This window comes from Juglans regia, chromosome 11 (genome assembly GCF_001411555.2).
Source record: "Juglans regia cultivar Chandler chromosome 11, Walnut 2.0, whole genome shotgun sequence".
Lineage (NCBI taxonomy): Eukaryota > Viridiplantae > Streptophyta > Magnoliopsida > Fagales > Juglandaceae > Juglans > Juglans regia.
The window spans coordinates 5,354,597-5,426,685 of NC_049911.1; the positions used below are offsets into that span (position 1 = coordinate 5,354,597).

General features: G+C 36.0%; 6 protein-coding genes across 6 annotated transcripts in view; all 6 read left to right on the top strand.

The window, feature by feature from the left end:
- Positions 1-16,421: 16,421 nt before the first annotated feature.
- Positions 16,422-30,150, top strand: LOC109003378 (L-type lectin-domain containing receptor kinase IX.1-like; the record flags this gene model as incomplete). Its single annotated transcript, XM_018981492.2, has 3 exons — positions 16,422-16,489; positions 26,362-28,209; positions 30,016-30,150. Coding segments are annotated over 3 exons (1,974 nt in total), but the record flags the coding sequence as incomplete, so codon positions are not given.
- A 3,495-nt stretch (positions 30,151-33,645) lies between these two features.
- Positions 33,646-36,285, top strand: LOC109003379 (L-type lectin-domain containing receptor kinase IX.1-like). The gene has a single exon (XM_035683030.1). It carries the CDS (start codon positions 33,971-33,973, stop codon positions 36,017-36,019), a length of 2,049 nt encoding a protein of 682 aa, XP_035538923.1. The 5' UTR covers positions 33,646-33,970; the 3' UTR covers positions 36,020-36,285.
- Positions 36,286-39,567: 3,282 nt separating this feature from the next.
- On the top strand, positions 39,568-41,517 carry LOC108982580 (L-type lectin-domain containing receptor kinase IX.1). The gene has a single exon (XM_018953993.2). The coding sequence runs from the start codon at positions 39,568-39,570 to the stop codon at positions 41,515-41,517; it is 1,950 nt and encodes a 649-aa protein (XP_018809538.2).
- Positions 41,518-47,368: 5,851 nt separating this feature from the next.
- Positions 47,369-47,980, top strand: LOC108982581 (lectin 7-like). The gene has a single exon (XM_018953994.1). The coding sequence runs from the start codon at positions 47,369-47,371 to the stop codon at positions 47,978-47,980; it is 612 nt and encodes a 203-aa protein (XP_018809539.1).
- Positions 47,981-51,427: 3,447 nt separating this feature from the next.
- LOC108982582 (L-type lectin-domain containing receptor kinase IX.1-like) lies at positions 51,428-53,446 on the top strand. The gene has a single exon (XM_018953995.2). The coding sequence runs from the start codon at positions 51,428-51,430 to the stop codon at positions 53,444-53,446; it is 2,019 nt and encodes a 672-aa protein (XP_018809540.2).
- A 16,293-nt stretch (positions 53,447-69,739) lies between these two features.
- LOC108984584 (rhamnogalacturonate lyase-like) overlaps positions 69,740-72,089 on the top strand; it is a 5,877-nt gene continuing 3,527 nt past the window's right edge. Inside the window, exons 1-6 of the mRNA XM_018956591.2 lie at positions 69,740-69,888; positions 70,089-70,151; positions 70,250-70,369; positions 70,479-70,598; positions 70,703-70,838; positions 71,572-71,742. Coding sequence (XP_018812136.2) covers positions 69,740-69,888; positions 70,089-70,151; positions 70,250-70,369; positions 70,479-70,598; positions 70,703-70,838; positions 71,572-71,742 — 759 coding nt within the window. The remainder of the gene's footprint in view (positions 69,889-70,088; positions 70,152-70,249; positions 70,370-70,478; positions 70,599-70,702; positions 70,839-71,571; positions 71,743-72,089) is intronic.

Consider the following 72,089-nt stretch of genomic DNA (forward strand, 5'->3'; position numbering starts at 1 on the left):
GAGATTCTACAGACTTTATGGATTGAGGTTGTGGGAGTTTAAGGTTTTAGATTTGATTGGCTTATTTTGAAGATTGTAGGACATGACTTGGAGGTCTAGATTTTGATGTTTGCATAAGTTTGAGTGAAAGCCAACTTTGAGGTTTTGCATACTATAATAAGATGTTGATTACATTTAAGGTTTTAGAATTTTGAAAGCACTAGGACATGATTTTAAAGATATTTGGTTTGAGCTTTTGCATACTCATGTTGGGTGGCCTACGAAATCTGAGGTTTTGAATATCTGTAGGCTAGGAAGTTAACTCAGATTGGAGGTATGGAAATTTGTAGACTATAAGAGATGATTTTATTTGTTTTTAAAGTTTTAGAATCCGGCAACCTTTTGGAATATATTCTAGTATGCTTGAGGTCTTAGATGGTGTGGGTTTTAAAAAGAAGATTTTGAAGAGAACTAAGGCTTTAGATTTTTTCAGATTTTAAGAAATGGCTTTCTTTACACTTGGGGTTTTAGATCAGGTAGGCACACTTTGTTGACTATAGGTAAGGATCTTTTATGAGATGTAAGGTTTAGATTTTTGAAGATGCACATAAGTTTAATTGTAGGATAAGTTTGAGGTTCTACAGACTATAACATATGAGGTTTTGAATATCGATTCAGTTTAGGAAGTAATTTCATATTTGATATATAGAAATTTGAGAACTAAAACATGATCATGGGGATATTTCAGGTTTGAGATTCTGCAGACTATAAACATTTGAGGTTTGGATATCCGTGGGTTTAGGAAGGAATTTCATATTTGAGGTGTAGATTTGTAAAGAATAAGAGCTGATAATGTGGATATTTAAGGTTTTAGATTTTACAGACTTTATGGTTGAGTTTTGAGGTTTAGGGATTTTAGATCCGACAAGCTTACTTTGTGAACTATAGGAGATAATCCTTATAAGATTTAAGGTTTAGATTTTTTTTTGTGGTTTAGATTCTAAAGATGTACGGGAGTTTAGAGCAATGTCGGGTTTACAATTATAAATGGTAGGAAGGACTATATGAGTTGGTTAAAGATATGGCTAAGAATGGGTAAAACAAGTTCAAGATTTTATTGATTCATTTATTTATCTTTAACTTGTTTTAAATATTTTAACTGATATATATATTTTATTTATACATATTTTATTTTCTTTCCTTAGAACGTTTAACTGAGTTTAAGATCTGAAGATGGCTGCTCATCGTCGAATATGAAACCTGGAAGATTTGAATGAAAACAACAATGAGAGGGCTTGCACATTCGAGCAATTTAATCACACTCATCAACCCACCTTTGATGGAAGAGGCAATTCCAATGCAGCTGAGGATTGGATATAAGTTCATCGATTTTACAGATTTTGAAAAGTGATTCTAATATAGTTTATGATTTTAGAATTGCGGACTTGACGAACTGATTTATGATGTGATTGGAGTTTTTAATTCCGCAGACTTGGTGTGCTAGCTTGAATTATTTGGAGATTGATTAGGTTGTAACCATTAAAATGGAGTTGATCAGAGCTGAGTTACTGATATGGAAATTTTTCAGGAGAGAATTTCTTTGGAGATGGAAGATAATGATCTAGTTTGTGTATTTTCTGAGGATTGAAGATGTTGATCTAGTTTAGAAAATGATTGTTTTTAGCTCGAGGTTACAGTGGCAAGTTTATGATTTGATCCATATTAATTTTAAGGATAATAGATGGTGCAGATTTAGGAAATGATTCTTGTTGATTTCGAGGATATAGGTCTAGATGATGGAAATGGTAGTGATGGATCACTTGCACATTTGGACGATTATTGGTTTTAACTAAGGGTGCATGAGATCGATGTGTAGTAGTGGTGAGAGTACATGGATTTCGAAGAGTATAGGTCCTAGTCTCATTTTTGGCTTAGAAGAAATGGCTTTGGTAGGTGTTGAAGAGGAGTCAATACAATAGTATTAAATTCAAAAGACCTTGGCCTTGAGTTTTGATAAGATGATCGAAGTGTACAGTTGAAGAGGGTTACTCAATGGAATGATGGTTGGCAATGATTGTTGTGTTTACCTTAAGGAATTAATTGTGACTTGAGGACACATAGGAATTTAAATTGTGAGGGTATACTTTCCTTTGGAGATTGAGCTTCCAGTCGAGAGAATTATGGACATTGTTATTTAACTTGAAGAGAGATTGTTGGGTCGCCATGTATGGTGTATGATAAAATCTTGGAAGTTGAAGTTTAGGCATCAACGGTGGATAACATAATCAAATATGTGAGTTAATGAAGCATTAGGATCCATGGGTGTTGTGCAATAGTTTTTGGTGGATTGAAGATTTGAGCAGTATGGCTTACCTTGAGGTTTAATAGTGATGTGCTTTTGAATGAACTAGTCGTGCTAATACTAGCTTATAGGAGTAGAAGTAGGCGGGCGAGTTACCAAGAAAGCTTTGATAATGTTTTGGTGAAGTCAATAGTGGTTCGTAGTGAGTTTAGTCACCGCTAGATTAGATGATATTTAGAATTTAGGTGATGAGCTTTTGGGTTTAGGTTGTTGGGTAGAAGTTTATAGGCGCTCTTATTGGTTGGCCGGGTTGAATTCCAGCCTTTTTGGGCATGTTCCTTATCTTAGATGAGGCGAGTGTATTTTGGGGTGATGTTACTTGTTTTCAATTTGGGATGCTGAAATTGATTGATATTGTTTTTCTATCAATGATCATGGATATATTTTGTGGAATATTGATTTTGATTAAGGCAACGAGAGTTAATTGAGGAATATGAGTGATAACTCATGGTTGTGGGAAAAATAGTATTTTCTACCGAAGTGTGGTAAGAGTTTTCTGGTTAGTAGTTATGGAGCCTCCTTGTGCTCAATGATGTTGTTTTTATGAGAACATAAATTTTATGCATGTGGCGAATTATCAGAGTGCGCAGCAGGAACATTATATTTTGGTTGTAATTAGAAGTTCAAATTTTGTGCTGATTTTGAGGAATTAGTGGTGACTTGAATTTTTGAGACGATACTTGTAGTTAGTGTAACACCACGTATTTTAGTGTATTTTAATGAAGAAATTATTTTTTATTGATTCAGAATTTATTCTCTTGTTTTAAAATTATTGGATTTTTAATTAGGCTATTTTTATGATTTTTAGTTTACAAAAATTATTTTTGAAGTGCTTTCTTTAAATTAATTATTGTTATGTGTTTAAATTTCTTCTCGAATTAAATTAACTTATTGTTGGGTTTAATTATTTATTTTCAATTTAATCACTGTGTTTGAATTATTTTATTTCACTTGCAGTTTTAAAATCGTTTCTGTTAGATCATTTTTGTGACCCAAGATGTGAGGATTGGACCTCATTTCTTTCCCTACATTTTCTTTTTCTTCTTTTTCTTTTTCCCCTCTTCTCTTTTTCCTCTTTCCTTTTCTTCTTTTTCTCTTCCCTCCCCTGCTTCTCTCCCGCACGCGACAACTTCTCCTTCTCTCCCCCACGTCCGTGCATCGTCCTCTAGCCCGCCGCCGTGCACCTCCGTCCGGCGACACCGCCCCTCCCAACCTCTTCCCCTCCGGCCGGCGATCCCAGCCATGTGTTTTCAGCTCCTTCCGTGCCACGAAACTCTCCCACTTGTGGCTCCAAGCCGCACGGCGTTTGGTGCTCGTGCGCCGCCGTCGCACCACCGCTGGCCACCATCTTTTCACCACATCATCCTCGAGCTCCAAGCAACCCATTGGACCCAACCCCACCTCCGATCCGTCACCGGTGAAGTATATCCAACTCCATTTCCGTTTTGGGTATTTTTGGCCTTAAACCACCCTTTGCGCCACCACCCACGGCCAACTATCACCACCACTAGCTTCACCGACATCCCTAGGCCCTACCCTATCAATATTGGGTCTTCGTTTGCACCCATTGAAAAGTGGATATCTGTGACCCACGACCGCAGTGTATTTTGCACTGTTCCGCAGCTGTTTTTCCACTTCTTGCACCTCCATGATCCTCCAGAATTTATTATATAGCATTGTAAGTATTTTCCAAAGAATTCTCATGAATTTAATGTATTTTTTTTTTTTTGCACTAGCACATTACACTGTAATTAATTGTTGATTGGTTTTTCTGGACTGAGTCCGAGGAGTAACGAGGTTGATTGGATTGGGTGATTGAGTTGTTAGCATGATTGGTTTAGACTATGAGATTTGCTGGCGGTTCGGGTTTAAGTATTGGTGTTTTGTGTATGACGTGGGTTGTGGCGGATATTAGTGATTTTAGGAAGTGATGATATATTTTGGAATTATGAAGGTTTTAAGTTTTGAGAAATTTAAAATAGGTTATTTAAGAAGCTTAGGCTTAAATATCGAAATACATGATTGATTGGAAACTTATGGAAATTACGTGATTATCTTTATAGGTGACGATTTATAGTCGACTCGACATATTTGAGGAAAATTCTGGAAAAGTTAAGTCGTCCAGGTAAGCGGGATTCCTATGCTAGATTTGCATAAAAAGAAATGAACTGAGGTTGGTTTGTAAAAATGTGCATGTTGTTTTAAAAAGAAAAAGTGAAAAACAACCTCAGTATATGTTTTGTATTCCCTCATGAGATATGTATGAAAGAGAAAAGAAATATTTTTGACATGAAATGTGTAGACATGAGCAATATTTGACATGTTTCTTAATATGTTTCGCACATGTTTTGATATGATATGGATATGATAAAACTTTGGTATACTTATCTGTTCTGAATATGGTTCTGATATGATGATATTGTTCACGTGATATGGTTGGTACCACCATGATATGATATGAGTGCACCCACTTTGGAAACAAAGTGGTCTTTTTACGTGTTCTTTCCTGTGTGCACACTCGGGGCTCCGAGATTGAAAAGGAGGAAGTTCACCACATGATACTACCTGGTTTGGCCACCGGGGATAGCACAACCCTACCACGGGGGTTAAACATGGTATATGATATGATATGATAAGATGAAGATGTTCAGTTATGTTATGCCAAAGTGCTTTTGAATATGAAATGGATCCTTAAATATGAATTGTTGATTTTGAGTATGAAAAGATTGAAAAGTCGCTCTGATTTTCTGATAACACGTTTTTCTGAGATCTGCCTATAAAAAAATAAAATGTTTTTGTTTCTGCATACTGAACTTTCTGAAAAGGCTCATGTTTACATACTAGTATATGTTCTCTGCTTACTGAGTTGTTGATAACTCACCCCTTATCTCCACAATATTTTTCAGATGATTTGAATGTTTCAGTTGAGGATCAAGGATATGGAGCATGGGTGAGAAGAGTTAAGAATGATGGTTTAAGCATAGAAGGTTTATATGGGTATTGAGGATTTTCATTCAGTAAGCTTGTTGTGCTCCGATGATGTGATTTGTTGGGAGATTGATGTTTATATTAAATTTTGTATTGTCTTAGAATAGTTATTCTGGAGTAATTGATGTAAATATATGAGTATTTTGTGTGATAGAGAAAAAAAATTAGAATATGTACTATGTGGAAGAAAAATGATTTTTAAGTGACAGGAGTTAACTCTCCGGACCCTCGGGGACGAGGCGTTACAGTTAGAGTTTAATCACTCAATTTTACCAATTATGTTATTGATGATTAACTTTAGAAGTGGCCATTAGGTTACCAAAGGTAGAATACAATGAAGGTTTGGAAGTTATACCGTAGGAGTCGTTTGAGATTAGTACAGATTATTGAATGGAGCTATTAATCATTGGGATTCCTTGGGCCTTGTATTAAGGCTCTTGTGGAAAAAGAGATTTTGGATATCATAGCAACCCTAGGAATACTATGCGTGATGTGCCACTAGGGGACTAATGCAAGTATGATGGAATCGCCTATAGGAGTAAACTTGGGAGAGCATTACTCATGCTTGTTTGGAAGTTGTTGATGGTATGTTTTTCTCAGGCATGTTCTGAGTTGTATCTTGTATCTTCCCTTGGCGTTAATGTTTCACCTTGCAAATTTCGAAGACGAAATTTTATTTTAAGGGGGGGAGGATGTGATACCTCGTATTTACGTATATTTTTTTCATTAAGTAATTATTACATTTCTTATGATTAAGGACTTTCTTGTTTTAAATTTTAGATGATTTACGTGATATTATTTTATCACTTTTAACTGTGAAATTTAAATTCAATGGTTTTATTGTTATTAATTATAGTTCATTACATAAAATTATCTTTATTTTAAATCTGTTTATTGTTGAATTTTATTATTATTTTATTTAAGCTATCCACTGCGTTTAAATTATTTTATTTAACTTGCTGTTTTGAAATATTTTTCGTTGGATCATTTTTGTGACTCAAGATGTGAGGATTGAATCTCATTTCTTTCCCTCACTTTTTTCTTTTCCTCTTTTTCTTTTCTTCCTCTTTTCTTTTCCTCCCATTTCTTTTCTCCCCTCTCTCTCTCCTCTCCCTCGCGTTGCACCCCTCCCCTCTCCCCCATGTGTTTTCTTCTTCTCCACCCAGCCCACCGCCGCGCGCCTCCGTGATCGACACCGCCCCTCACATTCTCTTCCTCACTGGCCGGCGACCACCCCCTTCATTCCCAGCCCCTCTCGCACCGCCATGAGCTCCCACAAATAGCTTAAAGCCACGGCCTCCATTTCCTTCAATGCCACCGTCGTGCCACCTTCGGCCACCATCTCTTCACCACATCTTCCTTGACCTCCTAGCAACCTAAACCACCCATCCCCTACTCCGATCCGCCACCGATGAAGCTCCACCATCAACATCTCCGTTTTGGACATTTTGGCCTTCAACTGCCCTCTACGCCGCCACCCACGACCAACCACCACCACCACTAGCTTCACCGACATCCCTAATCTCTTCCCTAGTAATCTCGGGTCTTGGTTTGTCCCCATTCAAAAGTTGGTTTTCGAGACCCACGGCCACATTGCATTTTGTACTATTCTGTTGTGCCGCCACTCCTTGCAGCTCTGTGATCCTTCAAAAATTATAATATAGCGCTACAGGTATTTTCTCAAATAAATTTTGAGATTTAAATGTATTTTTGCTATAACACATATTTACTGTGATTTGGTTGGTTGTGCCGGACTGAGTCTGAGGAGTAAGGGGGTCGGATGGATTGGAGGATGGAATTGTTTGTGTGATTGGTTTATGCTGTGAGATTTGTTAGTTATTTCGGGTTTAAATATGGGTGTTTTGAGTTTGACGTTGGTTATGGTGGATATTGATGATTTTGGAAAGTGATGATATATTTTAGGACTATGAGGGTTTTAAGTTTTGAGGAATTAAAATAGGCTATTTTAGAAGTTTAGGCTTAAATATCGAAATACGTGATTGATTGTAAACTTACGAAAATTACGTGATTATTCTTATAGATAACGATTAATATTTGTTCGGCATTGTTGAGGAAATTCTGAAAAGTTAAGAAGTCCAGGTAAGCGAGGTTCCTATGCTAGATTTGCATAAAATGAAATAAACTGAAGTTGGTTTGTAAAAATGTTCATGTTGTTTTAAAAAGAAAAAGTGAAAAACAACCTCAGTATATGTTTTGCATTCGCTCATGAGATATGTATGAAAGAGAAAAGAAATGTTTTTGACATGAAATGTGTAGACATGAGCAATATTTGATATGTTTCTAAAATGTGCAAAAGTGCAAATACTATATCTGTGAATTTTTGTACATAGGATATGAAAATGACTTGGGTTTGTTTATAATCAAATGGAAATGATATGAATATGTTTCGCACGTGTTTTGATATGATATGGATTTGATAAACCTTTGGCATACTTATATGTTCTGAATTTGATTCTGATTATGGTTATGATATGATGATACTGGTTCACATGATATGATATGATATGAGTGCACCCACTTTGGAAACAAAGTGATCTTTTATGTGTTCTTTCATGTGTGTACACTCGGGGCTCCGAGATTGAAAAAGGAAAAATTTCACAACATTTTGCTGCCTAGTTTGGCTACCGGAGATAGCACAACCCTACCATGGGGGTTAAACATGGTATATGACATAATATGTTACGATATGACATGATAAGATGAAGATGTGCAGTTATGTTATGCCAAAGTGGTTTTTGAATATGAAAATGGTTTATGAATATGAAAAAATTGAAAAGTCGCTCTGATCTTTCTGATAACATGTTTTGAGATGTGCATATGAAAATGAAATGTTTTATTTCTACATACCGTTCTTTCTAAAAATGGCTCATGTTTACATACTAGTATATGTTATCTGCTTACTGAATTGTTGATAACTCACCTCTTATCTCTACAATATTTTTCAGATGATTTGAATGTTCCTGTTGAGTATCAAGAATATGGAGCATGGGTGAGAGGAGTTAAGAATGATGGTTTAAGCATAGAAGGTTTATATGAGTATTGAGGATTTTTATTTAGTAAGGCGCTTGTTGTGCTTTAATGATGTGATTTGTTGGGAGGTTGATGTTTATATTAAGATTTTGTATTGTCTTAGAATAATTAAACTGGAATATTTGATGTGAATTAATAAGTATTTTGTGCGATAGAAAAAAATTAGAATATGTACTATGTGGATGAAAAATAATTTTTAGGTGACATGAGTTAACTCTCTGAACCCTCGGAGACGGGGCGTTACAGTATTACACATGGTGTTCCCACATTTGTTGAAAATGTTATTTGGTTTGATAAACAATCTTGTAATTTTGTTTGAAATGAAGTTTATTTCTAAAAAAAAAAAGAAAAAAACACTGGTCCCCAGCCGAGAAAGACTCGAGCTGAAGATGTTGGAAAAAGAGGCTCAGCTAAGCAAGAGGGCACACTTTTGTGCAGCTGAAGTTGCTAATGGAACTGGAACTGGAACTGGAACGTGCCTAATTGTTATGGCAATCCGTGGGCATGGGCCTATTTAGCTGTCTTTTTGGACCCAGTGTACGTATTTGGGTAGATGTTGGGTTGGGAGTGCATACTACGTAGATTTTTTAATGTGCAAATATCGAAAACCTTAACTAATGCTGGGCCCCGCAATTGGTCTTCTCTTTGGATGGTGAAAATCACTGAAAATGATATCGATTAATAACTTCTACATTCACTACCTCACGCAATATTATTATATCAACTTATAAATATTCCATAAATACCATCGCGCGGTTCCTATCATCTCCATTTTTTGTTCTTCTATAGATTTGCACCTTTTAAACTGTCTCCTCTTATCGAATTTAGTATTTCTCAGCTCAATTCTAACCATTAATTAATAATATATATATCTATAGTTATTATATAAGTGGAAATCGGCGGGCTACAGTTCGCTACAGTCATTTCCCATTCTATTTTTTCCTTCCGTGTGTTTTTGTTTTGTTTTTTACCCTTCCAGTTCTACTCTTTGTTTCTGTGTATGGGGGGTTTTTTTGTCTTTTCCATGGATAGATATTTGTTGTGAAAACGATGACAATAAAGTAAATTCAAATACGGGAAAAAGGAGCAATCACACACGACACAGTATTTACGTGGTTCGACTAATTGCCTACGTCCATGGGAGTTGCAGACGACATGTCGAGCCTGCATCGAGCGACGTGTTGAGCCTACATAGAGCAACGTGTCGAGCCTGCATCGAGCGAACCTGTTCGGCAGAAACCCTAAAATCTTCAAAAATAGTCATGTTCGCTCGAGCGACGTGTTGAGCCTACATCACAATTAAAAAACAATTCATCTAAATACTTCATGCGGCAGAAACCTTAAAATCTTCAGAAATAGTCATGTTCTCTCGAGCGACGTGTCGAGCCTGCATCGAGTGAACCTATTTCCCGCCATCACTCAAGCCATGTGTCGAGCGGCTCTTCAAGCAAACTCTATGACTTCCCTCCGCTCGAGTGGTGTCAAGCGAACTTTCTGACTTGCAATTGCTTGAGCGGTCTGTCGAGCTGTCTTGAGCGAACTCTCTGACTTTTCTTCGCTCACGCAGCTAGAGACTCTGCTTGAGCGATGTGGACTAGAATCCACAATACTCAACAATTCTCCCACTTGGAGACTGGTACACCCACAGTATCGCCCTCTGCCTCAAAGATGATGTCCTCCACCTCTACAACTCACTGCTCCTGTCTTCATGCTAAAAGACCAACTAAAGTTGCGCACTACTTCAGTTTCTCAAGTGTAACACCCTTTGTCAACATATCAGCAAGGTTCTTACTTCCACAAATTTTCTCAAGTAGCAACTATCCATCATCTAACAATGATCGTATAAAGTGATACTTGATCTGAATGTGCTTAGTCCTAGAATGAAACGCTAGGTTCTTGGGAAGGAATATGGCACTCTGACTGTCACTATAGAGAGTGCCCTTCTGATTCTTTTTACCCAATTCCTCCAAGAAGTCCTGTATCCAAATCATCTCCTTTGCAGCTTCTGAAATTGCAATATACTCAGCGTCTGTAGTAGACAAAGAAACTGTCTTCTGTAGATTGGAACCCAATGAAACTGCAGTACCACCTAGAGTGTAAACAAACCTTATGGTACTTTTTCTTCTATCAGTATCTCTAACTAAATCAGCATCAACATAGCCCTGCACCTCTAAGCCCTCTGCTGAGAAACACAAGTACGTTTCTGATGAGCATTTTAGGTACCTCAAAATCCACTTCACTGCTTCCCAATGTTGTTTTCCAGGGTTACTCATGTATCTACTCACAACTCCCACTACATGGGCAATATCTAGTTTAGTGCAAACCATAGCATACATAAGTTAACCAATAGCTAAGGCATAAGGAACCTTACTCATATAGTCTTATTCCTCTTCTGACTTTGGTGCTTGATCCTTGCTGAGTCTAAAGTGACTACCCAAGGGTGTGCCAACTGATTTGGCACTATTCATATTGAACCTGCTGAGTATCTTTTTCACATACTCAGCCTGTGAGAGTGTCAATGTGCCTCTGACTCTGTCTCTGAAAATTCTCATGCCAAGGATTTCCTTTGCAGCTCCCAAATTCTTCATTGCAAAGTGTTCTGACATTTGCTTCTTCAGATTATTGATCTCATAAATACTAGCCCCTGTAATAAGCATATCATCCACATATAGCAACAAAATAATGTAAGAATTGTCAAACTGGTTGACATAGCAACAGTGATCTGCCTGACATCTGATATATCCTGCACTGCACATGAAATTGTCAAATTTCTTGTACCATTGTCTAAGAGCTTATTTCAGGCCATACAAGCTCTTCTTCAGTCTGCAAACTGAACCTTCCTTTCCCTGTACCACAAACCCCTCAGGTGGGTGCATGTAGATGTCTTATTCAAGATCTCCATGAAGAAAAGTTGTCTTCACATCTAACTGCTCAAGAAATAGATCTTCAGTAGCAACCATAGCCAAAACTTGCCTGATGGTTGTGATCTTTACCACAGGCGAAAAGATCTCCGAGTAATCAATACCCTATTTCTACTGAAAGCTTTTTACAACAAATCTGGCCTTGTACCTCTTGCTACCATCATGCTCAATTTTCACCCGGTACACCCACTTGTTATGTAATGCCTTCTTCTCTGATGGAAGTTCTGTCAAATCTCATGTCCAATTCCCTAGCAAGGAATCCATCTCATCCTTCATGGCCAACTCCCACTTGCTAAAATTTTCATCTTGTAAGGTTTCTTGATAACTCTGCAATTCTCCACCATCTGTCAATAGGTGAGAAACATTGTGGAGGACGAATAGTCCTAATTAACCTGTGAACTACAGCTGTAGGAGTGGACGGCTCTGGATCTGACTGCGGAATAATAGGAATGGGTGTACTGGACCAACTCTCCCCGTCACTCATTCCTCTACACTGCACTGTGACCTCTGGTAGGTCATCCAAACTCACAAACTCAGACTCTTGAGGAGCTACTTCACCAACTGTACTAGACTTGTCCTTGTACACAATTTTCTCATTGAAGATTACATTCCCGCTTCTTATAATCTTCCGACCCTGATTGTCCTAGAAACGATAGCCAAACCAATGAAATAACATTTCCTTGACTTAGCCTCAAGCTTACTACGAGCATCAGAATTAATAAGAACATAAGAAAGACAATCAAAAATTTTAAGATGAGAAAATTTGACCTCTTTCCCGCTCCAAGCCTCCTCAGGCAATCCACAATCCAACGAAACTAATGGCCTTCTGTTTATCAAGTATACTGCAGTGCTAACTGCATCTGCCCAGAAAGTAGGTGGTAGCCCAGCATGCAGCCTCATGCTTCTAGCACGCTCATTTATAGTTCTGTACATGCGTTCAGCAACTCCATTTTGTTGTGGTGTCCCAGGAATGATCTTCTCCATTTTGATACCCTGAGTTGCACAATACTCCTTGAACCCACCATCAATATACTCACCACTATTATCAGACCTCAAGCATTTCAACTTCAAGTCTGTCTCTGTCGCAATCATGGCTTTCCAAATTTTGAACACATTGAATACATCAGATTTATGTTTCAAAAAATAGACTCATACCTTCCTGTTGTGGTCATCAATGAATGTAACATAGTAACAAGAACCTCCAAGGGATGCCACTAGGGAAGGTCCCCACACATCAGTGTGCACAAGGTCTAGTGTCTCTGACTTCAGTGTTCTGCCACTCTTCAAGAAACTGACATTCTTTTGTTTCTCCATAATGCAACTCTCACACATACTGAGATCAACTGACTTCAGTTCTGGTAGCTTGCCTCTAGACAGAATTTCTTTCATGCCCTTCTGACTCATATGACCAAGCCTGCAATGCCACAAATCTGATGTGCTCTCTACAACGGTAGTGACAATAGTGTTATTCAAACCAGTAGTCATATAAAGTGTACCAGTTTTCTTACCCAGAGCCAGTACCAATGCCCGTTTGGTGACCTTTTAGGTGCTATCTAAGAACACTACTGAATGACCACAATCATCTAGCTGTCCAACATAAATGAGGTTCTTCTTCTACTCAGGAATGTGTCTAACTTTCTGCAAGGTCCATTTCTTCTTGTTAGGGAGTACAATATCTATGTCTCCCATCCCTACTACATTTAACGCCTCTCCATCAGCCAAATACACTTTTCCAAAATCACCTGCAACATAGTTCTGCATTATCTCCCGATGGGAAGATGTATGGAAGGATCCCCTGAATCAAGTATCCAGTCATCAAGTGGACTATGAACTGCAAGCAATAGTGCATTCTGTAATTCTTCAGTTACCACATTAGCACTATTATTCTCGGTCTTCTTGGAATTTCTACAATTCTTCTTGATGTGGCCAACTTCTCAACAATTCCAGCAAGTTGCCTGCTGACCAGGCATTGACTTGCTCTTGCCCCTATTCTTTGATTTTGATCTGCCTCTATTTGAGTTCATATCTTGTGCTCTCTCTCGAGAGTCAACATTCAGTATTAAACTCGAACCTGAGGTCTCACCTGAATCTCTCCTGCGCGCCTCCTTAGACAAAATAAAATCACGAATATCATCATATTTCAACTTTGACTTATCGACAGAATTACTAACCATCCTCATGGCTTCCAAACTATTTGACAGTGATGCCAATAGTATCAGTGCACGTATCTCATCATCAAATTCAATTTCAACAGACGACAATTGATTTGTGATAGTATTAAAATTATTCAAATGTTGTGCAACAGACGTACTATCTGCCATCTTTGAATTAAATAACTTTTTCATCAGATGTATCTTGTTATTTACTGACAGCTTTTCATACATACTTGACAAAGCCACTATGAGATCCGCAATCGTCTTCTCTTTGATGAAGTTGTGTGCAACAGATCTCGACAGGGTTAGACGAATAATTCCCAGAACCTTTCGATCCAACAAGGTCCAATCAGCAACTGATATGCTATCCAGCTTCTTTCCCAACAATGGAAGATGAAGTTTCTTCCCATTGAGGTAATCCTCTATCTGCATCCTCCAATACCCATAATCCGTGCCATCAAACCTCTCGATCCCTGATACCTTCACTTCTTCCCCAGCCATCGTTTTTTCTTAGACCCGAACCTTGGCTCTGATACCAATTGTTGTGAAAAATTATGACAATAAAGTAAATTCAAATACAGAAAAAAATAAGCAATCACACACGATACAATATTTACGTGGTTCGACAAATTACCTACGTCCACGGGAGCTGCAGAGGATTTTTATTTCTTGAGAAATCACAATACAATGTATGGGACGGCTACTGTTTACTCTAATACATCCCAAATAAAAAAAAATCATTTAAATACTACATGCGGCAGAAACCCTAAAATCTTCAGAAATAGTCATATTCGCTCGAGCGATATGTCGAGCCCGCATCGAGCAAACCTGTTTCCCACCATCGCTCAAGCCATGTGTCGAGCGACTCTTCAAGCGAACTCTCTGACTTCCCTCTGCTCGAGCGGTGTGTCAAGCGGTGTCGAGTGAACTCTCTAACTTTCAATTGCTCGAGCGGTCTGTCGAGCTATCTTGAGTGAACTCTCTGACTTGTCTTCGCTCGAGCGATGTGGACCAGAATCCACAATACTCAACAATAATTAGGTGGGTTTGTTATATGGGTGCTTTTCATCTTCTCCATTCGGTCTTCTATCTCTCTTTCTCTCGCCTTCTCCCGCTTTGACATGGGTTTGTTTGGACGCTTGGGTGGCTTTTGATTTTGGCGTTTCGTCCGTCCATTGTGTTTGGTCTTCTGTCACTCTTTCTCTAGGTTTTGTCTTCTCCTTCTCGGTTGTTATTTCCATGTGGTTCTTTGTGTGGGTTTGTTTGAGACCATTGGCTTGCTCTCTATGTGGGTTTGTTCGAGGTTTTAGAAGAGTTTGAAGGGTTTCGAATTTTTTTGGGTGTGTTTTGTGCCTTTTTTTTACGGTTTTTGGTAGTGCATTTTGGTCGGTTTGAAGGTGTTTGGATCGTTTCTCTTGCTTCTCATTTTGCCTTTCCGTTTTCTGCGTATGGATCTTGGTACTATCTGGGTTTGTTTTAGATGTCTGGGTTTTTTTTTTTCATTTAGCCATTTCGGTGGTGCTTGTTGAAATGCAAAAGTTTTTCCGAAAGTTTTGATTTTTTTCGGGGTTGAAAGTTTTGTTTTTTGTGGGTTCAAAGTTGCGATTTCGTTTCGGTGGGGATGTTGTTGTGGGTTCAAAGTTGAGGTTTTTTTGCTGGTTTAGGTTCAAAGTTGAAGGGTTTCGGATTTTTTTGGGTGTATCTTGTGTGTTTTTTTGGGGTTTTGGGTGGTGCATTTTGGTCGGTTTGGAGATGTTTGGAACGTTTACCTTGCTTTTCATTTTGCCTTTCCATTTTCTGCGTATGGCTCTTGGTGCTGTGTTGGTTTGTTTGGAATGTTTGGGTTGCTCTTTCGGTGGTGCTTGTCGAAGTGCAAGGGTTTTTCCGAAAGTTGCTATTTTTTGCGGGTTGAAAGTTGCGATTTTTTGTGGATTAAAAGTTGCGGTTTTGTTTTGGTGGGGATGTTGTTGCGAGTTCAAAGTTGAGGTTTTTTTGCTGGTTCTGGAAGAGTTTGAAGGGTTTCAGATTTTTTTTGTGTGTCTTGTGTTTGTTTTGGAGTTTTTGGTAGTGCATTGAGGCTTTTTTACTGGTTTTGGAAGGGTTTGAAGTTCTTTTTACTTTGATCCTGTGGTCAATGATGCGATTCGTTTGGTTTGTTTTAATTTTAGTAAATTTACATTTTTTGTTATTTTCGGTTTGATTTCGTGGTTGATGATGCACTTTCTTTTTGTGAAAAGTAGTACATAGAATGCGGATTGTCTTTCCATGTTCTTCATGTATTTTATCCGTCGTATTATTGTGGTGGTGGTTGAATGTTGTTTGCGGATTTGCTGAATTTGCTTATTGGTCTGAGTATTGATTCTGTGGTCGATGATGTACTTTTTTTTTCAGGAATTTTTATTAAAGTTATGCCTTTTGTTACTATTGTTGTTTGTAGATTTTAGGTAATTATTTTAACTCTGGTTTTTCATTTTTTTTATGGTTATATTTTACCTATTCCATATATACGGAGTGGGGGTTCTATTTCAAATGGATGTGCCCTCTTGTGGTCAGTGCATTAAGGGTGCTCTGAGTCCACCGGTTACTGTTGGTGGCTCCGAGAAATGTGTTTTTGAGATTTTTTTTCTCAATAATCATGTAGGTATTTTTTATGCGGTTTTCAAGATTTTTTTTTTATATATTCGATTTAATAGCTTGTTAGTTTCTTGGTTCCTTTTGTTTTGTTGGTTCTGCTGTTCTTTTTTGGTTTCGTTGCTACATTCTGATTTTAAAGATTTTTTTTTTAATATTCGATTTGACAGCTTTTTAGTTTCTTGGTTCCTTTTGTTTTGTTGGTTCTACTGTTCTTTCGTTTTGTTTTAGGTTTTTGTGTCGTCAGTGTATTGGGGATGAGAAAAGGAGATTTGAATACTTTGATTTCTATTTTCTGTGCAAAAATCTTTTCTTGTTTCATTACTTTTGTTTTTGTGCGTCCTTCCTTCCGGATCCATACTTTATGTTCATACTTATATAAACTATTATATATCTTTTATCAAACACTACCTCACTCTCTATTCTCTCCTGATGTTTTCTTTTTGGTCGAGTATACTAAACACTACCTCTCTCTTCTATTCTCTCAATGTTTTCTTTTTAGTCGAGGATTTTGTATTAAAAAACCAAATTGGATTTGGAGTTCTGAACTACAATGTCGCCACAGTAATTCCCCACCCGCCTCCGTTTTATCTTTCTGTGCATTTTGTGCTATGTTTTTTTGCCCTTTCATTTATTACGGTTTGTTTATCTGCGTTGGGGATTGTATTTATTACCATTTGATAATTTCAGTTTCATTGTGAGGTCGATGATGTACTCCCTTTTCCTGAAAAACTGTATGTGAAATTGTCTTTCAGTGATATTGATGTATTTTTTTCGCAATATTATTTTGGCATTCATTTTTGCGATACCTTCAGTTGTTAAATGTACCTCCATTTTGTTGTGATGTATCTGTTGTGTAGAGTTCATTTCTAAATACTTGCAGTTTTAAAAAATGAGTTTTATTCATCTATTTTTTTCTTACTTTCCATTCTTTATATGTGATACCACTGTTTATCTGTGTTCTTTCTTTATATTGCTTTTGTCTGAGACCACTGGTGATTTGTGTTGTGTGTTTCTCCCTTCTGTCGTTAAAGTTGTTCAATTTTTTTTGACATTTCTTTGTTGTGTAGAGTCCATTTGTAAATACTTGCAATTTTGAAAAATGAAATTTTAACCCTTTTTTTTTTTTTTTTTGCATTCCATTGTTTGTTGAGATCACAGTTGATCTCTCTTCTTTTCTAATGTAGCTTCTGTTTGAGACCACAGGTTATTTTTGTAGTGTTTTTCATTTGTTATATTTTTGCATTTTGAAAATTTTTTGGTGGTTTAATGTTTGGTTATGTTGTTCTGTTCAGATTTGTAGCTTTGGTTATTTGTGGTCTTGTGTTTGTACCTTCTGTTGTTAGAGTTACTTAATTTTTTGTTGTTTTTTGTTGTGCATAGTTAATTTATAAATAGTTGCAGTTTGGGAAAATTAAGTTTTTTTCAGTTTTTTTTTTTTTTTTGTCGTTTCTTTGTTTTGTAGAGTCCGTTTCTAATTACTTGCAGTTTTCATAAACGAAGTTTTATTCATTTTTTTTTTACATTCCATTTGCTGCCTCATGTCTGAGACCACGATTTATCTCTTTTCTTTTGTGATATAGCTTCTGTCTGAGACCACGGGTAATTTTTGTTGTATTTTTCATTTGTTATATTTTTGCATTTGAATATTTTTTTTCTTGGTTTAATGTTTGGTTATGTTGTTCTATTCACATATGTTAATCTGATTATTTGTGTTATGTGTTTGTACCTTCTGTTGTTAAAGTTTCTTAATATTTTTTGTTGTTTGTCTGTTGTGGAGAGTTCGTTTCTAAAAACTTGTAGTTTTGAAAAATGAAGTTTTATTGAGTTTTTTTTAAACATTTATTTATTTATATCTGAGGTCACTTTTTATCACTTCTTTTGTCAAACAATGCTTGACTCTCAAAGTCTCTCCAGCTTTGAAAATAATCAAGGTTAGGAAATTTGTGACAGTTAAGTAATTCGGCTAAAATTTATAGATTTATTCAAGATCATTCTCCCTTGTTATCTACTCATAATAGGAAAAAGTTATTTGTGTTGTGTGTGCGCTTTCTGTTGTTAAAGTTCCTAATATTTTTTGTTGTTTGTTTGTTGTGCAGTGTTCATTTCTAAATACTTGCAGTTTTGAAAATTTAAGTTTTATTCAGTTTTTTTCTTTTAACTTTCCACTATTTATATGTTAGGCCACGGTTTATCTCTTCTTTTGTTTATAAAAAACAGTGTTATTTTTCAGTTTTCAATTTTCTTCTATGTGCAAATTATTCATACATTTGTTGATTATTTAATCTGATTAAATATTTAATATACATGAGCATTTACCATTTATAGAAAACATGGCATTACAAGCTTTAGAAAAATAGTGGATGATTCAACTTATAGCAGATCCAGACAAATTCAACCAACAACAACACAAAAATTTCAATGTTGTTTCAATTGGTTCTGTCTAATATGGCCCAGAACTACCATGATGATAGGAAAAAAACAGGTTTATAATTTATCTTATTGTTTAACTTTGTTTACCATTTCTCTATACAAATTTCTGTAAAACAATTAAAACACCCAACTAGGCCAACGTGCATTGCACGTTCCGCCTCCACTAGTATATATATCTATCTATATATATATATATATATATTATATATAACCTAACACGAGTATCCTAACTGGAATCTAATTTAAAGATAGGTGTCGATTTTTTTTTCCTTTTTTTAAAATAATATAAGGTTGCATATTTTAAAAAATGATATATTTGGGATATTACCATTTCACAAAAGATATTATGAGGTTGAAGATGACGGGATGAACAAAAGTAAAACTCGAGGAGGTACGTGGGCTCTCAAGTTGAATTCATAATTCTTTGTTCTACCTACAATAACCCCAGGCCTAATTCCAAGTTGAATTCATGGGCTTTGTTTTCCTTTCAAGGTGGTGGGCTTCGAATATACAGATGGTCGAACGCTTGCATCATATTCAACTTGAATTGTATAATGTTATAAACAGAACTCTTTCCATTCCTTGCCCCGCCTGATTGGAGTAAGTTATATATTATGAAAAATTATTCTTATTAGTTATTATTTATTATCCTACACCCTACATCTTATAAAAAACACACCCACATCCTATAAAAAAATTATAGATGTGGGATGTGTGATGTGAACAGTTGCTGACTTGTAGCAAAACTCATATGTTATATAATTAATATTTGGTACAGAAGTCAATTTTTTGCATTTTTCTTATTTTTCTTTATTTTGATAAGTACAACACATAACATAGTTTGTGATACTCACTATTAGCTTATGAGTATAGGTAGTATATGTGATTTTATTTTATTTGAAAGAGGTAAATTTTTGCTCTTTATAATGATTTAACATGATTCTGAGTATAGTTGTAATGAACTGCCCAATGATGGGGCGTCGACAGGGGGGGTAGTGATCAAAACGACGCCATTTTAATAAAACCCTAAAACCTTTCTTCTCTTCCTTCCCCCCCACACACTTGATGTCTCCTTCTTTCCCCCAACATCTTATGTGCAACCCCGCCATACTTGACTCTCCCTCCCCCCTGAGTCTCCAAGCCACTACTGTCTAGACCAGGCCATCACCATGCTCTTCCCCTGCCGTTAATTACTCGATTTCTCTTCCTCTTTCTCCCTCTATGTTTCTTTCCCCTTTGCCTCTGCTATATTTTTTGCACCGGTTGCAATGCCATGCCACACTAGTAAGTCCTCCATCCATATCTCTTTCGTGCACTCATTTTCTGACTTTGTCTATGCGCTTATTTTCTTTCTCTGACTATGCGCCGACTTTCTCTCCTTGTCCGCGTGTCTCTCGCTCACTCTCGGCCGCTCTCTCTCTCTCTCTCTCTCTCTCTCTCTCTCTCTCTCTCTCTCTCTCTCTCTCTCTCTCTCTCTCTCTCTCCTTTGTGTTTGTTTTGCAACCACCGTGTGCTGCTGTCGCCTAAGCCAACTCCACGCCGCTTCCTAGACTATTGCGAAATGAGCAGCACCACACCGTCCGGCTACTACGAACATAACTTTTCCATTTTGCGCTCCATGCCGCTACCACCATCATCCTCCATATGCACGAGGTAAGTATTAAGCATCTCTTCACCTCCTTGTTCAATGTCTTTGTTCCTTTCCCTCTCCATTTACTTGTCTTTGTCTCAGTCTCTCTCTCTCTCTCTCTCTCTCTCTCTCTCTCTCTCTCTCTCTCTCTCTCTCTCTCTCTCTCTCTCTCTCTCTCTCTCTCCCTCCCTCCCTCCCTCTCTCTCTCTAAAGCAATTCACCAAAGTGAATGCACTCAACATACCAATATTCAAACTTTTTCAACCAGGAGAAAATAAGTTAGCATTAATTATTGCAAATGAATGAGGATGAGGTAATTAGGCTAAGGTAATCAAACTGTGATGCATAAGCCATGCACTTTTAATTCTGAGTTCAAATATTAATGTAAAGCTATATGGTATAATCATCCATGTGTCTATCAGGTGCTTGCATCTTATTCTATACTCAAGTAAAAGTTAAGTTGTTACAGAAGATAAGTAATATAAGAGAGCAACTACATCTGAAGAGATATAGCTAAGATTATAATTGAAATACAGACTTCAGTTGAGAAATATATCATTTATTTGAATTTGATTACTGATGAATTGTACGTATTTGATTTGGACAAGAGTCTTGTTGTAGGATCCTCAAAACCGCCTGCAAGTGCAACAAGGAGTCATGAACATCAAGCTTGGAACACAACAACTGGAAACACGTGAAAACGATGGGTTTGGTAAGAACATCTGCAAGCCGGTCACAACTAGAGATAAAACACACTTGCAATGCTGTGGTAGCAACCCAATCAGGAACAAAATGAAAATCGATCTCAACATACTTACTTTGAGCATGGAAGGCCAAGTAATGCTATATACAGTCATGGAGTGTGCAAACCTTGCATACTACCTTTAAAAAAATGTAGCCTACCATTAAAAAGTGGGTTTTTTCATGTGGTTTCCCGACTTACCAATTTTTTCAAAAGAAGTGTGTGAGACATACACACCTTAGGATTGCATAAATCATTTCTCTAGAAGACTGAGTTGGTAAACATGTATGTAGCGCAAATATTGTCACACCAGAGCTTTGGAGCGAAGGGAAGCACAACACAAGTCATGAAGTAAATACTAAAGAGAAGTGCTACTGTCACAAAGAGATCCAAAAAAAATAAATCCACAAACTAATATAGCTTTACACCATTGCAATTCAGCAATAGTGTTGGAAGGGATTTGTACTTAGCCTATCTGCTTGAGCAAATCACCATTTCATGTTTATGAAAACTCCAAGAGATCAAGTTCTTGCCAAGAAATGCACAAAAAGCACATTTTGAGTGTGAAGCCCAACACACAAAAAGGTCCAAAGCCTCAGAAGAAAAGCCCAGCCTCATTATCTCTCAAACCTGTAGCACTCTCCCTGAAATTTTAGGCCGCTACCAACTCAACCTTTGTCGACCCTTCCTTCTGAATTTTCTCTTGGCCGCATGATCGGAGTATAGGCTTGGAATCATAATTGTTGATTGTCAAAGCATTAGACAAAACTTTCATCCTCTTTGTCTCTCTATCACATTTAGTGTCTCTTTGTCCCAACAACGCATATACACACATTGTGCCCCTTTGCTTGAGATTCCCATAACCAACAGCAAAGCTTAGAACGCCTTGTTCATCCAACAATTTCTCCTCTGCGCTGTAAGTGATTCTATGGATTGACCTTCATGGAATTGCAAAATTATGTTCTATGCGGCTGTGTGAAGTGATGGGATTATTGTGTAATTTGTGATGTGTACTTTTTTCATCATTTTATTATTTGTTGAATGTTTATCACTAGTCTATCTTAAATCTCTAACTATTTGTTGAATATTTACTATCTAATTGTGACTTATGCGTGTAAATTGAAATTTGTAAAACTGTTGGATTCTTATGTTATTAGATTTTTTGGTGGGTGTGTGTGTTTCACTACCCCAAGTCGTGATGATATATTATCTTGGTAGAGCTCCTTTAGTCAATTGAAAGCGCATAAAATTGAGTGACATCACCTGAGTTGTCACCCAATGATAATAAAATTGAGTGACAAAATTAAAAGGGCAAAATGGTAACGCTCTCGGGTCGACATCGTTGCACCTCTGCTGGTGGAGGCCAGATGATGCTTGGCCCTGAACGTGCGGGTGTGGAACTGTACATCGCTTGTTACGAAATCACATGCATGGTTGTTTTCCGTGATATGGCGAAGGGAGTTAGAGTGTGCGGATGGTTCATAGGGGAGACCTTGGTGCATATCTTAATACAATTGTTATTTATAAAACATGATTTTTGGGTTTATAATGTCTTCAATGGAAGTTTTGGTGAATACTTGAGTTTGGTTTTTTGGAAAATGTCAAATATTATATTTCCTTGTATTTTTCTTGTTTGCATAATTTTTCCTTTCCATCTGCTTGCAGTTTTGAGTGTTAGACTTAGTTCCACTTACTAAGATTTTTTGAAATCTCTTTATGGTGGTCTCAGCTCCTTGAAATCGTAGATTTTAATACAGAGGATATATGGTGATGGTTACGAGTATGGAGGTCCGACTCTGCCAAAGAAGTGAAAATTGGGGTTAATTGCCCATTGTAATTAAGTGTTGTTTTTTACTCTTTTTAATTAAATTGGAGGATTGTAATATTCTTTTGTTTGTGGTTTGAAGAGTTGTGGCTTAGGGATAGGCCTGCAACTTGACCAAACCTTATAGTGTCTAAGCCCGACCCAACCCGACAATTTGGTTCGACCCGACTTGCTAAAAGTCGAGTCTGATAAACACTATTTTCTTTTCTTTTCTTTTCTTTTCTTTCTTTTTTTTTTTATTTTCTTATTTTTCAAAGATGGCAATGTCAAAAATCCTATGAGATTTCTGCTTCAACATTGATCAACACCACCTTCTTCAACATTGTTGGAGAGTTATGCTTCTTAGATATTCTAAGTAAATTAACTTAAAAAGATAAGGTACAAAGAAAGAAATGAAGAAAAGAAATGGAGAGAGAAAAATATGTTTATTTGGTAAAGTAAATTAAGCATACTCGAACAAGAGTATTGTGCGATTTAAGCCTCTGCACAACGAGTTTCCTCAATTGCTCCAAATACAACATTTAAATATATATATATATATATATATATATATATATATATATATGTATTATGATTGTGAAAGGGCTTATGCCAGAGCAAAGGCTTTGAGAAAGTGAACGTCCTGGGAGACAAAATGGAGGAAAGCGTTGGAGTTCAGGTCACCGGAGGCCAAGCAAAGGGCTAGTAGAGAGCGAATACGAAGTCGCTTAGGAACTTGATCTAGAATGGCCTCGCAATCGCTCCTTCATCAACGACCCCGACCACGACCCTGAGGTTGAAGCAAAGAGGGGTCACAGGGCTTGAAGCCTAGGCCTTGACCGGCGGCTGACCTTTCTTCTAACACTTAGGAATCACAACACCAACCTCAGGAGGAAGAACATGTTGCTTGGGTAAAGAAATGGAGTGACAAACAAAGGAATGGAGGCAACAATAAATGAGGAAGAGAATGGGAAGGCTAAGGTTTCATTTGAGTGACTTTACGGGTTAAAATTGGCATTTGACGGATACATTAACCCGCATTTTATCGGTTGGGTCGAGTCGGGTCATTCGAACTAGCCGAACCTGCGGTTTTTCTGCCCAGGCCTATTTAGGGATATTAGGGTTAGGATGTATTTAAATTTTTTTAGTACTATTATTTAGATTCTAATTACAACCTTTTTATTTTCCACTGCAAATTAATTATACACATTTATGGAGCATTCGAGCATATATTTTATTTTCACATTGTGCGAGAGGTGTATGACTCAAGCAGCAAACATTCCAGTATCGCGATTGCCGCCAAATTCCAAGCGAAAGCTGGGGCGCCACATTGAGCAACGCCAGTTGGGTCTCCCCGCCTAGTCAATCAGTCTGTTACCTTCCGCTTTGTCTTGAACCCAAACAGTTAAGATAGCGGATAAGGCCTGGCAACCGTTGCATGCTAATATTTAAGGTACTCCACTGTTATAGTGTTATTAATGTTTTGGTTTGTATTCAACGTCGGTGTGTTGGCGCTATTATATATGCCGGCGAAGAATCTGCATATAGTTTTAATGAAGCTCCTTCGCTACATACCATGCACACATCTGGCGCCTAGCGGCGAAAACACAGGCATCATTAAAATATGATCTGAAAGTTGATCTTCAGCCTGCAGTCCGTGCTCTCTATGTCTCCGCCATCCATGCCGTAAATGTGCTCTCATATTCCTAGATGAATAGTAAACAAGTTGACAACATTTTTTTGATGCATATCAAACTTGGGATAATATAATAAAAAGATAATTAGTTATATTAATATTGCATGCTTTGGCATCGAAGAATGAGTCGTGCACCACCAATATTCGTGGATCATGTCGATCAGTACTAGATTACTAATTATATATAAATATATATATATATATATATATATATCTTTTGACAACTGATTACTAATTCTTGAATCGGCAAGAAAAATTTATTTTCTTTGATCACGTGATCAAACCTGTCAAAATTATAATAAGCATTGTTGCATGTGGAATAAGCATTGTTCATGCAGTACTGGACGTATGATGAATACGGACAAATTAAAGACGGGATTGCCATGTTGATCATTGCGCGCGAGGGGCCCCATTTTTTAGAGTTAATTGGAATAAAAGATATATATATATTTTTATATATTAAGAAATGCCATTACCAAAATGATAAAAATAAAACAAAGTAATTATTAGAGGCAAAAAAAAAAAAAAAAAATTTAGAGAAACGCAAAACCTAAATGTTCATCCCGGCCACTTCCATCTTAATTAGTATATACGCTAATTAATTACGTGACACTGCCAACTTTTGAGTTATTTTTCTTTTAAAATTAAAGATCTTAAACATAGACTTAAGACTCAATTTAAATTGAGAAACACTCACAACATATCTAATTTCATCTTATCTCATTTCATCATTACAACTTTCATAAATTTCGACATAAAATACAATAAACAAATCATTTTTTTAAAATTTCAAAATAATAATAATATTAAAAAATAATATTCTAATAATATTTTATTCAATTTTTATCTCAACTTTGCATCACATCTCAACTCACTAGATCGATCCAAACCTAACCTTAGTTATACACTGCGACGTCAATATTAGGATTCAATGTTGGATCATATGACATAACTCAAAAAAATAAATAAGTGCGAGAAAACAAATTAGTCTCAACGTTAATTAGCAAAAACACTCTACAAAGTCGACATGTACATGCATACAACTCATGTAATTTATAACAGGCTAGTGAGCATAAAATAATACTTGGAAATATACACATAATAATAATTAAAAAATGATGTAGATGTATACTTGTAATCGATCCTTTTCTAGGAAATAATTAATTAAAAATGGAGAAAATATTTTTTTTCCCTATAGTATGTACTTGTCGGCTATAGCAGACTACTGCAGTTATGTACGACTGAATAGAATGTTTATTCATGAAGTTCATTTTCAAGCTGATTACGTAGCTTTTGGTATATATGGTTGCTTATAATTAAATTAAATTCATGCATGGGAAGTAGTACTAGTGTGATATAAAACGAAGAAAAGGTAGAAAAAGAAAAAGGATGGATTTAAAATCATCATGATCATAACATGAATATCTAACTATATACTAATGTGATCCAATGTTATTAATGTGAATACCAAAATATAAATCGACATGATATATATTGTAGTACTTCAATTCTATCTCAATGTTAGCCTCTATTATATCAGCCTGAGTGATTTCGTGAATTTTAAAGATCATTTATCAATGTCCGCCTATATATTTAGTAGTATTAATTAAGGCAACCATTGGATTCTAAAATTTAAGGTTGTCACTATAATTCGTTTGTTTTGTATTTCACGTCAGTTTTGTTGTAGACATTGTACGTGTGCCGGCGAGGAATCTGCGTAAAAGTCTCTGCATGGTATTTTTTATTTTTATTTTATAAGAATTAGACTTCCTTTCATTTCATTCCATAAAGGAAGTATATAAATCTGGCGGTTAAAACTCGGCATCATGATCAGATATAAACTGAATTCAGGTCCAACTTCCACGCCATAGCTCTCCAACTTTTCTGCACTCTTGTCTCTCCTCACCTTCGAAGCCGTAGAGATGGCTCATAATAGGGTGTTACCCATGTCAGTTTCAACCCTCGTTATCTTCTTCCTCCTACCGCTTACTCAGTCTATTTCAAAATAACTCGCTTCGAACCCAATGCCGACAACATACTATACTTGGGTGATGCAGCACCATCTGTGGGAACCATTGAGATGATCTACAAATATACTTATTTATGCCGAGTCGGTCGAGCCATCTATTCTGAGAGGGTGCTTCTCTATGACTCAGATACTGGAAAACTCACCAACTTTAGTACACATTTCTCCTTCCTTATCGACACCCAAGGTCGTGCTTCTTATGGCCATGGGTTAGCCTTCTTCTTGGCTCCTGTCGGATTTGAAGTTCCTCTAAATTCAGTTGGTGGATTCCTAGGCTTATTCAACACCACAACTAGTGATTCATCTCATAACCAAATTGTTCTCGTCGAATTCGACTCATTCCCGAATCCAGAATGGGATCCTTCATTTGAGCATGTAGGGATTAATAACAACTCAATTGCGTCTGCAACATACACCGCTTGGAATGCCAGCTTGCACAGTGGAGATACTGCTGATGTATGGATTACTTACGATGCTTCTACCAAGAACTTGAGCGTGTCTTGGGAATACCGAACAACTTCTAGTGCTAATGAGAATACGAGTCTTTCTTTTGAAATCGATCTCATGCAGGTTCTTCCCGAGTGGGTTACAGTTGGATTTTCAGCTACCACAGGTCAATTTGGAGAGCGAACAATAATTCAATCATGGGAATTTAGTTCCAGTTTGGAAAGAAAGGAAAAAAATGCAAAGAATGAAAAAAAGAAAAGTTTAGTCATTGGTCTAACAGTTTCAGCTGGCGTTCTGATAGCTATAGCAATTGTGACTTTTGTAACATTGTGGGCATGGAAGGGAAAGAAAAAAGAAAAGCAAGAGGAAACAACTGAGACTATGAACTTAACATCAATTAATGAAGACCTTGAAAGAGGAGCAGGACCAAGGAGATTTTCTTATGAATATCTTGCCTTGGCCACTAACAATTTTTCGATTGACAAGAAGTTGGGGGAGGGAGGCTTTGGTACCGTCTACAGAGGGTACTTAAATGATTTGGATATAGCAGTTGCTGTAAAGAAAATCTCAAGGGAGTCTAAACAGGGAAGAAAAGAGTACTTAGCTGAGGTGAAGATCATTAGCCAAATTAGGCACAGGAATCTGGTGCAACTCGTAGGATGGTGCCATGACAAAGGTGAGTTCCTACTTGTCTATGAGTTTATGCCAAATGGTAGCCTTGATGCGCATCTCTTTGGCAAGAGGAGTCCTCTGACTTGGGCAGTGAGATACAAGATAGCTTCTGGGTTGGCCTCTGCGCTTTTGTATCTCCATGAAGGGTGGGAGCAATGTGTCGTACATCGAGACATCAAATCGAGCAATGTCATGCTTGATTCTTGTTTTAACGTGAAACTTGGAGACTTTGGATTAGCTCGGCTCATGGACCATGAGCTAAGTCTTGAGACAACTGGATTGGCTGGAACATTAGGCTATATGGCTCCAGAATACATAACCACTGGTAGGGCTAGTAAAGAATCAGATGTATATAGCTATGGTGTGGTTGCATTAGAAATTGCTACTGGAAAAAAGTCAACTGACCATCCAGAAAAGGATTCTGCGATGGGGTTGGTAGAGTGGGTTTGGAATCTTTACGGGAGTAGAAGGCTCCCCATGGCAATTGATGAGAGATTGGGAATGGATTTCGAGGAGAAGCAGATAGTGTGTTTAATGGTTGTTGGATTGTGGTGTGCTCATCCTGATCAAAAAGATAGGCCGTCAATAAGGCAAGCACTTCAAGTTCTTAATTTTGAGGCTACAATGCCAGATCTTCCTTCGAAGATGCCTATTCCTTCGTATCGCATACCTACATCATCAGTTAGCACCGGTGAACCTTCAAATAACGACTAGTCTAGACAGAGTACTAGTTTATCCATGCATGTACGTAGCGTGCCAAAGTAACTCTTCTTTACCCCATCAAGACTGATTCAAGAATCTGCATGTTATGTAAACTTCTTAATTTCTTCAAAAATCGATGATCATTGGTTATCTAGGATGAAACGAGAATTTCTTTTCAAGAGGGGCCAAAACATGTCGATGAAAAGTTCTGAAAAAATTAAATATATCCCATTTAGTGTTAAAAGATTATAAATAGCGAATTCTTTTGAAAAAAATTTGATTTTTATTGGTTTGTGAAAGTACAGAGAAAATTTAATTTGCATAATTTGTTTTTAAATATATTTTATATTGGGTTTGTGAAAGTAAATAATGGGCAAAGTTGAACAGTGAATTAGATATATATTTAATTCGTTTAGATTATTTTTTACTTAATGATTAAAGAAATATTTTTTAATGACTGTGAATTTTATTTTTTTAAAAAATATTTAAAAGTGTTAAAAAAAATGCATGTGAAAAAAAGCATAAAAAAAAAAAACACAAATGAAATGCACTATCGGGAGCCCCTAGCTGGAGCTCCCAGCGGTAGCTGTAGAGACATCCTATTTTTTTAGGTAGTTATTTTTGGCTTTTTTAAAAAAAATTTTGGTGTTAATTGTGTTGTTTATTTTTCAGCCTTCTTATTATGCGCTTGTCATCCTCTCTTTCTTGTATCTCTCATTTTATTTAATGCACTTTGATTACAAAAAATAAAAAATAGAAAAGAAGGGATGACGTACCTTTAAGTAGTAAGGAACAGTACCGGCGTATAACCTTTAGGTAGTATTAAAGTAGGATCAATACAATCATTTTCATTTCATTGGAAATGGACAATAACATTCGACAAATGTATCACTAGAGATTTTATCCCTCAACCAATCAACTTGTGAGCGTGTGAAGAAGCAAAAGAACGATCTCTCTCGATCTCTCTTCGCTACAGAGTCAAGATTCCGGCAGGCAGAGCAAAATGTTTTTAAGCAATCCCCTCGCATGGAAAATGAAATGAGCAAATTGTAGGAATTATGGTTGAGTAAGAAAATCAAAAGAAACTAAATTGATCATATGGGTCTCTCGAAATTTAAAAAAAAAAAAAGAAATCGATATTCCAAATCAGTTCCAAAAGAAAACGCCGCTTCAGATTCTCTCAGACTACGTTTGAAAGTTAAACCTATTTCAACTCATTTCAACTCATCATTACAATTTTTTCAAATTTTAATATAAAATATAATAAATAATTCAACTTTTTTAAATTCTAAAATAATAATAATATTAAAAAATAATATTATAACAATATTTTGTCATCTCAACTCAACTCAGTTCAACATACAAACGCAACCTCAAATTTCTCATATGGAAATCAAAACCCTGAAGCAAATTACATCATAAGATAAAATCTGAATGCAAATTCAATCAAATGATGCGAAAGAAATCAAACCAATGTATATTTCATACAAAACCAGCAAATCAAAAACTGAATGAACAAACAGATATAAATTGAGAACTAAAAAAGAAATTTTGAAGTACCTCTGCGTTATGAACCTGAGGTGAAACGTTGTGAAGAGAAACGTTGTCGTCTGAGGCTTGGGAGAATAAAATAGCTACGTGGGTTCCTTAAGTCTAAGTTGTGCGTTTAGTTGATTGCAAATTTGTCGACGATGATGCATGTGGTGGCCAAGAGTAAGGCTACAATGCCAAATCTTCCTTTGAAGATGTCTGTTCCTTTGTATCATGTACCAATTAACACCATCAGTAAGCTCTGGTGAACCTTTTATAACTACTAGTCTAGATGACGGTCGCTGAGCGTGTGAACTGTACTGAACCATGCATTTTGATCTAGCTAGTCTTCTTGTCTTTTGATTTTCTTTTGTATGTCGTATTGTCTTAGATATACATACAATAATGAAAAAAAAGTCAATTTGCGAGTCCCCTTTTGAGTCAACATAGAGACCAACACACCCGTGACATGTCATCTATTGATGTTAATTAGAAAATGATACATATATATATATATATATTTATATATATGAGTTCTAAAAAATAAACTGAAAAAACTTTTGATATCATCTTTGAATATTTCTTTTGTTAATGCACATCCATGCCACCATAATGCTGCTCTCTGGTATCATCATCATGACAAAGGCCTATGTAGTCATGATATAAGAAATTATATATAGGTGGTAAAACTACTTTAATATTGCAAGTTAGTCGAGGTTTGAATTTAATTTACTACATATAGTGAGTTCCTGAATATGGATTCCATTTAAACCTGTCTAGCCCCGGGCTGCAGGAATCGAAAACAAGGCCTCTTTTACATTTTGGATTGAAGGGAGCTGGCCCAATATATTATTCTCCTCCTCTGTGATTAACGGCTGGATTAAATCAGCTAAACTCGGAAGCTCCTCCCTCTGATTATGCACCAAAAACCTGCAAGTCTTGGGATAAATTGTGCCTTCCGACGACTGAAGAGGGCATGGAATTCCGTAATTTGCAGGATGTCCAAAAATCTTTGTTTATGAAATTTACGTGGAAGCTACTAACGGAGGATACTTTATGGTCTCATTTTTTCCGAGCCAAATATGTCAAAGCACGACATATTTTCCTTTTACCTCGGGGGAAAGGAACTCGGTTTTGCAGGAAAGTGCACTATTATATTCCAGAGGTTCTCAATTGGTCCAGGTGGAAAATTCGAGATGGAAATGTGTCGTTTTGGTGGGATAAGTGGTTGGAGGATGGTCCTATTGGTGCAACACATGATTGTGTGGAAAGTCCTAATTTGATTGTGAAAGATTGCCGAATTGAATGCTTAGGATGTGGGCTTCATTACTCGGTTGATAGGTGATGAGAAGGTTGAGGAGGTTTTGGAAGTTTTGAGTAAGAGTAGAGGTGGGCAAGATGTTTTAGTATGGACAGATAACACGGATGGGAGATTCTCTTCCAAGAGTGCATGGAATTGTGTTAGAGTACGAGCCTCCAATGTGAGATGGGCAAATTGGTTGTGGCATCCTTGCCTCCCAAAAAATATATATGTTACTATGTAGAAGGCTCTTAATAGTTCACTGAGTGTGGATGATAAGCTGCAATTAGTAGGGATCCCTATTGTGTCAAAATGTGTTTGTTGTTTGATAGGTGGGTACAAGGACCTTGACCATGTTCTTACATCTGGCAATTTTGCAAAGGAACTGTGGCAGAGAGTTGCTGCCCAGGTGGGGCTAGGCCGTGTATCAGCCTCAACGTGGAGGCAATTAATAGAGATGTGGTTCCTAAAGGCTTCAAAGAGTACGCAAATGGGACAGCTAGTTAGGCTTTTACCTACTGTCATCACTTGGATTCTCTGGCTGAGGAGATGCCAAGCTCGAATGGATGGGAGGATGGTTTCCAAACAAGAAGTTTGGTTGCAGTTGAAGTATTGGACAACAAGGATTGGAGAAAAACTCAAATCTTCAAAGATGCAGTCAATGCGGGATATAGCCATATTACAGGAGTTTTAGGTTCCTGTGAAGACCCTGAAGCAGAGGCTCCCTCAGATGGTGCAATGGATTCGTCCAGCTGCAGGAAGGATGAAACTAAATGTAGATGGGGCTTCTAGAGGGAACCCAGGAGCAACAGGAGCAAGGGGCTTAGTGAGGGATTCAGACGGAAACATCAAAGTGGCTTTCTCGGTAGTGCTAGGCTTCAGTACCAACAACTATGAGAAGTTAATGGGTCTATTGCATGGTCTTTGGTTGGTTAATGAGATGGGCATAATTGATATAGATGTTGAGTTAGACTCTTTGCTGGTAGTGCAATGGCTAAAAAAAAAAATGTGCAAACTGGTACCTTGAGGATTTTTTGGAAGAGGTAATGGTGATTTCACAAGGCCTTAATGTTCACTTCTCTCATATTTTCCGGGAAGGGAATAAATCTGAGGATTATCTAGCAAGGTTGGGGGCAGAAGGTACTAGCAAGTTGTGGGGATCCAATCGGAGTTGCCTTCTCTCCTCATAGCCATGTGGGGTTCCAATAAAAAATGGGTGTCCCACTATTCGGATGGTATAGCCATGTTTTTGCTGTTGGTGTTTTCTATTGGTGTTTTTTTTTTTTTTTTTTGGTATTGGCTTTGTTGGTGTTTTTGTCTGGTGCTTTTGTTTTCGGTATTGGCTTTGCTGGGTGAAAGAAGAACTTTGTAATGGTTTTCCCCTACCATTAAGGGGGTCATTTGTAATAAAGCAAATCTCTTATATATGAACGTGTCGACTTTGTAAAATTATGGCCGCGCTATTTGAGGATCACGTTGATCGATCAATTATTCTGACTGCAGGCAAACAAACTGAATCATATTTCATACATTTACAAGCAAGATTTATCTTCTTTGACATGATCAAACCTGTCTTAGCAGACCAGGGCGGGAAAATGAGCATTGTTGCAGACGTCATGCACGTATATTATTCATATCTGAAATATATAAAGGTTACTTTCCGCTTACTGATCTTGAAAGAGCGAGGGGCCATCTTGATCCACACAGTTAAGCTAGCGTGTAGGGCAAACATTGCATGCTAATAATATTTAAGGTTATCACTATTATATATGCAGGTTGGTCTGTTTTATATTCATGAATATGTTGACGCTATTATGCCAGCAAGATTACTGCTTAAAAGTCTTGCAATATTTGTTTTAAAATGATCATTTTCCGTACTATATACTACATATCTGGAGGGAAAAACTCAAGAATCATGAAGAAATGAACTGGAAGTTCAGGTAGCAACTTCCACGCATAGTTCATTTTGTCCGTATTCTCTCTCTCCATCTTCTCCCTCTCTCCCCGCCTTCTTTTCCTTAATATAAATATATATATATATTAATGCAGGTTCGTGAATAAGGACGAGAATCCCAGGATTGTCATAATATTGTTGATGGACCGAGTTTTTTTAGAGTTGGAATATACTGATCTTAAGATTTCTTTTTAAGGAATACCATTAAAAAAGTAAAAATATAATAAAAGCAATTAGTAATTATAAAAAGTAAAACACAAGAGATAATATAAAAATAATGACACGACAATATCGACCCTTGAATTATTTTTTAGAATAAGACGCCTAACACTCAAATGGAAAGCTTAAGCCACGCAAATTGGATTATATATATATTAAAAGAACTAATTTATAATATATTAGGAAGCCATTATATATAATCATTATAAAAAATAAGAACTTCTCTATTTCAAACGATACAAAATCTTATATACCACCTACACTTAGGATTGGTTTGGATAGTGAGATAAGATGAGATGATTTTAGATAAGTTGAATAAAATATTGTTAGAATATTATTTTTTAATATTATTATTGTTTTAAAATTTAAAAAAATTAAATTATTTATTATATTTTATCTGTGAATTTGATAAAGTTGTTTGAAATAGAGAATCCTTGTTATATTTGAAACTGTAATGTAGCTTCGAAGGGCCCCAATGTAGTCATATTTGAAACTACGGTGGGGTCCTAGCTCGAAGTCGTTGAAGCTGTAATGAATGCGTGTCATATTTGAAACTGCAATAAGAAATTAATAAGGTTGTTGTCAAGCCAGTTAAAATTATGACAACCATTGGATACTAATATTTAAGCTTATCACTACTCTTAACTTGTTTGTTTTATAGTTCACGTCGGTTTGTTGCTGACGCCATTGCGTACCGGCTAAAACTTGGCACCATGAAGACTAATATTGAATGTTCAGATGCAACTTCCACGCCACTCCTTCCCGTCTCCCTCCCACCTCTCTCTCTCTCTCTCTCTCTCTCTCTCCCCACCATCCAAGCTTTAGATTACTCTTTATAGGACATATAACCATGTTATCTATCTTCATCTTCTTTCCACTTCTTCCCTCTGCATACTCAGTACATTTCCAAATCCCTCGCTTTGAATCTAATGCTGACAACATACTGTACTCGGGTGATGCAGTACCTTCTGTTGGAACCATTGAGCTTATCAACAAATACAATTATTTATGCCGAGTCGGTCAGGCCATCTACTTCGAGAAGGTGCCTCTTTGGGACTCAGATACTGGAAAACTCAGTGATTTTAGTACCCATTTTTCTTTCACTATCGACACCCAAGACCGTCCCAATTACGGCCATGGGATAGCATTCTTCTTGGCACCTGTGGGGTTTGAAGTCCCACTAAATTCAGCTGGTGGATTTCTAGGCCTATTCAACACCACAAACAGTGATTCATCTCAAAACCAAATTGTTCTAGTTGAGTTCGACTCATCATACTCGGGCCAAGACTGGGATCCAAAAGTTGAGCATGTGGGGATTAACAACAACTCAATTGCTTCTGCAAAATACACCCCCTGGAATGCTAGCTTTCATAGTGGGGATACAGCTGATGCATGGATCACATACAATGCTTCAACGAAGAACTTGAGTGTCTCTTGGAAGTATCAAACAACCCCTAATCCTCAAGAGAATACGAGTCTCGTTTATGAAATTGATCTCATGCGGGTTCTTCCAGAGTGGGTCATAGTTGGATTTTCATCTGCTACAGGTCAATATGGAGAGCGGAATATAATTCGATCATGGGAATTTAGTTCCAGTTTGGAAATGAAGGAAAGAAATGGAAAAAATACGAAACCGAAGGGTTTAGTTGTTGGTCTGACAGTTTCAGCTGGTGTTCTGGTAATTGGAGCAGTTATGACATTTGTAATATTGTGGGCATGGAAGAGAAAGAAATTGGAGAAGGAAACGATAGAGACTGTGAATTTAACATCAATTAATGACGACCTTGAAAAAGGAGCAGGACCAAGAAGATTTTCTCACATACATCTTGCTTCAGCTACCCACAATTTTGCAGATGACAGGAAGTTGGGGGAAGGAGGATTTGGCGCTGTCTATAGGGGGTTTTTAACTGATTTGGATATAGCAGTTGCTGTAAAGAGAATCTCAAGGGGTTCAAAACAGGGAAGAAAAGAGTACATAACTGAGGTGAAGATCATTAGCCGGCTAAGGCACAGGAATTTGGTTCAACTCATAGGATGGTGCCATGACAAAGGTGAGTTCCTACTTGTCTACGAGTTTATGCCAAATGGTAGCCTTGATGCGCACCTCTTTGGCAAGAGGAGTCCTCTGACTTGGGCAATGAGATACAAGATAGCTTCTGGGCTGGCATCTGCGCTGCTTTACCTCCATGAAGAATGGGAGCAATGTGTCGTACATCGTGACATCAAATCGAGCAATGTCATGCTTGATTCCAGTTTTAATGTGAAGCTTGGAGACTTTGGATTGGCTCGGCTCATGGACCACGAGCTAGGTCCTCAGACAACTGGATTGGCTGGAACATTAGGCTATATGGCTCCAGAATATATAGCTACTGGTAGGGCTAGCAAAGAATCAGACGTATACAGTTATGGTGTGGTTGCATTAGAAATTGCTACAGGAAGAAAGTCAAACAACCCTCCGGAGAAGGATTCAGCAATGGGGTTGGTAGAGTGGGTTTGGAATCTTTATGGAAGTGGAAGGCTTCGAACGGCGATTGATAATAGATTGCATATTGAATTCGAGGAGAAGCAGATAGAGTGTTTAATGATTGTTGGACTGTGGTGTGCTTATCCTGATCGAAGTCTTAGGCCGTCAATAAGGCAAGCAATTCATGTTCTTAATTTCGAGGCTACAAAACCAGATCTTCCATTGAAGATGCCTGTTCCTCTGTATCATATCCCTACACTGTCAGTTAGCTCCGGCGAACCTTTAATAACTACTAGTCTAGAAGACGGTCGTTGAATGCGTGAACAGCGAACCATCTTTAATTTGTCAACCTCTGTATGGGTCGTTGTCTTTGATTTTCTTATTTTTAAATTGTTTTATGGGGAATTAGAAGTGCTTGCTTATATATAAATATATGTATGTATGTATGTATCATATGTATAATAATGGTGATCTTTTGATGCCGGACAGAATGAGCCTAATATTCTGAAAATCTTACCTATTATCGTGTGTGTGGCACGTGGAGTTAGAGAGCGGATCAACACTATATAGGGCGTTGGAGGCGTTCTGCGATATAAAACATTGTCGTTAAACCTGGATTTTTTTTAACACCAAGTAATGTACGACAGTGACTAATACTGAATGAGGACTTTACCTTGCAGAAGTTAGAACCGAGATCGTGCTATACCACTTCCCACTAGATGCGATGGCAGTGCTCACCGAATCTAGAATTTTAAAGTATGTGGGAATTAGTGAGAGACCCATAAACAGCTGAGAATCAGAGAACTCAAAACAAAAAATTTAGAGGGGCTCTCCTGGAATCAGACTATGCAGAAGAAAAATCACCTTGGAGAGGCTGTCTCTGATAGATTTCAACTGCCACGGCCTAATTCTGTTGCTGCCCAGATGCTAGAGAGAGGGGGGGAAACCTGTGATTGAAAGAAAATAAGGAGAAGAATTAAAGAAAGATGCAGACCGAGGCAAAGGGACTTACCAATGTGGTGGCGTGCCGCGGCAGTGAGCAAGCGGAGACGAAAGGTATCCCACGAATGTGCTACTGTGACCACGAATCGGAGATGAGAGGGGAAAACAGAGAAGACGTGAGAGAGAGAGAGAGAGAGAGAGAGAGAGAGAGAGAGAGAGAGCTTACTGAGTCTCGGCGACACCAATCTGAAAATCCACCAACAATCGCAGCACCAAAATCACCGGGAATATGGAAGGGCGCGGAGAGGGAGAAAGGACGAGTCTGCAAGAACTTTGAGAGTGAAGAGAGAGTTTAACTGAAGAGGCGTGAGGAAAACTGAAGGTGCGTGTGGGAGAAAATGGGATTCGGGGGAAGAGAAAAATGGGGGAGAGATTAACTGCTCATACGTGGAGGAGAAATCGGAACCGAGAAACTGAAGACGAAGAAAACTCACCATACGGCGCCGTTTTTTCATTTCAGGGACTGGGCTCTTAGTGGACCTGGGCCTGGTTATTACACTATGTGGGTAAATTTTTCTTCTATTTGTTCATCTGACTCTATAATTTTGTTGAGGAATACAAGAATTTCCCATATAATAACACAGAGATCAGTATTCTCTGATACTAATTTGTAATACATCTCAAAGAACTTGATAAAGATAACACTAATTTGCACTCTTCAATGGGAGCTCTTCTGGGATAATAAGTGGAAAAATGAGTGAAATAGACAAAGAAGGTTATATAATATTCCAGATTGCCTTACACTCTCTAGTGTCTTGAGTATATATGCTCATATGAAGACCCTACGAACAGCCTAATGAAGGCCATGGGCCTTTTAAGTCCAACTAACAACAAATACACATAAGAAATAAAACAAACTAACCCTAGCCCATATAAGAAATAAAACAAAACTAAGTAGAAATCATTAATCATCCAAGCCGGAGCCCATAAAAGCCCCCAAGTCCAAACCTCTCTTTTTTACCCCAAATCAAAGCCTACAGTGCCTCTACTAATTCCTAAAGATCATGTATGTGCTGAAGTGGGACATTTCTCTCTCTTTTTTTAGACGCTCTAAGATACCCAATACTTGAGCTTTACGATGACCAATAAAAAAAACAGGTATATAAACTATAAACAGATGTCTTCAAGATTGGTAACCCACACAGTCAAAATCCTAAATTGGTTTAGAAAATCACCGACCAGAGCAACAAATCCCTTGCATTTCACCCTTGCATAAAATAAGTAAATCAAGTGAAAACAAATAGATAAGAGTAGTTTCTCCTTTTGAAGGCTCCAGTGGAATTTAAATCGGCTACCCTGTTCATCAATCCAGTAAGGCTATGTTTGGATGTTGAAATGATCTCGATTCTTAAATGATCTTAGTTGATTTGAAAATAGTTATATTTTGTATCATTAAGATGTGTTTGAATGTAAATAGGTTGAGATATTTATTTAAATGTATGAAATATAATGATATGAGTTTAACCTTTTATGGCCGAAAATTGAAATAGTAATAGGTCCTATCAATATATGTTTTGGAATGAGTTGAGCTCAGATGGACCTTTACACAGATCACTATATTGGAAAAAGTCCCTTGACTTTTCCATTTGCACAAATACAATATGTAGGTCATGTAGTAATGGTAGTAATGCACAAATACCAGATTTTGGCCAGAGGTTATCTTGGAAATAATTAGCTATATATGTTAAAAGAGCTTTAGGAGTTATTGTTTGAATCATATTTTTAAAACAAATCGTGCATCTTCTATGTGACATCTTGCATGTGCTTCATGAGGTCATGTGTAAAAATCACTTCCAGAATCCACACGAAATCCTGTCAAAAGATTTCCAATCAGTAGTCAGCCCCGTGATGCCAACTATTCGACGGATCCCCGCTCAACGGCCACCGCTCCCAGTCTAGCTGGGAGCCACCGTTATCTGTAAAATGTTATATTTTTTTAATTTATTTTTTTATACATATATTTTTTTAATATTAAAAAATATTTTATAAAAAAATTATAATATCATTAAAAAATACTTACTTAATTATTAAGTAAAAAAAAATATAGCGGAACTGAGACCGGAAATGATGAGAATAGCTTTACTCTAAAAAAAAAATGAATCGTAGAAGTAATTATAAAATTATATACACTTATACGAGTGCACATATAGTCTTAATATGATCGAAAGGAGGACTCACATTTTAAATATTCTTAAACTTATGAACAAAGTGACTTCTATTCGAGGTAAGCTCTACCAAATAATGATGAGATTGAATAAATTTAGAGACCTAACTCATCTCATAAAATCAGTTCTATAAGAGAAGATTGTTCATTGTTTATAAACATGTCCAAGAGCTTCTCCACAGCCAATGTGAGATTATTCCTCAACATCTTCTTCTTCACGTGCAGGCCAATATTTTTTCTGGTCCTAGTTATTGAATAAGTAGTATGGGCCCTCATTCGTCCTGTGGCAGGTTTTGATACTATAAAGAAATTCATGAGCCTAACTCATATCGTAAAATCGATTCTACAAAAGAGAATTGCTCATTATTTATAAATATACCTAAAATCTTATTCACAATCAATATGAAATTATTTAAACAACATTTTCTTGTGCTATGATCACGCCGGATTCCCTTATTACATATATTATTAATTATTTTACATATTCGACGCATAATTTGAAATTCTCAGGCGATCAATTTATAGCTGTACACTTTGTATATTTAATATTTCTTGACCCCAATTCGCCGGCGATGGATCAGCGATTCAGCATCGTGAAGTTTGTCTTTCGGAAGAATATAAGTACTGGAGCTTCATCAATGCCTACGAATATAAAGTACTTGCTGATATCTTCTTTTGATGTTTGTTTTCCCAAAATATGACCACTACTACCACTTTCTACGACTTTTTCAAGCTAACATTCTTTGCCTTTTTTGTTTTCCCCTCTGCAAATTCAGTTTCTTTCAAGATATCTCGCTTTGAGTCCAATCTCTCCATTATACAATATCATGGAGATGCTGTACCTTCTGTTGGAGCTGTTGAGATGAACAAAGTCAATTATCTATGTCGTGTTGGCTGGGCCACATATGCGGAGAAGGTGCCACTCTGGGACTCCAAAACTGGAAATCTCTCCGACTTCACAACTCGTTTTTCCTTCATTATTGATACCCAAGGCAGTGATAGTTATGGTCATGGGCTTGCATTTTTCCTTGCACCTGTTGGGTTTGAAATCCCACCAAATTCAGCAGGTGGCTTTCTGGGTCTGTTTAACACCACATCCAGTGATTCAATTCTCAACCAAATTGTTCTGGTTGAGTTCGATTCTTTCGTGAATTCTGAATGGGATCCTCCATTTCAGCATGTGGGTATCAACAATAACTCCATTTCTTCTGCTGTCTACACTCCATGGAATGTTAGCTTACACAGTGCAGATACTATCGATGCATTTATTATCTACAACGCTTCAAGTAAGAATTTGAGCGTCTCTTGGACGTTTCAAAGGACTTCCCTTCCTCATGACAATACTAGCCTTTCATACAATATTGATCTCTCAAAGGTTCTTCCTGAGTGGGTCACAATTGGATTTTCAGCTGCTACTGGTTCGAATTTTGAGCGGCATACGCTTTTGTCATGGGAGTTCAGTTCAAGCTTGGATATAAAAGAAACGAACGGAAGGAAGATGAGAAATATAAGATTAATCGTGGGTTTGTCAGTTTCTGTTGTTGTTTTGGTAGCTGGGATTATTATAGGATTTGCAGTACTCTGGAGGCGTAAACAGAAGGTGAAAGAACGAGCAGAAGCAATGAACTTAACATCAATTAATGATGACCTAGAAAGAGGTGCGGGACCAAGGAGGTTCTCTCATAAAGAGCTTGCTTCGGCTACCAACAAATTTGCAAATGAGAGGAAGTTGGGTGAAGGAGGGTTTGGTGCCGTTTACAAGGGCTACTTAGCAGATGTAGACATGCCAATCGCGGTGAAGAAAATCTCGAGGGGGTCTAGACAAGGGAAAAAAGAATACATAACAGAGGTAAAGATCTTTAGCAGGCTGAGGCACCGAAATCTAGTGCAACTCATAGGATGGTGTCATGACAGTGGTGAGTTCCTACTTGTCTATGAGTTTATGCCCAATGGAAGCCTTGATGCTCACCTCTTTGGCAAGAGGAGCCCTCTCACTTGGGCAGTGAGGTACAAGATTTCTCTAGGGTTGACCTCTGCGTTGCTCTACCTTCATGAAGAGTGGGAACAATGTGTGGTTCATCGAGATATCAAGTCAAGCAATGTCATGCTAGACTCTAGTTTCAATGTCAAGCTTGGTGACTTTGGGTTGGCTCGGCTTATGGATCATGAGCTAGGTCCACAGACAACCGGGCTGGCTGGAACTTTAGGATACCTGGCTCCAGAATACATAAGCACGGGTAGAGCTAGCAAAGAGTCAGACGTATACAGCTTTGGGGTGGTCGCCTTGGAAATTGCCACTGGAAGAAGGTCAATTGATCCTATGGATAAGGATTCTCACATGGGATTGGTAGAGTGGGTTTGGAATCTTTATGGAAGAGGAGATCTTCTTTTAGCTGTGGATGGGAAGTTGCAAAAGGATTTTGACGAAAAGCAAACTGAGTGCTTGATGATTGCTGGACTTTGGTGTGCTCACCCTGATAGCAATCTGAGGCCCTCTATTAGACAAGCAATTCAAGTTCTCAAGTTTGAGGCAACAATGCCAAATCTTCCAACACAGATGCCTGTTCCAGTATATCATGTGCCAACACCATCTTTTAGCTCTGGTGAACCTTCCATAACTACAAGTCTCGGCCAACACGGTCGTTAAACTTGGTCACCATCTTTCCTTCTAAAGTTTCATATCGGCCATTGCCTGTTTCAATGCATGTGATTCATTAGGTATTGCCTATGCTTGGAGGGATGTTCCAAGACTAGTGTTCTTAATATTATTTTGGTATTAAATTGAGACTGGAGACTCAAGCTAAGAGGGATTTGATCTTCTCATTCAGTTTGGTCATTATCCGTTTGGGTTGGGTTCTATAGTACTTCTATATTTTGTACTGGCTTCATGTGTTACCTCTAAATCACTGCATGTAATTTGTTGGTGCGTGTCAACAAGTTTTGAATGCCAGTACTCTCAATCGGAGGTTTCTAATATATATCACTAAAAGAGATCAGGATTTTTGCGGCGCCTCCAAGTCGCTGCAAAAATTCTTAAATCGCGGATTCAAAAATGGTCGCAAACACGGTAGACATTTGCGGCGATATTTATTGCTGGAAAAGTCATGTTCTGCCTCAAAAACTGCAGGGGTTTTTCCATGATTGAATAGAAAAATTAGAGAGAAATCAATATTTTGTATTGAGTTGGTGATTAATCACAAAAAGTTTCCATTACCTTGAGCTCATGTTCTTCATCAGTGAGGATATTTGGGGCCAAGAAAAAAGAAAATAAAGACATTTGATGCCATCTTATTGAAATTTTGGATTTCGTAATCATATTTTTATAATATGATTAATAGATTTTTTCTTTTTGAGTAATGATACTCTTTATTTTATTTTTTTACTATTATTCTCTCATCATCCCATGATTTGATATTAAATGAGTAGAGATAATTGATTATGTTTTACTTATGGACCTTTCATTTAATGTCACATCATAATGTTGAGAGGATGATCATGATAATAAATAAATTTTTCCTTTTTATAACTGATGATCATTTAAAGTTCTTAACTGTATATAACACACCTCTCACCCTCTATGGTGTTAAAGAATATGATATGAATTAAACATTAATTATAAATAATAAGAAATGAGTCGTAATTGGATAAATATCATATTCATTTTCTGACATTAATTAATCAAGTATATATAGGGTTAAGATTATGATCAGAACACACATTTATCACTAATATTATCTCTCAAAAGTCAACAAATCAGGGTACTAATTAATTATACTAAAAAGTAAGAGAGTCCTAAAAGTAAGGAAGGTTATGATAATTAAATTATCTTAATCATGTGTCTAACCTGCGAAGAAGGCTCCGGCAGTCTTGGAGTTTTAACAATGCAATAATATGTGTTGGACTTATTGGATTAGCTTGACAAATATGTTTATATATAAATATATATATATATATATTATTCATGGCCTGTTTTCTTCTATTATAATGTTTTGATCTTATAAATTAATTAGCTTAGTCGACGTGCCTTCAAGGAGATAACTTCTGCAATTATATAATATTATTTGGTAGTTCTATTTATAATTAAAAACCTAATTAACTTATAATGAATTTATAATTAAGGTGTGGTTTCGATAATGAGTACTTAAGATGAGATGAGATAAATTAAAATAAAAGTTAAATAAAATATTATTAAAATATTATTTTTTTAATATTATTATTTATGTTTTAAAATTTGAAAACATGATTGAATTGTTATTTATATTTTATGAGTAAATTTAAAAAAAATTATAATAATAAAATAAAATATTTTTACTATTCAAATTGACCAAAGCTCTGATATTGGATGAGAGGTTGGTGCAAAGTCCTTATAATTAGCATGTGGGGGCGATTTTCAGATCAGCTCGAGGCCAGGCATCTAATTAAGTACTGGACGGATTTGGTGGGATTGCTTTTTCATGTTAATATATATAATGTTCCATTGAGATGAGAACTAATAATAATTTTTATTGGAAGGGTCTAAGTATAACTAAGAAAATATACTAAAACCCAATATTAAATTAATATAATGAAAATAACAATTATCTTTCAACAAAAAATCTACTCAACCTCTTACTATTCACACAACCTCCACACTCCATATTATTTTTAATTTTTATTATTTTTTTCTTTTATTAAATATTTATTATATGAATAATGAATAAAAAATTTGAAATAATTTAAAAAGAATAAACTCAAAAAAAAATATTAAAAAAATATTAAAAATTTAAAAAATTTAAAAAAGTGTGGAGTGTGGAGTGTGGTGGAGGTTGTGTAGCAAAGCTCATCTTTCAATTCCTTCACTTATCAAATTAATGGAATGGATGTAATTTCATTATAAGAAAAATAAACATTTATAACAAGTTATTTGTAATGAGAATAACTATTTTTAATGATTATAGATTTATTTTAATATAAAATAATCATTTTTATAGAAAATAATTTATTATAAATAAATAATTTTCTTGTAATAAATTTAATATTATTCTTCGAATGTTAAAATATACAGTGAGAGTAACGTACGTGAAAATTTTCCTACAAAATTTATCCGAAAAGTCTTAATTTTGATTGGAAACTCACGTGGACAATAGTTAATATTATAAAATCTAATTTATGCTTTTAATGTAGTTCTAATTACTGGACTTTTTATACGCTGGCCAATGGATTTGGGCTGGGAAGCCCCAAAGCTTTTCTCGGGCGAACAATAAAGCTTTGGGCTCTTGCCAACTTAAGCTAGCTAAATCATGAAACTGATTTGGGTTGAATAAAAAGTACTTGTACTTAATTATTAGAAAAATATTTTATCCACGATTAATTCTATAGAAATAAATTGAAATATAAAATGAGTTGAAATGAGATAACTTAAAATAAAAGTTAAAAGTTGAATAAAATATTATTATAATATTATTATTTTTTCAGAATTCGAAAAATTGAATTATTTATTATATTTTATATGAAAATTTAGAAATGTTGTAATGATAATTAGATGGAAAAGTTGAGTTTTACATGTTAGGCCAAATTATGTTTTACGGTATGATGTGCTACTTACTGAGTATTCGACTCATTTTGGTTTGTATTTTTGTTTTCTTCCATGTTTAATTCTCACAAATGACGACTTTGATGACACAGAGCTGGATGGTCAGGAATAAATCTAGTATAAATTCTTAGGAAGGAATAAGTGATATTCATACAAGAATTAGATTTCTTTTATGTCATTCATAGGATTAGCTTATGTTCATTTACTTTACGTTTAGTTTTCGAAACAATTATGTTCAATTCAGTTTTAATATTTTGATGAATTTCAATAAATGATGTATTTCAGGATATGAATCTCTTTACCGGGTATTATGTTATGAATGTTAGTAACATCTCTATTTTACGGGAAGAGGGTGTTACAATTGGTATCAAAGTCTAAGTTGAGAGATTCTGTAGACTTTTAAAGAAAAGAATTATAGGATAGGAAATACCTGGAATGACTCCTAGCCAACTCGACGTTCAAGAGAAGTTATTTACTATTATGTTTGATGCTTATTGTCATGTCCTTGATTGATTGCATGATTGATGAACGTTATATTAGTATATGCTCATTGCATGAACGGTGTTGTTAGAACCACATCGGCTACTAGGCGTTTTGGAATATGCTCGTTTAGCTATATTTCCTATAAGCTATTTATTTTATTTTATTTTTTAAGCACATGAGACTTGGTTGATTTTTAATTGCTTTCGCAAGTTTTCTTTTCGATTTCTTCCAGTATGTTTTATAAAGATGGGATATTGAGTACACTTTACATCTCGAGGACGAGATTTCTTCTAAAGAAATAGATTGTAACACCCCGACCCCAAAAGTGTTATCTCGGTGAAAAGTTATTCTCAATAATAAATGGTTGCAAGTCTTTAGACTTGGAACTTTTTCTAAAGTTAAAGCATCTTGTTTAAATGATGAAGATTTACTAGGAAAACGTGACCCATCGATGATGTCGCTTAAATTAACTCTATGCACTGGAATATACAAATAAACAAAAATCCCTAAAAGAATTCATGATCTCAATGTTAGTATAAAAAAAAAAAAATTAGGAGAGAAGGAATGACGAGAGTTCTTTAAAGTAACTATTCTGAGAGTACTTTATAGACTTTTTCATTTTCTCGAGAACTCAATCAGTTTTATAAATCCTCCATTCATTATAAAAGTAAAATATCTGATTTGAGAAAACCAAAACACAGTTTTATATACTATTTTGTATTTATTGACTTCATTATTTTTTATGCCTCAGATTTGGTTCATAATTTTATAAATATAGAAAATTGCCCCCTAAAAAATTTATAATCCCCATATGCTTTCTAACTTTTCTTTTAAAAATTTTAATATACATAAAAATGTCTCTCTCCAATTTTTTTCCTATAGTTGCAAAAGTTTTTGTAATTTATGTATATTATCTATTTTCAAGGATTTGGCCCCACCATCATTAAACTAAAATTAAGTTTATGAGAAATAACAAACTTATTATAATCTGGATCCCAAAGTTTTTTATTATATAATATTAAGATTCTTAATATAAAATTTAAAGTGAAAATATAAGAAAAATCATTTAAGATTGATGATCTATATGAAAAATAGTTAAAATGTTTTATCTTTTAAATTACTTCATTGAGTAAAAAAAAACTATTTAATATCTCAATTATAACATTATATGCTTAATCTGACATGAAAATATCTAGATTTTACATGAAACTTGATAAACTAACTTACATACTAGAATAAAAGATGGACTTTCTAAAAGATCAATCAATAGTTTCTATGAAGAAAATATATTCTAAATATTTCATTACAAAAATAATAATGGATGAATAGTATGCAATAAAACACTGTCGTCAGAAATTTGAAACATATATAGTTGTGTTTTAGTAATTTTATTTTTACGTGTATATAGCACATTATCGAGATTTAATTTTATATATAGTTATGTTTTTATAATTTTCTATTTTTTATTTTATTTTACATAAACGTTAGGAGGAAAACTTGCTTAGGAGAACAAGTGGATTATGTGACTAGAAGAGGAAAACTTGCTTAGGAGAACAAAATGGTTTTTTCTTTTGATAGAGAACTGAAGGGTTTTAAATATTTTTTGGATTGGACTGATCATGTCACTCGACAAGAGTAAAGTTTCTGCTAAAAACTTATATATGTTAATATAAATAGATATGTAATTTTTCAGAAAAAGAAACGCACGAGGATTTTTGAGCATCAAATGTTTTTGAGTATTCATGAGGTGTTAAAACTTTCACATCGGTTTTTGTCATGTTGGGTTTTTAAACATCAAATGTTTAGAGTCAACCTTTGTGGCGTATTGAATTTTGCCCTAGCTAGCGATGTTTTCAATGATGTGTTGTTCAATGGTTTTTCACCCAAATGTCCATTCCCAAAAACAGGAGACTAGTCCATTGTTCCTGAGTGTATGTCTTAAAGCAACCATGCAAGGTTGTTGCCAATTAGAAAACAAGAAAAGAAGATCCATGGAGAGGCCGATTAGCATTGTGCGTCGAAGGTCGAGCTTTTTGGAAATGGCCAAACCGGAGTACCACAACTTCTCAGTACGACAAAAAATACTTTCATATTTAGTTTTCTTGTTTTGATAGGGCGAGGATGTAGATGAATACCACTAATATTTAAGCCTTATTAACAGCTTCGAATATGTCCAAATTCAAGATATTTTTATGTTTGTCGATTTTGCTTTAGTGAATTGAAAAGGCTTCAACCAAAGTTCTAGCCTACCTTCTTCAGGCTCAAAAAATGAATGCTGTTCTGATGAATCAGCTCTTCATTTTGTTTTAATTGCTACTTCCCTTTGCAAACTCGATTTTCTTCAACCTTTCATGTTTCCAATCAAATATGGATAACATATTAACCTTTGAGAATGATTCATTCACGGCTAGAGGAGTACTTGAACTCACAAAGAATCAACTCGATGACTCCCTCAATGGAAGTGTCGGTCGAGCGTCGTATGCTGAACCTGTACGCCTTTGGGATGCAAAGACGGGAGCTTACGGACTTCATCACCCACTTCTCCTTTGTCATCAACGCTTTGAATAGATCATTCAGTGGTGATGGGCTCTCCTTCTTCATTGCACCACTGGAGTCAAGAATCCCTAACAATTCAGGTGGTGGGTATCTTGGACTGTTTAGTCCGGAATCTGCTTTCAACTCTTCCTTGAATAAAATTGTTGCAGTTGAGTTTGACAGTTTCAAAAATTCATGGGATCCAAGTGGTGATCATGTTGGAATCAATATAAACTCCATTGTCTCAGCAGCAAATGCCATATTGGCAGGGAGCATAAAGAATGGATCAATAGCAAATGCATGGGTTAGTTATAACTCAATCACCAAAAATTTGAGTGTTTTCCTAACTTATGCTGATAATCCAATCTTCAACGGGAATTCTAGCCTTTCATATATTGTCGATTTGAGAACTTTTTTGCTGGAATGGGTTAGAGTTGGTTTCTCCGCAGCCACAGGTGATCAATCGATGGAGTTTCATACAATTCGTTCTTGGTCGTTCAATTCAAGTTTGGAGGCATAAGATGGAAATTATAAGAAAACAGACACATCTTTTAGTGTAAAACATCAAAGATCGAATTAATCAGACACACCTCCAGTTTTGTTGTATGGCTGAAAATGCTCATTATAGCAGCAGTAGTAGAAATTTGAGTCAGCAAAAGCACCACAAGTTGAACAAGTTAGCAAACTGGGTTAATTAGCATACTTATTACTTGGAAAGTTGGAATCATTACGATCATGTAATAAATGAAATCTTGTGAAAATACATATCAATATATTGTTAGCACACAGGTAAATCCCAAAATCTAGTTTAGCAACTTGATCTTTTCTTCCTTCTCTTTGTTTGTACTGATTTAATCATGAAAAAATCTCATAAACTGTCATTGCGTGCAGAGACAGAACAATAACCTTTTATATAATGTACAAAGTACGTAACTTTGGCCATCCAGAGTAACTATTTAGGATTTAGGCTTATTAACTTTCTCGAAAACTAATTAATTTTATAAATCCATTGGTTGCAGAGTAAAAAGAATTAAGTTTTGAAAACAGGAAAAAAAAAAAAAAACATTTGTACTACAAACAGTACTACTAGCGTACGCGCGCGGTAATTATTGACCATAGACATGATATGTATTAGTGAAAGTGAGTAATATTGTGACTAAACAAGAATTAATAAAATTCTTTTTAATTAGGAGAATTAAGTCGTTCTTTTCTTTATGAGAACTACTATAATCATAAAAAAATTTCATAAAAATAAATTCACAAACTGACATGGTTTCATGTGATATGTTAGATCTACTTTACAATAGAAGTTATTTTATAATAGAAGTAGCTTTACAATCTGACTTACCACATCAAATCACATCAGTTTGTGAATTTATTTTTGTAGAATTTTTTTGTGACTAAAGCATTTCTATTTCTTTGTAAGATAAAGAACTGAATGATCTTCATTAATTTGGTGGCATGGATTAAATGGACTGGTTAACTAATTATATAAATGGTATTTTTAGACTAAATTCGATAAACTTAGTAAATAAAAAAGGGTCGTAAATTGAGTTTTAGACTTTAAAATGGTTTTAACTTTTAAGCAGCTTGAATGTTAAATTAATATAGTATAATGGAGGAATAAATAATATTATATATGCAAAATCGATAGTTCTTAAATTTTCTTTGAAAATTAATTAGTAAAACCCATTGGGGTTTTTAAAAATCAAGTTTATGAATGATGAGGTACTGTTAAGACTTACGCGTCGGAATGTTAAAACAAATTGGTCGTCTTTACACAGATTCATTGTAGAGTCAACATTATTCTGATTGACTTGGAAAGGAATAAGAAGAGAAAATCGTAAATAAAAGCATTATAATGATGTGCCGTGTACCGCGTGGTTCTTTAATTTGCAGGCAAATGTCCATTAATCCGAGAGAGATCGACGAGACTGCAGGCAGCTCCATTGGACCTGATCAATATCCTTGTTTAAAAGCAATCAATTAAGGACGACGTCGGTCAAGATTAAAAATATCTTTTGACTCTGGCCAGGGGCATTATAAGCAGCAGCTTGAGTGCAAAGTTCGTAAGATTCCTGCATGCATGAGTATTCACACTATCATGCATGAACACCATTTATAATTTGAGGGAAATAAAGGACAAAAAAAAAAAAAAAGGCGATAACGTCAATGAATTTATGGCGACATTCAATTTGATTATATTTACAGTATGATCCAAATTTTTTCGCAACCCCTTGTTTTGATTCATCTATTAATTATCAAAGGTCATCAAGGAAAAAAAAATAGGAGAGACCAAAATTGGAGAGCAGTAGTCTCAGAATACGAAGTTGTTGTTGATCAGGAATAATCCTACATTACTTGTGGATAAAGTTTTGGGCATGTTTATAAGAAATGAATAATTCTCTCTTATAGATCCGATTTTATGAGATGGGTTAAACCTAAGAATTTCATCAACTTCTTTCTTTTTTTTCAAAGGAAGGACGGCACCTTCTAAATTTTATTCAAAAAATAAACGTCACAATACAACCAGACACCAACTCTTAGCATAAAAACCAGGCACTAACCCAAACCAAGAAAACCTGCAACTAACGACCTCTAAGAGGCATCAACAAACAGTTAGCCTCTAAGGCCTAAGAATTTCTTCAGTTGTCATTTATGTATGTTCGGAAGAGTAACATGAGTAGAGACACAACTCTTTTACAATTCTATTTTAATTTGATGACATTTATATAAAACAAGGATACTCTTACAATTTTATTTTATAAAAATGGCCTCTTCTTAAAACAGCATTGCAAAAGAGTTGTATAAATCAGTTGTAAATATAAAAGGACGGGAGGCTCAAGAGCTATGATACCCACATGTACTCGAGTATTTTGGAAATGGCCAAACCAAGAGTGGACCTGCTCACGACAAAGGCGTATTGTTTTCGAGGGCGAGGATGTAGATGACATTCTTAATGAATACGACTAATAATTAAGCCATATTGTACCTTGGAATAGTCAGAACACTTTAGGACGGCATCCAACCGGCTTGGTTTTTTAGCATATATAACACAACCTTCTCTGTTTGTCGTATTTGCTTTTGTGAATTGAAAGGCTTCCATCCCCTCTTCTTCCCTCTGTCTTAGTTTGTAGAATTTTCGATTATTCTACAAAACATGTTCTACATATAATAGTCCAAGCAATAAGAAACCATATATATAATAAAATAAGATTAATTCTGGATGCCTGGATTGGAGCATAGATGAAGCAACATATATCAAACAAAAGCAATAAATATTGCAGCAACCTCCTCCTGACCCAAATTCATTGGCTTTTTCCTCCAGAAAGTCGGCATCAAAGTCATTCAATAGAATTTCTAGTCATGGATTGTGTAAGCGTTGCGTACTCTTTTTGAAAAAGAGATGGGTTCACTATTAAAAAATTAATTTTTTCATGTGGATCTCATATTTATTCACTTTCTTCAAAAAGAATACGCGGCGTTTGCACACTCTATGACTATATTTAGTATTACTCGAATAACATATTTGGGTGAAATTTGCATTCATGATCATTATTATATATTTGCATACGATCAAAAGTGCACTGGATTGTGGCCCAAAGGTGTCACTAAACAAGAAGTCAAATGATCTTGCTAATGAGTTGTTATATAATTGCTGAATTAGGCCTCGTACTTTAGATGAGCCGGCCAAATAGTACAGACGACGACAACCCAACATGATTCCATTCGAATTTGTAAAGTTACAGACACAAAAATTATATAATGAAGATTAGAAGGAAAAAACAAAGCTATGAAATAGGACAAACATACGCGGTTTGAACTACTCCTTGTAGGCCTTTGGCATCAAACGGACCTTAATTCAGATCTCCATCTCTATGCATGCATCCCAACCATGATTATCTTCAACCAAAGTTCTTGCCTTCTTCAGCCCCAAAAAATGAATTCTGTTGTCAATCAGATCTTCATGATTTTCTTTTTATTGCTACTTCCTTGTGCAAACTCAGTTTTCTTCAACCTCACTAGTTTCCAATCAAATATGGATAACATGATAACCTTCGAGAAGGATGCATTCATGGCTAGAGGAGTACTCGAAGTCACAAAAAATCAACTCGATGACTCCCTCAATGGAAGTGTCGGTCGAGCCTCGTATGCTGAACCTGTACGCCTTTGGGATGCGAAGACAGGGGAGCTTACGGACTTCATCACCCACTTCTCCTTTGTCATCGACGCTTTGAATAAATCAATGTATGGTGCTGGGCTCTCCTTCTTCATTGCGCCACTTGAGTCAAGAATCCCTAGCAATTCCAGTGGCGGATTGCTTGGACTATTTAGTCCTGAATCCGTTTCCAAACCCTCTTTGAATAAAATTGTCGCAGTTGAGTTTGATAGTTTCCGAGATTCATGGGATCCAAGTGATGATCATGTAGGAATCAATATCAACTCCATTATCTCAAAAACAACTGTCTCATGGTCAAGTAGCATAAAGAATGGATCAACAGCTAATGCATGGGTGAGTTATAACTCAACCACACAAAATCTGAGTGTTTTCTTAACTTATGCTGATAATCCAATATTTGGTGGGAATTCTAGCCTGTCATATGTTGTTGATTTGAGAACTATTTTGCCGGAATGGGTTAGAGTTGGCTTCTCCGCTGCAACAGGTGATCAGTTTGTTGAGATACATCAAGTTCGTTCTTGGTCGTTCAATTCAAGTTTGAAGGCAGATAATGGAAATAGGAAAAACAGAGTAGCGTTAGCGATTGGTTTGGCTCTGGGTTTGGGTGTATTGGGTTTTGGATTAGGTTTACTCTGGTTTTTCTATTGGAGAAAAAGGGTCAATGATCAAAGAAAAAAACATTTGAGTGGTGACGTTTGCATGGATGATGAATTTGAGAAAGGAACTGGTCCAAGGAGATTCACTTACCGTGAACTTAGCCGTGCAACAAATAACTTCGCTGAGGAAGGGAAGCTTGGAGAAGGAGGGTTTGGAGGCGTTTACAAGGGATTGTTAAGTGAATCAAATACAGAAATTGCTGTTAAAAGGGTCTCAAAAGGATCAAAGCAGGGAAAAAAGGAGTACATATCAGAAGTAAGAATCATCAGTCGTTTGAGACATAGAAATTTGGTTCAACTCATTGGTTGGTGCCATGAACAAGGTGAATTCCTCCTCGTGTACGAGTATATGCCCAATGGAAGCCTTGATTCTCATCTCTTTAGAGGAAAGATTATGCTAACATGGCCAGTAAGGCATAAAATAGCCCTTGGATTGGCTTCTTCTCTTTTGTATCTTCATGAAGAATGGGAACAATGTGTGGTGCACCGAGACATCAAGTCAAGCAATATCATGTTGGATGCAAATTTCAACGCTAAGCTTGGTGATTTCGGTCTTGCAAGGCTTGTAGACCACGAGTTGGGCTCGCAAACAACTGTTTTAGCAGGCACCATGGGCTACCTAGCCCCAGAGTGTGTCACCACTGGCAAGGCTAGTAAAGAGTCTGATGTCTATAGTTTTGGGGTGGTTGCGCTTGAGATTGCATGTGGAAGAAAGCCAGTAGAACCAATGGCAGAACCAACAAAGGTAAGGCTGGTCGAGTGGGTATGGGACCTCTATGGAAAAGGTCAAATCCTTGAAGCAGTTGATAAGGGTCTATGTGCTGAATTTGATGAGCAGCAAATCGAGTGCTTGATGGTCGTTGGCCTTTGGTGTTGTCATCCGGATTCTACTATCCGTCCCTCTATAAAGCAAGTTATAAATGTTCTCAACTTTGAGGCTCCTTTGCCCAGCCTTCCATCAAAGTTGCCTGTACCTATGTATTTTGCGCCTCCAATGGATATGTGTAGATTCTCTTACACATCATCTGGTTTGACTGGATCAGTCACAGATCAAACACGGGGTTCATCTAGCAGTGGTTCAACTTATTCTTCTACCGCGTCAGCCGGCTCTGCAAAAGCTCTTCTAAATTCAGGAAAAATTTATCGGTAGTTTGCTTCTTATGTTAGACAGTACAAATCTGAAATATGTGTTTATTCCTAATACTCTTTTTACTTTTAAATCATAGATATTACATCATAAAACTAAGGTTTGTGCTTGTACTACTTTAATTTGCTTGAATTACTTCCTTCCTAATCGTTGAATTTGCTATCAAAATTTGTATTCCTAACTCTTGGTGCTAGATCCTATTGGAATTTAGTGTATGTTACCATAGTTTGTATTGATCATTGTGTGGAAACTAAACGGGTCGATCATCGATTATAATTTAAACACGTACGACACACTTGTATCATGGAATGATCGACACAACTTGTTTGACGACCCATTTAATTATACCGGTGTTAAATGGGTTGATTGGACAGAACACCTACATGCAACTTATTTCACTAAAAAAATTATACTAAAATAAAAGGACTAGAATATAATTAAGATTTTTTATATATTGTGGCTTGATAAGAGGTACTACCATGTGTAAATTTGGAGAACTTTCGCGGCCTGTTGTTTTGTACTATTTCTTTTATAAATTTGACATTGGATAGTTAAACAAGTCAAGTCGAGTGAACCCACTACGCAACCTGGATATTAAAGTGCTCGACATTTATTTAAAGAAACAAATTAATTCTAATCCAGCTAAACAGCTACTTTGTCCCTAACTCAATGTGCTTAAAAATTCTTAACCTTTGCATTAAAACTATTGTGTCATTTTTTTTAAGGTTAAACTAATAAAGTAGGCAAAAGATCAGAGGAGAGGATTGCAATTGATTCCCTTAATTTCCAACCGAAATTCTTTTTCTCAGAGAAAAGAAAAATCCCCTTTCAATCACTCATGTTGGTGATCTGATCATCGGCTTGTCTCATCTCTTCTTCCCTTCTCCTGATCCATCTATCCTTCTCTTCCACTTTTATTTTTTTTTCCTACGTTTTTCTTTTGTATTGAAGGATATTAAAAGTCAAATTTATAAAAGAAATAGTAATTTTGTGTAATCATAATTATATAAGGGTGTACTTATACATAATAAAAGTTTTAAAGCACATTAATATAACATGTAGTAAAGGGTATTAAGGTAATTTCATTTAATTCTTTGAAAACCAACAAAACTTGTGTAAAACAAATAACTTGAATGGCATGGCTTACTCAAGGAGAGATCATGCGGCAGCATGCGACGTAGCGAGGGCTAGAAACTTAGCGACGTAGTGATGGTAATCTCGGCGGAGCACTAGAAGAGAGAGAGAGAGTGAGAGAAAGAGACCACAGTGAGAGAGGGACAAAGTCATGATATAAAGAGTGACACACGGCATGTGCATGGAGGTGTTACAGAGAGAGAGAGAGAGAGAGAGAGAGAGAGAGAGCAGTGGTTGAGGCAGCGAGGTGCAGATCAGTGGCTATGGTGGTTCTGATCCGTGGCCATGAACGAAGGTGGGGTGGTGGCTGTGGTTCACGGTGCCCTCCAAGAATGCTCTGTTTTTTGGAGATAAAACAGAGGATTTTGACTTGATAGAAGCGGTGGGTTGCTGTTTCCCATGGCTGTGGAAGGCGGTTCTGGTGGTTGGTTTGGACGGATGTTTACGGGGGTGGATGAAATGGATGGCAACTATGTGGAGGTGGTGGGGTGGCACGCAGTGCACGGTCGGGCTTCGTGCAAGCACGGGTTGGGTCGATTCAGATGGGGGGGCACCGTGAGTTCTGGACGGTGCAACAGCTGGGTTGAATAGGCTAGTAGCGGCTGCAACTTGGTGGAGGGTTATGGTAGCCTGATTTATGGGTGCAAAGTTGACGAGCGTTGAGCCGAGAACGTGGAGAGGCAGTTAACGAAAGGGAGTTACGCTTGGGTTGTAGCGGCTACTACTTTTCGGGAGAGGAGTACAAGTATATATATAGGCAACGGAAAAACTCTAGAGAAATGAGGGAGACGTGCGAGATCATGCATGCCGTGGACGTAGGAAAAACTCTAGGGGTGAAAGATAGATGGAAAAATTAAAACGTGCGGGGAAGTTAACTTGTGAAAAGAGAAAAACAAACAAATAAATAAATAAATAAATTTGAGCTTGACAGGGTCCGGGCGTTACAGCTGAGCAAAAATCCAAAAATCCGACTCTGCTCCAACTCCAACAAAATGCAGTCGAAGTCAAATTTTTTTTTTCAAATTTTCAGTCGGAGTCAGACGTGTCATTGGACTGACTCCAACACCGATCCGATCCAACTCCAACTTTATGCTTCAACTCCGACTTGGACTCTGACTTTACCCTCCGACTGCTAATCTAATTTCGATATTGTACATATGTTATAAAAATATGTATTTATTTATTTATTTATCATATATACTAATATAGTTATATAGTTATATAACTATAACTTATATTGTTAAATTTAATAATATATTAGTACGAGCTAATTGTTATAAAATAATGTCTTTATATTATAATATAAATAGACTGATGATAGTTTAATATATGTAAACATCATAGTATTACTACCATACATAATCAAGTATAGAAATAAGTTAGACACTAGTATTTAAATAAGTCTAGTATAATAAGTTAATAACACATATACTAATTTACTAAAGTATAATAACATGTAATACTAATGTATAATAACATGTAATTAGATAATATAGTATAAGTCATGTATAAAAATAAATTAAACACTATTATAAAAATAAAGTCTAGTGTAGAAATAAGTCATAAATAATTTAGACACTAGTATAATATAATAACATATAATTAGACACTAAAAATAATATGTAATACAATAATATAATAACATGTAATTAGACACTATAGTATAAGTGTAGTATAAAAATAAATTTGATATTAGTATCAAAGTAAATTAGCAATGAATGATTTGGTTTTAGTTTTTAATTTTTTGAAAATTTTGAGATCTGAAAGCCCACAAAGAATTATTTTTTAAAATGGGCTAAATATGAAGTTACAAAAAAGTCCAAAGAAAATCCAAATCCGACTTTGCTCCGACTTGTCGAAGCCAGAGTCAGAGTCAGAGTCAGAATTTGGATTTGAACTTTAATGAAGTCGGAATCAGAGTCAGAGTCAGATTTAGAAGAATCCAACTCCGACTAAATCAGTGCTCAAACCTAATTCCTCATCAAGTGAGGAAGCCAAGCACTTGTTATTTATGTATTGTAGTAAGATATTAATGTCACATCTCATTCCAAGGAGAATTCTTGCATCCAATCCAAATTTAAAACAAAATATTAGATTATGATCAACATTCATTGAGGGGAAGTTTAGATAGTGAGTTGAAATGAAATGAAAGTTGAAAGTTAAATAAAATATTATTAGAATATTATTTGTTAATATTATTATTATTTTATGATTTGAAAAAATTGAATTGTTTATTGTATTTTGTGTAGAAATTTGAAAAATTTGTAATGATTAGATGAGATGATATGAATTAAAAGTCTTTTTTTATCCAAACCTCCAACAAAAAAAAAAAAAAAAAAAAAAAAAACCCAGTTTGGATTCAGAGATGAGTTGAGATAAGTTAAATAAAATATTATTATAATATTATTTTTTAATATTATTATTGTTTTGAAATTTGAAAAAATTGAATTGTTTATAATATTTTGTGTGAAAATTTGAAAATGTTATAATGATGAGATGAGATAAGTTAATGTGAATTTTCAATCCAAAACGGGGAAGTTTTTTCAAGTTTTTGAAACGAGTAGGAGTTCCGGTTTTGAGTTTTTTTGGGAGTATATTAGTGAAGTATTTTTAAATTTATAAGGGACCAGTAGGTACTGGACTTGTAAAATTTTTTAAGAAACCAATTATAGTTAGTTAGGGATTGAACAAATTAGGTTTCGATTTAGAGATGAGTTGAGATAGTTTATAAATAGTAGAATAAAATATTTTTAAAATATTATTTTTTAATATTATTATTGTTTTGAGATTTGAAAAAGTTGAATTGTTTATTATATTTTGTGTGAAAATTTGATAAAATTATAATGATTAGATGAGATGAATTGAGGTGATCAATTTTGAATTCCAATGAGGCTTCAAATTGTTGGAGGGCCATGGTACTACTCTCAGCCCTTTCCTATTGTCCATGCATGCCGGCAACCGATAAATTGGTGCATAGGAGCATCACTTATCGTACAATGCCAATGCGCATGAGTCACGCGTTATATATCTTTGATTACTATTGCAATCTACTCCAATATTTTTCTCTTATCTAAAAAAATTGATATTTCCTCTATCTTTTATAAGGTTTTGATCATCACTTTTCTCGAGAGACTTTTTTGTCACTCTCCCTTTATTCAAAAAAAAGTTGGGATTCTGAAGTAGCCGACGTGGATTTCACAATATTCCATATGAGGGAAATTAAAAATCAAATCGTTTGTTTTGACTTTTCCTGAGGACTGCTACCCGTACTTGACGATAGTGATCAGGTTTTGAGGACTTCTAACGACAATGGCACTTTATTTCAGTTAATTCAGTGACCGTGAATTAAGAAGTGATATATTTTGTAGTTTTTATTTTTTTCTTCACTTGTTTCCTCACTTTTTTGTTGTAATTTTTGGTAGTGTTATTGTTTTTGGTCTTCTACCAACAATGGCTTTATTTCAGTTTTGGACTTTAAAGAAGTTTAACATCAAGCGCATGTCCACCGGCCTATTCCTGGGAAAAATTGTTTTTACACAAGAAGAAAAAGCACATCCACCTAGAGATTAGGCACACCCACCGTTTTGTGAAGAAAAGTCATTACCAAGAGAAGAAAAAGTAAGATGTGCCAGACGGAAAAGCAAGAGAAAGTAGGAGAAGAAGTACCCAAAGATTACGCACGCCTTTGGCTTTTTGTTCCAGTCGAGAGAAACATCAAGAGATTAGGGTTAGATAGATCGGAGAAGATGCTTAGGGTAGGAGTTGACTGAGAGAAAAAAGTAGGATATTTGTATTCCGATTTTTGCCCATCGGTTCTGGTACTCTTGATTAGAGCATATAATGGCAGTGGTCTAGCTATTGCCAAGTCTAAAATTTAGCTAAAAGTTAAAATTTTGGCTAAAACTAAAGTCATTGAAGATATTAATTCACTGCCATTTGGCTAGATCAATGTCAGTGTTCTTATTTATTTTCTAAAAAAAATAAAATGAAAGGCTGACAAGGAAGTGACAAGTTAGCACGTAACGAAGTGTGCGTTTTTCATTCATAGATTTAGCATTTTCTTGTATCTAAAATTATTGATCTTTCCTCTATCTTTATAAAAGTTGTTTTGATCTTCACTTTTCTCGAGAGGCTAACTTTTGGCCAGTCTCTCATATTCAAAGAAGGTTGGGATTCATAAGTAACCAATGTGGATTTCACAATATTTCATTAAGGGTTTCAAGTTCAAACCCAATTGGGGTTGGTCAATGGAGGGTACCAGAGCGTAAGAGAGTTGATGATGGTGTAAGAGAAGCTATTTGATGTGATGGTTGCTTGTAGAATTAGTTTAAACCAAGAGTGAAGCGAAAAGGGTCAAAATCGAGTGGCTAGCATTTGAGATTTTAGCATTTGAAATTTGGGGTTTCATTTAGGGTTTGGAGTCCCAAACCCTCATTGAGAGTTGACCAAGGGTGTACTTTGGTAGTTGGAATAGTGCGACGGTATAAGAGAGCATGGTTTTGTAAGAAAGAAAGTAGCTTGCTTGATTTTCACTTAATCCTTCTTACACAATTGTACTTACTTGATATGTGTAAAGTGTGTTCCAAATAGAGGGTTGTGATAGTGGCACGTGTCCAATGAGATTTTCTAGTGATTCTAAGCTGATTTGGATATCCTAAATGGCGTGTGATGTTGTTTAGTGACATGACACTCTCCAATTGGCCTGTTTTTCACCCGAAAATTTCAAAACTTTTTATTGCCTCATAAAATCCTAAAACTTCATACGAGTCTGATGGTGCAATTTGTTTCATCTAATTATGGTCCTAAATGCCTAAAAAAAAGATCAGCCATGCCCTTAGTAGGTCATAATTCGACTATGCTTATGAGCTAAAATCTAATTGATTGATCGATCCATGAAATTCTCATAGGTTTTCATGGCATAAAATCTAACAGCTAGCCCCAATCAGTTGTGTGTTTTTCTTATTTCTTGTAGGGAAATTTACAGAAGGACCATGCATTTAATTGCCACGACGAGAACTGGTGTGAACGATTTATCTCTTATTACTTAAATCCCTCATTAAAACAAATTAATATACACTTTAAAGTGAGGGAAAAAGAGCGCTAGCCAGCGTTAAACCCGAATTGCTCTTATAAAGAGAGGTACCTAACTTGTTCGATCATTGTGTGTTCACATGAAGAGAAAGTGACAAATTAATTTTCATGATGGCCCACTTGGTGATCAGCTTAATTTGCAGTATTTATAAGACCTAGCTTTTTATTAGTCATGTCCATGCAAGATTTCTTAAACGTGATAATCATACAAGATGTGCAACTCATACCGATGGGGCTAGGGTATGTATTGAGATGGATATTTCTAGAGAACCATTGTTGGGAGTGTGGACCGGTACGTCGCAGAACCCGCAATGGTTTTATCAAGAAGTTGTTTACGAGACACTCCCAGCATATTGTATGAACTACAAGATACAAGGTCACAATTTCACAACTTGCAAGAAAGTAATGCAACGACGTGATCTAGCTCCAAAGAATCTGAAAGTGGGAAAGAAAGCAGACAAGGTGTGGGTTCGGCAATCTCAGGACCTTGTGATTGAGGAGATATGTGAGGATGATGGAAATAATGTGTTGCCAGCAATGGAAGGAACAAAGGCTATCCCAGAAACTCAAGCTGGGGAGGTGGTTGTACATGCACCGTTGCATGCTCAGGCATCTACGTCGCATGGCCCAATTGCTACTCCCAAGGAGTCCATGAATATAAGCTACCCAGGTGCTGTCCCAGTTGAACCGCATGTCCTAGTTGATGCTCAGGCGTTTACGTTGCATGTACCAGTTGTTGCTCCAGTGGAGTCCCTGAAGATAAGCGTCCCAATTACTGTCCCAGCCGAACCACATGTACTAGTTGATCATGCTACTCGAGATCTGTGTGAACCGAATGTTCTTGAGGAGTGCATGAGGAATGTGACCACCTCTCATGGTGAATTGGATACACGTGACCTTGGTGGAAAGATGGTGCTGGAGGTTTGCGTTCCTTTAAGCCCAGTTTTACAGGAATTAGAAGATTTGTCTCCGAATGTGGAGACAGCTTTGTAGTAGGTGCCTTCGGAAGGAGTTTGGTTTGAAATTTTGGTGGTGGACTTGTCTCGACCTGCGCCTTTTATAGGCCATGACACATCGTTGGATGATGTCCAGGTATGTTCGGATTCTGACTCTGAGGTTGGTTTACAGTCGTTGTCTTGTGATAAGGATAATATGTCTGATAGTTGTTTGCTGCCTAGGTCTGTTAAGAAAATAAAGGAAATTAAAAAACAAGGTTCTACTAGGATTATAAACAAGCCCTCTAGCCTTGATTTATGAAGATCTTTTATCTTTATTGGAATGCTCGGGTATGTCGAGAAAACGGTTACGAAAGTTGGTCACTTGGTTTTGTCCTAAAGTTATTGCTTTAGTTGAGCCTATGTTCAACGGTTCTAGATTACAATGGCAGAGACATCGTCTTGATTTTGATGCTTGTGGTTCTAACATTGAGGTTGGTGGGAAAATATGGTTTATGTGGAAGACTGAGATGAGCCTAGTTGTTGATAGTATGAGTGAACAACATATTACAGTGCGCGTTGTTGAGAATCTGCAATCGGTGTTTTTGACACTTATTTATGCTAAATGTAATTATCGAGAGAGATGTCGTTTATGGAGTCAATTAGAAGCTTTCAATTGTTCAAAGCCGTGGTTTGTTATGGGTGATTTTAATATAATCTGGCATGATGGTGAAAGATGTGGTGGTAGTCCTCGTTTGGCGGCTGCTATGGAAGATTTTAATGCTTGTATAGATCATTGTGGTCTCATAGAGATGAGGTACAATGGAAATTCCTTGTCTTGGTGTAATGGGCATCAAAACCTCACTCGTAGTTGGGCGCGGCTTGACCGTGTTCTTTTAAATTGTTGGGGCATGGATATGTTCTTAGAGGCTTCTTTTCAGTACCTTCCCCATACTTCTTCAGATCATGCTCCGATGGTCATTAATTTGGAAAGGAGTGTCGCGCCATATGGGTATCCGTCCTTTAAATTCTAACAAATGTGGACTTCGCGTGAAGGTTTTATGGAACTTGTTTCATCAGTTTGGTTGGAGGAATTTAATGGTTTAGGTCTTGTTAGATTGGCTGGCAGGCTTAAACAGGTTTTTGGGAGGACACAGGTGCATATTGTAGAATTGGAAACTCATATTCAGGGCTTAGAGTTCGATTTGTAAGCTGGCTATTCGGCTGAATTGGAGTCGGATTTGTTGGTTTCTCAATTGGAATTATCGATTTGGATGGAGAGGGAAGAGACTCGTCTGGCTCAACAAGCGAAACATACTTGGTTACAAAAGGGTGAGGCGAATATTGGATTTTTCCGTGCTGCAAGAAGAATCGGCTCCTGATCAATAAGATGCGGCTTGGGGATGGGACCATGCTTACTTCACCTGAACAGATTCATGCGAGTGCTGTAGAATACTTTCATAAATTTTTGGAGGCTTGACCATGTATAACACTTCCAGATCTTGGTGGTATGTTTGATCAAATAATTTCTGAAGAGAATAATATTGCTTTGTGTGAAGTTCCACTACTTCAAGAGGTGCATGATGCTCTTTGGTCCATTCCTGTGGATAGTTTTCTGGGACCGGATGGTTTCAACTCGAGTTTCTTTAGATCCTGCTGGCACATTGTTAGTAGTGATGTGCTTGATGCTATAGCTGAATTTTTAAGAGGGGGTGCTTTGCCTTGGTTTTACACTGCCTCCTACTTGGTTCTTATTCCTAAGGTTATAAATCCGGGAAGTTTTGAGTCCTATTAGTTTATGCTCGGTGATTTATAAGGTTTGCTCCAAAATTCTGGTAAATCATCTCTGCTTGCTCGGTTTTTTTCTCTAGAATAGAGTGCCTTCATCCCATCCCAGGGCGCAACATTTATGAGAATATTAGTTTGATACAAGAGTGGATCCATGGCCTAGATAAACCCACCCATGGGTGGGGGGCGGGGGGGAGAATGTTGTGCTTAAAATTGATATGGCTAAGGCTTATGATAGTATTGATTGAGATTTCCTTCTTCATGTTTAGGCTTCTTTTGGATTCTCGGCTTCACTATGTAGCTTAATAGGTCAGTGCATCTCTACTCCATGGTTTTCTATTGTTTTAAATGGCATCCCTAAAGGTTTTTTTAAGAGTGGTAGAGGGTTGAGACAAGGTGATTCCCTCTCCCCATACTTATTTATTATTGTGGAAGAATTCCTCTCTCGGATGATCAACACTAGGTTGCTTTGAGGAAAATACTACTTTTTCTCTATCCAAGGGACTCTCCTGTGATCTCTCATTTATTATATGCTGATGATATTGTTATATTTTCTAATGGAAGAAAAGTTTCTTTGAGAGCTATCATGAAGATATTATAGGATTATGAGACAGACTGGTTTTACTGAAGGTAAATTACCTTTTACTTATTTGGAAGTTCCGATTAATTCTGGGCACTTGTTGGCGTGTCACTTTGATGATTTAGTTAATAAAATCCGTAGTAGATTAGAGGGCTGGAAAACTAAATTACTTTCCATGGGTGCTCGTCTTCTCTTAATTAAGCACGTTTTGCAAAGTATTCCGATCCATTACCTTTCCATTTTGTCTACGCCAATTTCGGTGTTGGAAAAGATTAAGAGGCTTATGAGTACATTTTTTTTGGGAGTTTGGGAAGGAAAACCTAAAAGGAAATGGTGTTCATGGGATGCTTTGTGTAAACCTGTTTTGGAAGGGGGTGTGGGCCTTCAAAATCTTAATGAAGTTTAAAGTTCGCTCCATATGAAGCTTGCTTGGAATCTCCTTCAAGGTAAATCTCTCTGGTCTCAATTTTTCCTAGCCAAGTATGTGGGTTCAGACCATATTTCGCTAGTTGACTCTAGCAGGGGTACTCGGTTTTGGCGTATGATTATGAAGAGCCTTCCTTGTGTGAAAAAAGAATCATTGTGGAGGGTAAAAAATTGAAATCTTTCTTTTTGGTGAGACAACTAGGTTGGTGAGGGCCCTTTGTGTGAGCAACAACCGATTACGGATCTTCCTTTTATCACGTTGGCGGAGTGTAAATCCAGAGCTGGGTGGAATATTGACCTTTTTCACAGGTTGGTTGGCTTGGAAAAAATAGATCTTTTGATTGAAAAATTGGGGAATTTAAAAAATGGTGAGGATGTTCTTATTTGGGCTCCAAAGGCAGATTGAAGGTTTTCCACTAAAAGTGCTTGGGAGTGTTTTCGTGTTCAAGCACCAAGGCTTCTTTGGATGGTTGGGTTTGGCACCCGTTTATTTCCAAAACAATGTCCGTATTGATATGGAAAGCTTTGAATGGTTGCTTTCCTGTGGATGATAGATTGAGGAGAGTGGGTATTGTTTTGGTTTCAAAGTGTGATTCTTGTGCTTTGGGAGCCTATGAGGATCAAGATCATGTTCTTGCATTGGGTGAGTTTGCATAACAACTTTGGTGCCGGGCTTGTATCCTTCTAGGCATGCCGAGTATGATTGGAAAGAGCGGATGGAGTGTTGGTTTCGTCGGGCCAAACAATCCTCTTGTCGTGGTTAGATTCTTGGTCTCCTTCCTATTATTATCACTTGGTGTTTGTGGTGGCGGAGATGTAAAGCTCAGATGGAGGGTTCCTTTGAATCTATTGATACTGTTTAGATATCTATTAAATATTGGTTGTCTTGGGATACCTTGAAATTTAAAGATCAGAATAATATCAAGCAAAGAGATGAAGAATTTGCTTCAAGCCTTAAATTTTTTTTGTTGGTTTTTTTTAGAATTCTTTAGGTTTGGGTATTGGGTTTTGGTTGTAATTTTCACGTATTTGATTGTTACTACGGTTTTCCTTCGCCACAAGTTAGGGTATTTTAATAAAATTGGAAGGGAATCACTCTTGGACATATGATATTCGCCTCTTAAATTATAAATGTAAGAATGAAAAAAAAAATTAAAAATTAAAAAAAAATGTCCATGCAATATATTGTGGGTTTCGTTGGAATGTACTTAATTGGTCGTTATTAAATAGAATATTTGTTGAACTCAAAACATTTTTAATTAAAGTTCAGATCATGCGTAGGGATCATATGGATAAAGATCAACAACTTCTTGAAATATAAAATTAATTAACCATATTATTTTGAATTATTCAGTACAGATTAATCCTCTCAACATGAGATTCAGGGGTGAATTAAGGAGATCATATTTTCAACCTGCATGTATTTTCATTTTCAATCTTAGAGCATTCTTTATCTTTAAAAGAGTTTAACGTATATATCCAACACGTTATAAATCAACAGATCAAACTGATCATGATTGACAGCATGCGTGCGTACGTACATTGGAGTCCTTATCTGCCTAGCTAGCTAGCTACGTCTATATAATTATATATATTTGAAATGTAAAAGTAAACCATTTTGAATTTTCGTCTACTGATCAGGAATTAAAATTTACGAGGAAGAAGAAAATTAATGGAATCTATATATTTATTTATTTCTATTGCGCTCTTATATATATGTATTTAATTCATCTGATCACAGGAATCTTAGGCGCATTAGTACTATATATGCCATACTTTCTTGTGCTTAATTATTTATTATAACCATCTTGAAATATTTTTATTTCAACCGATTCTAAATTAGTAAAAACATGAAGTTGTTGAAGCAACAAATTAAATTGAATTTATTTAGTTAAGCAAATTAATTCAAAATCTCGGAATATATATATATATATATATATATATATATCTCCACTTGTGTTAGCTGGAAAAGCAACTCATTAATAATGATTAGGAGGTTTTCTTGAGGAATAATCTTATATTGTCTGTGGACAAGGTCTTGAGCATGCTTATAAGGAATGAGTAATCCTCTCTTAGAGAACCGGTTTTATGTGATGAGTTAGCTCCATGAATTTTTCATGGTATCAGAGTTTGTCACAGGACGAATGGGAGCCCACACTACTTATCTCGTGATAAGGACTAGAAAAAATACTGGTTTGTACGTGAGGAGAGGGTGTTAGGAATAATCTCACATTATCTGTGGACAAGGTCTTGTGCATATTTATAAGGAATGAACAATCTTCTATTGAAGAACCAGTTTTATGATATAAGTTGAGCTTATAAATCTCTTCAACTTTCACCCATAGATTATTGCAAATCAGTAACAACTTAATTCCAAGTGATCTACTAGAGGATCAGAGAGAGTTAGTATTTTCAATATATATAATTCCTAAAATTGTCAACATGCCCAACAATTTCCTCCAACAAATTCCTAAAATTGTCAAAAGGCAAATAGTAATGCTAGAATGAATTATTAACTATGGCTTCGTATTTCTTTTTTTCACACACAATTAAGAATAATTCTGGGTGCAATCCAAAATAAGGCCTCCCACGCACGACTAAATAAAACGAAGAGTTTTAATTAATTAAACGTTGTCGTTTCAATACCTCCCTGGCGCCTCCCCCCCGCCCCCCAAAAAAAAAAAAAGACCTGACCTCCCTCTTTGCTCTGTGTTCTTGCTCGTCTTCCCCATTAACAAAACAATATGAGAGAGTGCATCTCCATCCACATTGGGCAGGCCGGTATCGGAGTGGGTAATGCTGCTCGAATCAGAACATTTCTCTCTCAAGGATCCTTAAAGTTTTTCCTTATTCCAAAGATCCTAGAATCGACGAAACTGATAATGGAATCGGAATTGTAACTTTGGGTTCTGACCCATTTGACATCTTCATTTAAACTTTGCACGAAGATGGTGGAGGAGAAGCTGATGTCGACTGTAGCAGACAGAGCTCGAAGGTGGCCTATGACATTGGAGTTGTCTCTGTGAATGGAGGGATTTGAGATGTCTATCGGGAGGGATAATTGTTGGAATCTAGAGGGAATTTATTGAAAGAGACAGTTTTGATATTTCACCACATGAATTTGAGAGGAATTTACTGAAAACAGTCGTCCGCACACAGTCCTCCCAACGTGGATTGTACCTAGCAGTGCTCCACAATTAAATGTTCTAGTTGAGAGAAAAAGTAGAGAAGACACGTAGTGTAGGAGTTGACACAGAGGAAAAAGCAAGATGTTTGAAATCCGATTTTTGCCCCCTGGGTTCTGGTCTTGATATTTTTTTTTTCTAAAAAACTATAAGGCTAAAGAGGTAGTGACACGTGTCACTACCATGTCAGCACGTAACGAACTGTGCATTTTTCACATGTAGGTTTAGCATAATTTTCCTCTATTTAAAAATATTGATATTCTTTCCTCTATCCCTTAGAGTACTCTCATTGGATTAGCTAAATTAAAGTATATTTTTAATGAATACAAGATGAATTTAGCATTTAGCTATTACATTCACATAAATTTCTATATTGGAATAGCCATTTTTTCATTATATGACAATAAAATAATATAAGATGAATTTAATTTTGACTATTCACATCAAATCTCTAAATTGGATTATCTATTTATTTATTATATAGTAATGAGTAATTAATAATTTTAATAATTTTTTAATTTTTTTAATTATGAATTTATTTTATTTTATCATATTTTATTATTCATAATATTATATATTAATTAGTAATTGTATTCTAATTATATTTTTTCAATTGTCATTTAAAATGGAGAGAGAAATAATTGATATTAAAAGGAGAGAGAAAGAAATAATATAAAAGGGATTTGATGAATGAATAGTATGTTCTAAATTTGAAAATTAGTTTAGACTTTACTGTAGTTATATTCCAAATATTTGAAATATAGCTAATTCAATGTGAGAGATTTTATGACCTAATAGCTAAATTCTCATTGGATTTAGCTTTTAGCTAATCCAATGAGAATGCTCTAAAAGTGGTTTTGATCATCACTTTTTCCGATGGGCTAACTTTTGGTCACTCTCCCTAGCTTATTGAAAAAACAAAGTTGGGATTCAAAAGTAATGGATGTGGATTTCACAATATTCCGGAAAATCCAAATCGTCTGTTTTGACTATCCCTTGATCTTTGATGATTCCTAGTACCCGTAGTTGACAAAAATGTGGTCTTGGTAACGTACGTGTTAACGTGGCATTTCTATTCTTCACCCTAGTTGTCCCATTTCTCTTCCAGACATTTCTATTCTTCACCCTCTTGGTTTCACAAAGTAATCGACCATCAGGTTCACAAAGTTACCTGCAGTGACCATCAGTCTCTCTAATTTTTGCTAGTGTTCTTTCCTGATTTTTTTGTCTTTTTTAATTATTAATTGTCTGCTGCCGACAAAGGCTTCCTTTCAGTTATTTCAGTTGTGAACCTAATTGTTTTTTCCCATAGTACCGAAAAATTGAGAAGTGACCATTGTTTTTTCTTAACTTGTTTTTCTACATTTGTTGTAATTTTTAATGGTGTTATTCATGTTTTTGGTCTTCTACTTATAACAATGGCTTTATTCAGTTTTGAGCCTAATTTTGTAGACTTTAAAGAAGTTCGACATCAAGGCATGTCGACACCACCCTCTTCCTGGGAAAAAAATGGTTTTACGCAAGAAAAAGCACATCCACCCCAGACATTAGACACACCCACTATTTTGTGAAGAAAAAGCATTACCAATACATAAATTTCTTTAAATGAGGGGTTTAAATAATAAGAGAAATTTCTAGGACCGATTTGCCCTTCTGTGTAATTTAAAAACAGGATCAGATCATAGCACCTGGAATGCAGAAACGGTGGAACCTTCACTTGAATACAATTTTAAACAGTCGATCAAGAGGGAGAATGACAAAAAAAATTAAATAAATAAAAGGCGGGAGTGCTTCGTATTCTGCGGTTTATATAATTCCATTACTTGGCATATTTATATATTTGTCTGCTATCGAGGTTCCGAACGAAATTCAGAGGTAGGAATTAATACGTGTTGGTATTGATTACAGGTAAATATGCATGTATGTTCCATGGAATTAGAACCTTATTGCATGGATGAACAGAGTTTTTACTATTGCCAACCTGGTTTATTTTCTTTTCCAATATTTCTGTCATTTCCAATATATATATATATATATATATATATATATATATATATCTCTTGTTCGTTAAGGTTTTTGTTCTTATGAAATTGATTTTCAGGTCAGCATGAAGAATGCAAACTGGAATAGGCAATTATCATGGGTTTCGCTAGTTGCAGTGTGCATAGGAGTGATCTCCCTGGTGTTCTTGCTTGCCGATCGTTCTGTGAAGACTGGAGATATTAGGTTATTCCTCATCTTTTGCTCGCTAGCTCTCTGCTTCCTAAAATCTGATTGGACGCACGGACTCTGCATGATCAGCTTTTTCTTTGAGGTGGCTGACAGTCATATAAATTAAGAAACCCTGTAGTGGGCTCAGAGCAAAGTTTCCGTTTAGCATATAATTCACAGAAGTATCAGAAAAATACTGCTGCGTGCCCTATATTATATAGAACTATTTCCTCTGGTTCTTCTTTTCTATATTTTTTCCGTCATTATTGCTTGTGGTTAATTAAATTTTTGATAAAAATATTTGGGCTCCACTAATATTCTGAAACTCTACAGCCAGCCCCAATTCCGATGTCTTTTCCCCCTCAAGTACTAGAGAATTAGCATTTGTAAATGCATGTCGTTTTGGGGGGAGATTTGGCAACTCGAGGTATCTTTAGAAGTCAGATATACCTTTTGAAGTCACGTTCAAATCGCGCGCTCATACATCATCCTTTCTAGAAGTGTTTCACCTAATTCGGACTGAAATAAATAAAGAAAAAATATGTGCATAAGACGGAAGCTTCAGCATATTCAATGTATTGAGTAAAAAAAAAAAATTCTGTGAGATGTGCTACGATTTCGGACTGATGTGCAGCAAATCTCATAAATAAATAGAGGAAAAATATGAGAAGAAAAATCACAGTACTGGCCGTATAATTATATGTTGATAGCTTTTTTTCTTTCATAATATTATATGTGATATTGCAGGAGAGTTTTATTGAACAGCGGTCCAAAATCTTATGACGTGAAGCTCTATACCGACGATCCTTGTCAGGTAAATGCATAACGTATCATGTTCCATCTTCTCCCCTGAAATGAAGGACCCATTTCCATTTTTACATTTCGCATGGATTCAATAGCCCACTTTTTATTTCGTTATTTCATTTTTTGGTGACTGATGGGATAAATGGATCGAATTATATATGATCAGGTGGTGGTGGATAATGGCATCGTGGGAGTGAGTTTCTCGAGACCAGATGGTCATGTCTTGGGAATAAACTATAACAATGGTCTCGATAATTTGCTTGAAGAACATAATGGCAGAGATGATAGAGGGTACTACGTATTTATATATTTATGTACATTCCTCCTGGCTTTTAGAGTCATAATTTTCGAGTCGTTTGCCTTCAGAAATCTTTAAAGCTATATATATATATACCATTTTCCCATATATTTAGCGTACTTATGATCAAGCTGCTTTGTTAATCGACAAAATGAAATGCGTACGTACGCGTATACGTACGTACGACGTTTAGGTATTGGGATGTAGTTTGGAATGATCAGCAAGGTGGTCGTGGTACTACTGGAATCTTTGAGAGGTAGGTAATTTAGTTCTCTTCCTTAATCAATACGACAAGTACGGCCTGCATGGATTTGTTTTCTAGGCTTGAAAAAAATGTACACGAATTATGTGCAGAGTGGCAGGAACAAACTTTACGGTAATAACTCAGAACGCAGACCAAGTAGAGCTTTCATTTAGCAGGACATGGGATGTTTCCAAACGTGGAGAGAGTGTTCCTCTAAATATAGACAAGAGGTTTGTGCTTTAACTCTGTTCATCATCTTAATTTTTATTATCTCAAGACGTGGCATTATAAGATTTACTTTATACACTGGTCTCGTTGTTTCAAAATTTGACTTTGTAGATACATATTGCGACGTGGAAACTCGGGATTTTATTCATACGCAATATTTGAGCGTGTTAAGGGATGGCCGGAGGTGGAGATTACACAGATTAGGATTGTTTACAAGCTCCAAGAAGAAATGTATTTAAAATGTGTTCATTTCATTTTCCTAATACTAGAAGAGAATTTTCAAATTGAGGGAGGTCGGGCAATTGTTAATATGGTATTTAAAAATCAATGGTCAGATTTCATTACATGGCAGTATCTGACGACATGCAGAGGTGTATGCCGACGTATCAAGATCGAGAAAACGGTCAGGTCCTAGCTTACCCGGAGGCTGTTCAGTTGACCAACCCAGTTGAACCTAAATTTCGAGGACAGGTACTATCCCTAGCTAAATCCATAATTTGTTACAAATCCATATTGCAAAATTTGGAATTGTTTTTTATATATTTTTTTAAATGAAAGATAATTATATATATATATATAATTTGAAATTTAAATTTAATTGAGAAGTCAATAACGAAATAGTAGTACTTATAATCACATTGGCTGATTTTACAATAAATTATTAAAATATAGTTATATCCATATCATTATTATTCTGAAAATAAATGAAATTAATTCATTGTAATTTGTTTATAATCAAGTAGTAGAATAAGATTTAAAAGGAGAAGTACAACAAGCCGGCCTATACGAATTACATTAAGAGAAATGTTTTGCCTACAAAGAAATTCCATCAAAATAAATCAACAAATTGACGTAATTTAATGTAATATGTTAAATTGTAAATTTATTTTTATTATAAATTAGTAGATCATAATGTATTATATAAAGTACTCGTGTCAATTGATAGATTTACTTCTATAAAATCTCTTTATATATAATAGTTAAAAAGTTTCTTTTGCATTAAATTTAATAAAAGAGTTAAGTGCGGCTTCTTTTTTCCGAATTTGATTCTGTAACACATTTGAGCGTATTTCATAGCTCCGTATTGCATTCCACATAGAATAGAACAGAGAAAGTATACTGAATAGATCCAGTAAATAGTAAAAAATAAAAGGCTCTAAATTTATAAGAAATAAGGTTTAAAGTTGGGCCGGAGTGGATGCAGGTAGATGACAAGTACCAATACTCGGTGGAAAACAAAGACAATAAGGTTCATGGATGGATATCTTCAAGCCCGTCTGTTGGATTATGGGTCATAACACCGAGTAATGAGTTCAGGACAGCAGGGCCCATGAAGCAGGACCTCACCTCCCATGTGGGCCCCTTTGCCCTCTCTGTAAGTCACCTCATCTATACCCTCAAGATTATATATAGTTTTGTAGGTATGTAGTGTGATTGACATAAATTTTAATTTTAAAAAAAGAGGTTTAAGAATTCGAAACCTCTCTTCCGCTAAAAAGAATAAAAAAGATTATATATAGTTTCTGCTTATTAAGATCATGCGATCAAACATTTGGTAAGATCATATATAGTACATAACAAAACGTATCCATTTCTTTTATATTTTTATTTATTGGCATGACATTTTTAAATGATAATCATACAAAATTATTTATTACAATTAAATTGTTTTGAGTTTCTACTTGAATTTGAAAGTTTAAGGCTGTGTTTGGTTAGTAGACC

Excerpts from the sequence above, each read along its gene's own strand:
- LOC109003379 (XM_035683030.1), top strand. The coding sequence starts at position 33,971 with ATGTTCAGATGCAACTTCCACGCCACTCCTTCCCGTCTCCCTCCCACC.
- LOC108982580 (XM_018953993.2), top strand. The coding sequence starts at position 39,568 with ATGACCACTACTACCACTTTCTACGACTTTTTCAAGCTAACATTCTTT.
- LOC108982581 (XM_018953994.1), top strand. The coding sequence starts at position 47,369 with ATGACTCCCTCAATGGAAGTGTCGGTCGAGCGTCGTATGCTGAACCTG.
- LOC108982582 (XM_018953995.2), top strand. The coding sequence starts at position 51,428 with ATGATTTTCTTTTTATTGCTACTTCCTTGTGCAAACTCAGTTTTCTTC.